A 72,089-nucleotide genomic window follows, 5' to 3' on the forward strand; every position below is an offset into this window, starting at 1 on the left:
AGATACCTGCTGTACTCCTTCAAGCTTGACTTACAGCTACCTGCTGTACTCCTTCAAGCTTGACTTACAGCTACCCACTGTACTCCTTCAAACTTTACTCACAGCTACCCGCTGTACTTCTTGGATGAGTTATCTCCTGAAGCTTTCCCAGCCACTTCACAGTCCCTGGCTGATAAAGTGTTTCCTCTGGTACTCCTTCAGAACTCCATCCCTATACACCTGCCTCTGGCAACAAGAGTGGTTGACCCTGTGGCAACTTCTTCTCCCTTGCTTCCCTGCAGCAATCAGGCTCTCCTCAGGCTGAGCCCCTTTACACATGGTTAGGCCCCAGGCTTCAGGCTTACACCTCGGCTGCTGTTCCACACACACCTACCCAGGCTGCAGCCTGGGTGGAAAGAACCCAGAACATCTGATTCTCTCTGAATAAATAGCCTCTCCCAGCAGCCTCTGTGGCCCACAGAAACTCCTGCTGATTGTCTGAGAAAAGCATATTCACTCAAAACCTGAATTCACTGTAATCTATTATAATAATGTTAAAGGTAACAGTGCCACCTATTGACAAAAGAGAGAAATCACAGATAAACCCCAGCTTAGGAGAAACCCTTTTGATCAAAGACTACAAATTATCCAGGCTAGTTACAACCTAGCACAACTAAATTTACTAGCAGCCCTATTTAGGACAAGGGTGCTACATTAAGATAACTGCAGTTGGCTTGGTTTATGTTTTTGTTTCTTTATACTGCATTCGGCATTATTGAATACCTCCCCATACCATTCTACACATTTCCTCTTATACCCCTCTTATCGCTTCAAAATCATTCTAACGATGGTTTAAGGCTCCAATATCAATCCATCCTCTTTCTCATTTTATAACTGTAACTTAATCATTTTTCTTCTTTCTTCAGTCCTCTTTTCCTATTTCCATATTTATCTCTAAATATCCCCCATCCTTCATCTCCTCAACCTTGAATCCTTGTATTGCTCTCTCCCTGCAGACCCACATATACCACTTTCATTTATTTCTATTTCTATTTTGGTCTTCATTTCCCTTGCACGTGTATCCCACAATCTTTCATATCACAATCCTCTCCGTTCCCTCTTCATTCCCGCTGCTTGTCTTGTATTCTTACAGTTCGTACCAAGCCATGCATGGGTTGACCTGATGATTAATCGGGATGTTTGGTGTTCCAGAGCTAAGCAAAATGTGCCCGTGACCATTTGACTTTTTGGTTCCTATAGAAAGGTGAATCTTTGAGTAGAAGACTCATGGCAAAATCTTATGTAATTGGCATCTGACAACTTTGTGATAATGATCATCTGGTCATCCCTGGCAAGATGCTGAATGGCGGAATGTACACGTTTCAGTTTCTTGCCTGACAGTTCTAGAACAGCCTAACTGATGCCTGGAATCCTAATATGTGTGGTTATTTTTATCCATTTACTTCGAATTTCTGCCTGCCTTCATCTTTATTTTAACCCCTTATTTCATCTCTCCCCTATAAAGGTAATGTGTTCTCTCTCCACTGTGGGCTTTTCTATCTTTTTATACTGTATATGCCATAAAGGGGTTGTAAAGGTTCGTTTTTTATTTTCTAAATGGGTTCCTTTAAGCTAGTGCATTGTTGGTTCACTTCTAAATGTTTATTTTCTTTGTCTGAATTTCTCACTTTCTGTTTCTTCTCAGTAAGCTTGCCCCCATCATCCGAGCCGTTCTGGCTGGGGGTTAGTCAGTGTGTTTGCCCCCTCCCAAATGGAAATTGTTCTTTCATTGGTCTTCCAGAGAATTGTTTCACTCTCAAGGGAGCTGCCACTAGTGTTGTCATAGCACTCCATGGACTTTATGAACTTTTTTATCTGATTGATCCAGGATTTTTTATGTATGTTTTCTGACACAATTTTTTATTGATCACGGTGTGCCCCTGTACCAAAGTTTACGCCATTCCATTTTTTTTTCTTTTTTACTGATATGGATGAGAAGGCCTGGCTCACAGTCTCTAATCTAATTCATCCCAAAGGAAAGGTGTTCTATCAGGTTGAGGTCAGAACTCTTTTTCTAATCTAATTCCATTTTTTTAAATTTGATCGACTTTTTAGGAATTTGGTCAAAAAAATTAAAAATTCTAATATGAAACTAATCTTTTATAATCTTTTCTATTCAAATTCGATTTCATTCAATAAGAAATTCGAATTTCGTATAAAATGAATTCAAATTCGAATAGAAAAGATTAGAATGTAATAGAAAAGAAAAACAAGAGAATAGAATAAAATATAATATATATTATAATTGATTCTATTCTGTTCTATTGTTTTTCTATTCTTTTATATTTTAGTTTCCATAAATTTTAATTATTTTCCAATCTATTTTAGAATTCAAATTTATACTATTCGAATTTCGGAAGACTGTCATGTTCTATTTTATTACATTCCATTAACTTCTATTCTATTCTTTTTTATTCTATTGCTTTATTGTTTTATATTCTATTTTATTGTAGTTTTTAGAAAATCGATTTCTATTTTTTCAAATTTGATTCGAATTTGTTTTCAAATTCGATTCGAATTTGTTTTCAAATTCGATTCGAATTCGAATTTCGTTTGCGTTTTTTCGAATTTGTTTAAATTCGTTAATTTTGTAATTCGGAAATTCGGATGCATACGAGTTTCCGAATAATGAAAAATTTGTCCGAATTCAAATTCGTAACGAAATGAAATGACATTTATAGGTAAAGTTGACCCAGGGAATATCAAATGAACTCATGATGGAAGGAATTTTTTCCCTGCTGGAGGAAACTGGATCATGCTTTACTGTGTTTTTTGCCTTCCTCTACAGTAGATTAACTGTGGAAAAAGGATTGTGTATATAGGATTGTATTTTTTTTTTCTCTTTTATTGGTTGAACTAGATGGACTTTTAGCTTTTTTTCAACCACACTAACTATGTAACTATTCCTTCAGACTATCTATACAGCGCTGACCTTTGATATCAGTGCTTAACACGCAAACATACATATTTCTTATTAAATATCTGTGCAAAACAATGAAGAGCTTATACAAAAATTGTCTGTGATAAAGTGTCCAACCAATCCTCAGAAGTCCTTCAATAAAGTGTCACATATATCATGGATTCCTCAAATCATAACTTTTAGGAAAATGCAGACAGTTGATATTTCTCAACATGTTTTACGGTAAATAAAACCGCTTCCTCATGAGTTTAGGGAGCAAAGAGAACTGGGAACACTGGACACATCAGCCTGACCAGAGAAGTAGAAACAGGGGAACAGAACCCTCACCAGGCGGACATGGGAGCAGCTTGAGCAGAATAAAAACAATAATGGTAAACCAAAAACAAGCAGTGGGATCATAGGCTGAACTCACAACTCGCAGCATGGGGATGTACAAAGTACAAAAAAATGGGTGCCAAGGAGGCATTAGTCTTAACATCATGGGATCCAGTCCCACCAGGTGTCGTCTGCCCTTCCCAGGCAGAAAATAGTTTTTTTTCCCGGATTTTAAGCTCCCAGCTGTGCTGAAAGTCCCCAGTAACCAGACGTCCCCGGGTTTCTGGGGACAGTCCCCGGATTGAGGACAATGTCCCCGAGCCAAGTCTGTCCCCGGTTTTGTCCCTGGATTTGATTTGAACAGGGGCTGCAGTGATCCTGCAGTTATGGGTATTGGAGCCTGTAACAGAATGACCCATGACACCCAGAGACTTTTGAAGGATGAGGGGTACTCCTGTGCCAGCGTCACTAATGACTCTTGGGTCTAGGGTCATCCTGTGCCCCTTTTGGGCATAAGGTGACTGGGAAATTTTAATTATAAATTACATGAGATGGGACATTACTGATAATTCATGTTTTGCAGGATATCTTGGAATATTACAGTTTGGTTCATGCTGACCCACACCAGGTCAATAGACTCTTGAAAGACATTCCATTGTCCATTGTGTGATGCTAACTAAGTCTGAAGGGTCAGATGTCTCCTTTCAGGGGTAGGGAATTAGCATGTCAATTATGTTTAGTAAAGGAATGTGACTTGTCAAGCTGTAGTAATTACCTCCTCTAATTGCGGAGACGGGACGTCTGGGGGATGACTAATGATTAGCTCAACTGGATGTCATTATCTAAAAGAATGTGATTGAAGCCCCATTGCGTGATGTGTGGGTGGAGAGTTCCTTTGTTCCTTTGATTAACATATTTGTACTGTATATAAGAAAGCTAAGATACCATTAAAAGTGTTCATACATTTTTAAACCAATACCAGAGCTGTGTGAGTCTCGGTTATTCTGGGGAATGGAATGGATCGTGTCTGTTGGATGGTTGGAGTGTCAGATAAGCTGTCGTGGTTGATGGAATGGGAATATCGTAAACGGTGGTGAACGTTACAGAGCCAATCATGGGCTCCGGCGGACTTGATGTCCATTGGTACCCGCTGATCGTTATGTACACAGGCAGAACGGTGGTCTAGCTATGTAAACAAGGCAGATTGCTGTTCTGTCAGTATGCAAACCAGGTACAGGGATCTATGCCTTCCCTTAGTAAAAGCATCTCCCCCACAGTAAGAAAACACTTGTTAGGCACACATTTAACCCTTTGATTGCCCTAGATGTTATCCTTTTCCCAACCAGTGTCATTACTACAGCGACAGTGCATATTTTTAGCACTGATCACTGTATTAGTATCACTGGTTCCCACAAAGTGTCAATTCGTGTCCGATTTGTCCGCCACAATATCGCAGTCCAGCTAGGAGACGCTGATTGCCGCCATTACTAAAAAATTTTTTTTTTTGCCGGATTTCATTTAAAAAATCTGGTCACCTTATGGTAATGCCACCTGTGCCTCCTGGAAGCGCCATAGGCTATGGCTGAATTTTGTATATTTTTGGAGAAAAATTCTCTTAACAAGTAGTATTTTAAAGTAATTGTGTTGGGGACAGGGGGCTGTAAGAAAGGGGACCTTCTGTTTGCCATGGAAGATCCACTTTAAGTGAAAGAGGCTTTAGACTGTTACTTACAAAGTCTACAATTCCCTTATCTCATTTTGAACACTTCAGAAATATTTCTTCGGGAATACAGCATTGTAGAAAATACTATAGTTGCAGGGATTATTCTTATAATCAACAAAGTGCTTTAAAATCCTGGAATTATGTGGACGCAGTTGTCAGTAAATGTAATGCTCTGCTTTATAGAGTTATTTGACAATATGTGTTATAGAGACCTCCATTCTCTTTTCTGCCTTGTCCTCAGTCTTCTTTTCTTCTTATCTGTCTCATTGTTTTCTTTTTTTGTAAATAATTTTTATTTCATTTTATACAATACATACAATAACAGCGTGGAAACAACCGGCCACAAAATTTACCGGTACACACCACATAAAACAGAACAACACAAAAATTATCACACTAAACTTGTGATACACCCCCCAAAAAAGGGGACCCCCAAATACAACTCCCCTTTCCCCCCCTCTTGCCCAGATAGATACATAGATGCCATGAACCTACAGCCGGAGGCGGTCCACCATGACACAGAGATACAGTCTCATGACTCTCCGCATAGTCCTATCGGATAAGTGGATAAGTGGTTCCCTCTTGCCCCTCCATTCCCCCCACCCATACAAAGAAAGGTCTGATGGAGAGAAAGCAGTCTCCGTCCCCCAAATGGTCAGTACATAACTTCTCAATTACCCCCTAGTCCTCTAACATCCCGAATATGTTCACCATCCGGTGCAAGAATACCTACAAAGGGTCCGCATGTTATACCTTGCTGTAATTAATTTAAGGACCTATCCATGGAAGCTGTCCAACCTCCCCAAACCTTGTCAAATTTAGTCAGCGCCCCCCTGCTCAAATAAATAGCCTTGTAAAAGGGTACTGCCTTGTTGACCAAAGCCTTCCAAGCCTCCATAGTCGGAGTCACAGAACTCTTCCATGATAGGATGATGCGCTTTTTAGCATAGAATAACAATAGGGTAAGGAGAGTCCGTATAGCCCTGCTAGTGGCCAGGGGTTCCACCAGATGTAATAGACATACTTCAACATACATGGGGATAGAGGTAGAGGTGACCGACCTAATACAGCTAGCAATGTCTTGCCAGTAGGGTTTAATCTGCGGGCACTCCCAAAAGATATGCATAAAGTTGGCTAAGGGTGCAGCGCATCTTCAGCATAAAGAGTGCTGGTTCCCAAACATCTATTGTTTTTTTTCTTTATTCTTTATCTGTTTTCTCTCCTGTGCTCTTCTCTTTCCCATATATTTTATTTTTTATTTTTCCTGGAGCTCTCTCCTTATATTCTTTATTCTCTTGATCGCTGGAACTCCCATTCTTCTTCCTCATAGTGTTTGTTCTTTGTGTTTCTTGTGTTTCCTCCTCTTTCTGTCTTCTCTCGAATATATTCTGAGCTTTCTGTTATCTTCTCTCTTATTTCCTCCGAAAGCCCTGTCTTCACTCCCCTGCTACGGTTTGCTTTTCCTCTTCTGTCTTAACATAATTATGTGGTGCTCTGTTTTGTACCTTTCTAGCCCAAAGACTTGTAATGAACATCTATATTAAACGGAACACTACCAATACAGTAATATTACTACAGATCACATGCATTCTGTGACAACTAGCACTTTCAGCTTTTGTTGAAAGTATTCTTGTTGCTTCTGGATATAATACTGTATGTACACATGTTTAAGAGCACATTATGAACCTAAAGAGATTTAGGGCCAGATTCACAAAAGAGATACGACGGCGTATCTCCTGATACGCCGTCGTATCTCTGAGATACGATTGTCGTATCTATGCGCCTGATTCATAGAATCAGTTACGCATAGATAGCCCTAAGATCCGACAGGTGTAACTGTGTTACACCGTCGGATCTTAGGCTGCAATTCTAGGCCGGCCGCTAGGTGGCGATTCCATTGCGGTCGGCGTAGAATATGCAAATGACTAGTTACGCCGATTCACGAACGTCCGCTTTGTCCGTTGCTCTAAATTTACGTAGTTTCCGTAGAGATACGTCACGTAAAACTAAGCATGCCCTCTAGGTGGTCTAACCAATGTTAAGTATGGCCGTCGTTTCCGTGTCGAATGTTTAAATTTCACGTCGTTTGCGTAAGTCGTCCGTGAATGGCGCTGGACGCTATATACGTTAACGTCGAAACCAATGATGTCCTTGCGACGTCATTTAGCGCAATGCACGTCGGTAAATTTTAGGGACGGAGCATGCGCAGTACATTTGGCGCGGGAACGCGCCAAATTTAAATGGTCCCCGCCCCATTTGAATTAGGCAGGCTTGCGCCGGGCAGATTTACATTACACCGCCGCAAGTTTACAGGCAAGTGCTTTGTGAATCAAGCACTTACGCTGAAAACTTGCGGCGGTGTAACGTAAATGGGATACGTTACGCTGCCGCAGCGTAGCCCATTTCTATGTGAATATGGCCCTTAGTGACTAAACCAGTGTCTCATTACAGGGATCTGTCTGATATAGACCAGCAAAACAGAACACATATATGGTATCTATATATGCACACCCTATAGCATTAGGGTGTGCACCCCAAAGCTCAAACACATATGCCTGTGTGTGTGTATTAATGTTGATGGTAGGGCAAAGATTGGTGTCAGTAGTTATTATTTTATTTTATTACATTTTTTTACAATTTTATTTTTTCAATTATTTTTTTTAATTATTTTTTAGGAGCCCGTTAGGGGGTTTTGGTGAAATATCAGGGGTCAAAACAGGGGGAATGTGTACCACATGGGGCCATTAGGGTGTGCCCATGCACACCAGACACACCCTGTGCGAACGCCTACGCATATATACACTCACCAGCCACTTTATTAGCTACACCTTGTCCCTGTGGACCCCCTTTTGCCTTCAGAACTGCCTTAATTCTTTGTTGTATAGATTCAACAAGGTGTTGTAAACATTCCTCAGAGATTTTGGTCCATATTGAAATGATAGCATCACGCAGTTGCTGCAGATTTGTCGGCTCCACATCCATGATGCAAATTTCCCATTCTACCGCATCACAAAGTGTTGTGGAAATGTTATATATGTGGACATTTTATTCTAGGATGTGTGTTTTATAGATTGTCATCTGTCTCCCTGTGTCTGATGTTTAATCGAGGAGCGCTCTAGCAGAGCACACTTGGGTTGAATCGAGACCAGCGGTAAAAACAGTCTGTATGAAAACCTTCTTATAAACGTGTTCTCTGTGTGTGTGGGCGTTTGTAGATATCAAGCGCAATGCACTGGACTGCTTGCTTTCCAATGACTATACACATTAGAGAAGCAAAGTCCGCATAACATGAGAAACCTATTATATCTCTCTTGCGGACTTCGTTATCCCCTTATGGATACATACAGTACAGACCAAAAGTTTGGACACACCTTCTCATTCAAAGAGTTTTCTTTATTTTTATGACTATGAAAATTGTAGATTCACACTGAAGGCATCAAAACTATGAATTAACACATGTGGAATTATGAAACAACTGAAAATATATTTCATATTCTAGGTTCTTCAAAGTAGCCACCTTTTGCAGCAGACACATCTCTAGAACTGGTAAGAGGAGACTGTGTGAATCAGGCCTTCATGGTAGAATATCTGCTAGGAAACCACTGCTAAAGAAAGGCAACAAGCAGAAGAGACTTGTTTGGGCTAAAGAACACAAGGAATGGACATTAGACCAGTGGAAATCTGTGCTTTGGTCTTATGAGTCCAAACTTGAGATCTTTGGTTCCAACCCCCGTGTCTTTGTGCGATGCAGAAAAGGTGAATGGATGGACTCTACATGCCTGGTTCCCACCGTGAAGCATGGAGGAGGAGGTGTGATGGTGTGGGGGTGCTTTGCTGGTGACACTGTTGGGGATTTATTCAAAATTGAAGGCATACTAAACCAGCATGGCTACCACAGCATCTTGCAGCGGCATGCTATTCCATCCGGTTTGCATTTAGTTGGACCATCATTTATTTTTCAACAGGACAATGACCCCAAACACACCTCCAGGCTGTGTAAGGGCTATTTGACCAGGAAGGAGAGTGATGGGGTGCTGCGCCAGGTGACTACCTCTTGAAGCTCATCAAGAGGATGCCAAGAGTGTGCAAAGCAGTAATCAAAGCAAAAGGTGGCTACTTTGAAGAACCTAGAATATGAAATATATTTTCAGTTGTTTCACACCTTTTTGTTATGTATAATTCCACATGTGTTCATTCATAGTTTTGAAACCTTCAGTGTGAATCTACAATTTTCATAGTCATGAAAATAAAGAAAACTCTTTGAATGAGAAGGTGTGTCCAAACTTTTGGTCTGTACTGTATCTGTTTAAAAGGACATTGATATCTGCCTTGTCGGTGTACTTGTACCGTATATTGACAACAGCAGTAGCAGTGTCCCCACAGATTGTCTCAAGTCTGTAAGAACAAGTAGAATGATCTTATTTAGATATTGTTTTACTTTGAGCAGTATCTGAGTGGGCTCCATGCTGAATAAGATGGGGCGTGTGCACTCCCTCCCCCTTCCTTTGAGTACCCTCCCCTTTTACTGTTTGTCATTTCCTGTCATGTCATTTTGTATTAAGGAAAGTGATTGGCTGTTGGGGCCATCACTTCCTGCTTTGTTATTCTTGTGTTTCCAATGAATAAAAGAACCTGAGTTTCTGTGCTTGAGATTCCAGCTTGAAGCAGCATTGTTTCTGATTCTACCTGGTGCCATGAAGTACTTCGAATTCCTTGTACCAAAGAGCTTGATACAAACTTGCTTTTAAGCACGAAGGAATTGTTTTGTGCATTGAGACGCTGGAAGTGCACATTTTGGCGCGGTGTGGATTTGCGTACAAAGCCCAAGGGAATTCTTCCACCACAAAAAGTGCTCTATTGGATGAGATCTGGTGACTGTGGAGGCCATTGGAATACAGGGACCTCATTGTCATGTTCAAGAAACCAGTGGTGAGATGATTGGAGCTTTGTGACATGGTGTATTATCCTCCTGGAAGGGGCTATCAGAAAATGGGTACACTGTAGTCATAAAGGGATGGACATGGTCAGCAACGATACTCAGGTGGGCCGTGGTGTTTTAACAATGCTCAATTGGTACTAAGGGGCCCAAAGTGTGCCAAGAAAATACACCATTACACCATCATTACCAGCCTGAACTGTTGATACATAGAAGGATGGATCCATGCATTCATGTTGTTTACACCAAATTCTGATCCTACCATCTGAATGGCACAGCTGAAATTGAGGATCATCAGACCAGGCAACGTTTTTCCAATCTTCTATTGTCCAATTTTATTGAGCCTGTGTGAATTGAAGCCTCAGTTTGCTGTTCTTAGCTGACAGGAGCGGCACCCGGTGTGGTCAATGTGTTGTGCGCTTAGAGACTTGATTGTAACGAGTTATTATTTTAGTTACTGTTGCCTTTCTATGATCTCGAACCAGTCTGCCCATTCTCCTCTGACCTCTGACATTAACAAGGCATTTTCCTCCACACAACTACCACTCACTGGATATTTTCTTTTTTTCTGACCATTCTCTGTAAACCCTAGAGATGGTTGTGTGTGAAAATACCAGTAGATCAGCAGTTTTTCAAATACTCAGACCAGCCCATCTGGCACCAACAACCATGCCAACCATGCCACGTCACTCAAATCCCATTTCTTCTCCATTCTAATGCTCAGTTTGAACATTAGCAATTTGTCTTCACTACGTCTAGATGCCTAAATGCATTGAGTTGCTGCCATGTGATTGGCTGATTAGCAATGTGTGTTACCAAGCAATTGAACAGGTGTAACTAATAAAGTGTATATAGATTTGCACAAACATGACACAAAGACAAATTACACTGGCAAGGCCACAGCTTTATTGAAATATTGGAAACAATTGTTTACATAACACGAGATACAATATAATCTGTTGCAGTCACAGTTATACTATGAGCACATATGAATAGAAATATGACATGGCCTAAATCCATGTCCTAACCATTAATGCCACACAGACTACCCCAAAACCCACTTAAAGCGGAGTTCCAACCACAATTAGCATTTTTTAAATGTATGTCTTTTCATCCTGCGTTTTTATAATATAAATCTGGTCACTTACTATTTTACAATCCGCCGCCGATCCTCATAGATATTCAAAAAAGATAGTTTATAAAACTATATCTACACCGTTGTCATTTTGCTTGTGGGCAATGTGAAGCCTACAGGCACTTACTTCCTGGAAGTCTTGGATGGGGAGTGATAATTGGACAGCGCACTGCATCCTGGGAAATCATGACACACATTTCCCAGGAGCATTAGAGGGAGATGATGTCAGAATCCTAGGTGGATTCAAAGGCAGATTTCGTGGGACCGCATAGCAACAGGCATTTCCAGATGAGTAAAAAAAAAAAAATGTATTTTATTTTTTATTTTTTAGTCGTAAGCTAGAGTTTAAAGCAAAATTGTTTTTTTTTTTTTATGGAACCTCCACTTTAAGGGCACAAATCACAAAACCACCAACAAAGCTGTGATGGTTATCTCATGGAGGTAGGGCAGATGGGCAACTCTTTAGATGGCTGGCAAATTATTAAAGGGGTTGTAAAGGCAGAAGGTTTTTATCTTATGGCATTCTCAACCCCTCCTTTGTTTTTCCTCTTTTCCCTGCTTATGTAGGTCTTTCTATGTTCATTTTCCTCTTCTCGAATGCACTCTTTTCCCTCTCTTTTGTTTCATATCTATGTCTTGTTCCTGCTATCCTTACCTTTACTCCAGAGGTGTTTCCCCCTTTTAATTTGCTTTTCTGCCCTCATGCACCCCATCTTTTTTTTTCATACAGTATATACAGTGCCTTGAAGAAGTGTTCATACCCCTTAAATTTTCCAAATTTGGTCATGTTACAACCAAAAACATAAATGTAATTTGTTGGGATTTTATGTGTTGGACCACTACAAAGTGGCACATCATTCTGAAGTGGAAGGAAAAGGCTAAATGGTTTTTAACATTTTTGTACGAATAAATAAATGAAAAGTGTGGAGTGTATTTGTATTCAGCCCCCCTGAGTCAATACTTTGTAGAACCGCCTTTCACTGCAATTACAGCTGCAAGTCTTTTTGGGGATGTCCCTACCAGCTTTTCACATCTAGAGAGGGACATTTTTGCCTATTCTTCTTTGTAGTCTATCAGATTGGATGGAGAAGGTCTGTGAACAGCAATTTTCAAGTCTTGCCACAGATTCTGATGAAAGTCAGCTTCATCGGATATCTGATGAAAAAATCCATCAGACCGTTTTCATCGGATGAACCGATCGTGTGTACAGGGCATAACAGTTTTTTTTCTAAGATTTCCCTGTATTTTACTCCATTCAGCTTCCCATAACTCTGACTATCTTCCCTATCCCTGCTGAAGAAAAGCATTCCCACAACATTATGCTGCCACCACCATGTTTTACGGTGGGGATGGTGTGTTCATAGTAATGTGCAGTGTTAGTATTCCACCACACATAGAGTTTTGCTTTTAGGCCAAAAAGTTACATTTTGGTCTTATCTGACCAGAGCACCTTCTTCCACATATTGTCCCCACATGGCTCCTCGCAAACTACAAATGGGACTTCTTATGGCTTTCTTTCAACAATGGCTTTCTTCTTGCCACTCTTCCATAAAGGCCAGATTTGTGGAGTGCACAACTAATAGTTGTCCTGTGGACAGATTCTCCCACCTGAGCTGTGTATCTCTCCAGAGTTACCATGGGCCTCTTGGCTGCTTCTCTGATTAATTCTCTCCTTGCCTGTCAGTTTAGGTGGACGGCCATGTCTTGATAGGTTTGCAGTTGTGTCATACTCTTTCCATTTTCAGATGATGGATTCAACAGTGCTCTGTGAGATGTTCAAAGCTTGGGATATTTTTTTATAACCTAATCCTGCTTAAGGCTGGATTCACACCTATGCAGTTTTAGTGCTTTTTGCATTTTGCAGATTTGCACTACAGTAACATGGTTTTCTATGGAACACGTTCTGTAGTGCAAATCTGCAAAATGCAAAAAGTACTAAAAATGCGTAGGTGTGAATCCAGCCTTATACTGAGATTTAATCAAACCCAGGTGAACTCTATTTACTAATTAGGTGACTTCTGAAGGCAATTGGTTCCACTAGATTTTAGTTAGGGGTATCGGAGGAAAGGGGGGCTGAATACAAATGCAAGCCACACTTTTCAGATATTTATTTGTAAATATTTTTAAAAACCATTTATCATTTTCCTTCCACTTCCCAGTGATGTGCCACTTTGAATGAGTTATCACATAAAATACCAATAAAATAAATATATATACGTTTTTGGTTGCAACATGACAAAATGTGGAAAATGTCAAAGGGTGCAGGGCTGATCCTAGGCAGGTACGTGGGGTGCAGTGCAAAGGTGGGGGCACTGAAGCACCAGAGTGCTCCCCTCCCTCCTCCTCTATTTGTCCGTGTCCAGAGGTGGCTCTCTCTGCCGGTCACTGTGTTACCTGCCCAAGACTGTCCCCACTCCCTCCTCCTGTCAGAGGAGGAGAGTGAAGCCGGTGGATGTCTCAGTGTGGAGAGAGACCAGCCACATAGTGACATCGCTGGGGGGTGGTCCGTGCCTGACGTGTTCTCCTTGACCGTGTTAGGGGAGCATCTCTGTGTTTGAGTCATTGCCATAGAAACATTTGTAAAGGGGAGGCGTTAGTAATTTGACCACGCCCATGTGGGGGGCCCCAGAAATATTTCTGCACCCAGACGTCTGTGAACCTAGGATCGGCCCTGAAAGGGTATGAATACTTTTTCAAGGCACCATAGTCTTGTCTTGGGTTTTCTTTTTTTTATTTCACTTCTCTCTTTTTCAAGCTCTTTCTTTTGTTTCTTTTGTATTCTTGTATTCTTACATCATTCTCTTCTCTCTCAAATCCGTGTTGTCTTCTTTTCTACTTTTATCTCTTTCAAAACTCTTTCTTTTGTTTTTTTGGACTCACTCTTTACCTCTCTGTCTTCTCTTGTCTTCATATTTTTCTCTTGTGCTATTCCAATAACAGTGGGGTGGATTCAGGTAGGGGCGCGCAAAACTGCGGCGGTGTAACGTATGACATTTACGTTATGCCGCCGCAAGTTTTATGGGCAAGTGCTTGATTCACAAAGCACTTGCCTGTAAACTTGCGGCGGCGTAGCGTAAAAGGGGCCGGCGTAAGCGCGCGTAATTCAAATGATCCCGTAGGGGGCGTGGATCATTTAAATTAGGCGCGTTCCCGCGCTGAACATACTGCGCATGCACCGTCCCTAAAATTTCCCAACGTGCATTGCGGCAAATGACGTCGCAAGGACGTCATTGGTTTCGACGTGAACGTAAATGGCGTCCAGCGCCATTCACGGACGACTTACGCAAACGACGTAAAATTTTCAAATCACGACGCGGGAACGACGGCCATACTTAACATTGGCTGCGCCTCCTAATAGCAGGAGCAACGTCCCGACGAAAACGACTTACGCAAACGACGTAAAAAACTACCGCCGGGCGCACGTATGTTCGTGAATCGGCGTAAGTATGTAATTTGTATACTCTACGCTGACAACTACGGGAGCGCCACCTAGCGGCCAGCGTCAGAATGCACCCTAAGATACGACGGCGTAAGAGACTTAAGCCAGTCGTATCTTAGGCTAAAGTCGGCGTATCTAGCTTTCTGAATACAGAAAGTAGATACGCCGGCGCAACTTAGCAATTACGTGGCGTATCTATGGATACGCCGGCGTAATTGCTCTCTGAATCTACCCCAATGTTCTCTCCTTTATATAGTTTATTTTCTCCTTTTCCGGCTTCCTGGTTTCTCTCTACTTTCTTTTCCCACCCACTCAAATTTTCTTCGTCTTCCCTCTCATGCTTTCTTTTCTCTCTGTCTTCGTCTCGCTCTCTCCCCTCCTAATTCCTCTCCTCATTATATTCCTACCCCTCACCGTCCCCGCTCTCCCACTCTGTCCCTTCCTCTTTTGCTTTCTGACTGATATATTGTTCCATTAAAGCTTTCACAACCTTTTAAGAAAATAAAATCAGCCGTGAGCGAGCGACGAGGGCTGAATGAAATGAACATGAAAAGATTTTGGATAGCAAAGGAAGTATGAGGATGGAGACAAGAACAGCCAAGTGTCACATAAGAAAATATATATATATTAGCGGCACGATTAGTCATCGCTTACTGGAATAAATCACATTTTAGCTCAGAACTTCTAGGGGAGAACGTCCTCTAGGACGCAGAACCTCCAGGAACATTGAGTGCTTCTCCACCTGCTGCACAAGGGGCAGTAAATGAAGACGTTAGAGCACTTTTAATGAAGCACTCTTAATTAGCATGTAATTGACATTTATTTCATTAGCAGGTTTGCTCCAGTGTAGCTCAAGGTCACGGGTTGATGATTTGCGTGGAACCCCTGAGATAATGTGGATAGTTGAGGTATAAAGAGGAGTCACGACAGCAATAGCACAGAGAGCTACAACTGAGGAAGGGGACATTCTGAAAGATATAATAAGTAGGGATGGCGGTATAAAGACAGGCTCTAATTAAAGAAAACCTCAAAGCACTAAAGCGGTCTTAATAAATTGCTAATGTCATTGTAGTTATCGCAAGGCTTAAAGTGTCACTAAACCCACATCATGAAAAAACGATCAATAAATGGTGTATTACATGCTGTTCATACTCACTCAGTCACTATGGAATTAATTTTCTGTATTCTGCATAAAACCTGGTTGATCCTTTTGTTCCCTATCTCCCCCTTCTGTATATGTCCCCAATACAGCTTAGGATCTTGCAGAGCATTGTTGGCAGCTCTGCACATGCTTAGTTTTTAGTGAATTTCTATGCTGAACATTTTCTCTCTCTCACATCTGAGCAGCCCATGTGACTATAGAACAGAGGCGGCTCTTTAATTAGGCAAATTAGGAGGTCACCTAAGGCCTCGCACTTACAGGGGCCTCGCGGCCGCCTAACTTGCTCAATGCATTACCCCAGTTTTGAGGGACAGGGGACCTTAACGCTTAACATGAAGGGTAGTGGGAACAGGATGAAGGTACACAATGTTTGAAGGGTATAAGAATAGTAGAGGGGACACAATGGAGGTACAATATGTGTGAAGAGTACAGGAATAGTAGTGGGGACAAGATGGAAATACAATACAGGAATGGTAGTGGGGACAGGATGAGGGGACACAATGTTTGAAGAGTATAAGAATAGTAGAGGGGACACAATGGAGGCACAATATGTCTGAAGAGTATAGGAATAGTAGTGGGTACACAATGGAGGTACAATATGTTTGAAGAGTACAGGAATAGTAGTGGGGACACAATGGAGGTACAATATGTTTGAAGAGTACAGGAATAGTAGTGGGGACACAATGGAGGTACAATATGTGTGAAGAGTATAAGAATAGTAGTGGGGACACAATGGAGGTACAATATGTGTGAAGAGTATAGGAATAGTAGAGGGGACACAATGGAGGTACAATATGTGTGAAGAGTATAGGAATAGTAGAGGGGACACAATGGATGTACAATATGTGTGAAGAGTATAGGAATAGTAGAGGGGACACAATGGAGGTACAATATGTGTGAAGAGTATAGGAATAGTAGAGGGGACACAATGGAGGTACAATATGTTTGAAGAGTACAGGAATAGTAGTGGGGACACAATGGAGGTACAATATGTTTGAAGAGTACAGGAATAGTAGTTGGGACAAGATGGAAATACAATACAGGAAGGGTAGTGGGGACAGGATGAAGGTACACAATGCGTGAAGAGTATAGGAATAGTAGAGGGGACACAATGGAGGTAAAATATGTGTGAAGAGTATAGGAATAGTAGAGGGGACACAATGGAGGTACAATATGTGTGAAGAGTATAAGAATAGTAGTGGGGACACAATGGAGGTACAATATGTGTGAATATTGCATAAATAGTAGTGGGGACAAGATGGAAATACAATACAGGAAAGGTAGTGGGGACAGGATGAAGGTACACAATGTGTGAAGAGTACAGGAATAGTAGAGGGGACACAATGGAGGTACAATATGTGTGAAGAGTATAGGAATAGTAGAGGGGACACAATGGAGGTACAATATGTGTGATGAGTACAGGAATAGTAGAGGGGACACAATGGAGGTATAATATGTTTGAAGAGTACAGGAATAGTAGTGGGGACAAGATGGAAATACAATACAGGAAGGGTAGTGGGGACACAATGGAGGTACAATATGTGTGAAGAGTATAAGAATAGTAGTGGGGACACAATGGAGGTACAATATGTGTGAAGAGTATAGGAATAGTAGAGGGGACACAATGGATGTACAATATGTGTGAAGAGTATAGGAATAGTAGAGGGGACACAATGGAGGTACAATATGTGTGAAGAGTATAGGAATAGTAGAGGGGACACAATGGAGGTACAATATGTTTGAAGAGTACAGGAATAGTAGTGGGGACACAATGGAGGTACAATATGTTTGAAGAGTACAGGAATAGTAGTGGGGACAAGATGGAAATACAATACAGGAAGGGTAGTGGGGACAGGATGAAGGTACACAATGCGTGAAGAGTATAGGAATAGTAGAGGGGACACAATGGAGGTAAAATATGTGTGAAGAGTATAGGAATAGTAGAGGGGACACAATGGAGGTACAATATGTGTGAAGAGTATAAGAATAGTAGTGGGGACACAATGGAGGTACAATATGTGTGAATATTGCATAAATAGTAGTGGGGACAAGATGGAAATACAATACAGGAAAGGTAGTGGGGACAGGATGAAGGTACACAATGTGTGAAGAGTACAGGAATAGTAGAGGGGACACAATGGAGGTACAATATGTGTGAAGAGTATAGGAATAGTAGAGGGGACACAATGGAGGTACAATATGTGTGATGAGTACAGGAATAGTAGAGGGGACACAATGGAGGTATAATATGTTTGAAGAGTACAGGAATAGTAGTGGGGACAAGATGGAAATACAATACAGGAAGGGTAGTGGGGACAGGATGAAGGTACACAAGGAATAGTAGAGGGGACACAATGGAGGTACAATATGTTTGAAGAGTATAGGAATAGTAGAGGGGACAGGATGGTTGTACAGTAAGTATGAATAGTACAGGGGTAGTAGAGGGGACATAATGTAAAATGAAATGGGTGTGAAATGACAGGTTAATGAACTTGAACAGTACAGCCACAGTGGAGGAACTCTGGTGGGTATACTGACAGCACTGTGAGTTATGCTGCAAAATTTCCCCAAGTAAGATGAATATGACTCCAGGGAAAGTGTCTGACTGGGAACATGTAGGTCATCTTCCTCTCCTGTCTGTATATTTAACATCAGTTTGATTTCGGCATTTTATATTTAGGCTCAGAGAACATTTAGAGTCCCAGAGTTGCGACTGGCAGCCTGTGATGTGTCACATGTGGTGGCAGCTCTGGGATTTTTCGCCATTCATCAGAACAGGAGTCAGCCTTTGTGCTTTGTCTTATTATTTTTCAATATGTGGCTTAAAACATGGCCTGTCACAGCAGAGCACATGCGAACAATGGCCGAGCAGCGGGCTGAGATGTGTGTATTTTGTGCGCTACTTGGCTAGATTCCAGCATTTGATGAGAACTGGGAGTTTATCCAGCAGGTACTGAACACTTACAAATGATTCAGAGCAGCAAGGCAGGGAGCACAGCACACAGAGAATTTCTGATATAAACAGGGAGTATGAACGGAATGTATAATAGATGCTTAGAATGAGAGCACAGGGAATGCTGAATACAGCACATATGGGACATCTTGCTTATCGCAGATATTGCAACCTGTGGCTAATCATCTGAATGGGGAATGGCACATACCAGCAAGCGGTCTCTACCGCCTTGGTATCTTGACACCCCAGGTTTCCCAAAAGTAAGGAATATTGTAACTACATTTTCATTAGTATCACGCAAAATCTAGTGATCCAGAAACTTTGGCAACGTCTAGATGGGTGGTATGTGTGAAAACTAGTATTTAAGCAGGTATGAAAAGAGATTAAAGGGCTTCCAACTGTCATTTCTGGTGAGGATGCTGATTGGTTGCTATGGGTAGCAAGAAATGTTCTTGCTTGCAAACTTTTCCAACATAAGCCCTAAAAGACTAAGTCCACCTTTAAAAAAATAAATGCACATAAATTTGCAGGAAAATTTGTTTTGTGTATTGACTATTCTTTTTTTTTACAGGAACCTGCAAATAATTGCACCCGAGATCTTGTGTGCAATGTCAGATTCCTGCAGACTTTTCCTCCAGGTCGTTGTTCATACTGATGTACAGGATTCTTGTTAGAGAGCTGGAGGAAGTGTCAGTTGACTAAAGCAGATCATAGATGAGTCAGTTTTCTTCTTCATTCAAGCAGTGGGTTGAATGAGAAAACCTAACTCTATTCCCCCAACTATACACTTGATGTGGATGGGGGAATCTTTCCACTGAGCTATTGTTTTCTGACAGCGAGGAGACCCCCTACCGTCAGAATGCACTGATCAGCGCTGCAGGCTATAGCCTGCAGAACTGATTGAGCAAGGAAGATCCAACAGGCTGGTTGTACAGAAGTCTATCAGATCCACTTCTCCATAACCACAGTACCCATACATGGATCAAAATGAAAGCCTGAGAATGATGACATCTGTTCATCCGTGATTGCTTCCATAGTCACAGGACTCTTCCGTGTATTGTACCCGAGCACCAGGCCTGAGGCCCCCCCCCACGCAGACTACGGGAATACCCTCAAGGGTGTCTGACGGCCTCCTCAGTACTCCATCTCCATCTTCCACCTGACTTCATGCTGCCGCTGCTGGCCTTACCCTGAGCATTTAGGAGGCCTACCGCCTACCAGCCCTCTTGTTGGGGATTGGCTGGGGCCTTCCTCACTACTCCAGGCAGCTTCTCTTAACCTCCTTCTAATTCTTCTGGAAGCTTCTCCAAGGTTCTCCAAGTAGGGTGAGGTACCAGAGGTGCTGCCTGGTGAGCCATCCAGCCTCCCTGAGTTACTTACCCTGACCCAGATTCAACACCGGCTTTACATACAGTATATATTGTATGTTGTACATTCACATCAGTCCCTGCCTTCAAGGAACTTATAAGCTAAGGTCCCTAACTCATATTCAAACTTGCACATACTAGGACAGTACCTCTGGAGGCACAGCTAAAACTGATCAACAGGTCATGGCAGACTGCTCCAGCAGCTGTTTTTTTTTGCAGCAGTTATTGCATTCTGACTGCAAGTACTTCTAATCATGGAGATGCTTGAAGACACCTCTTCCACCGTACTGCCTCTGAATATTTATGTGTATTGGTTTGTGCAGGGTCCTGTTTGGCTGAATTTTTCCAAGAAGTACCTTATTTTATTTGTATTATTTCATGCACCAAAGTTTCTATTCCTTCTTTACTGACAATCAGTGTGTTAATACAATCTGCAACCTTGCTGGACAGCTGCCGAGATAAAATTAATTACAAGATAAGACATGGCTGGGTATGCAGAATCACAATGTGCCCTGTGGCTTTGTACTAAGTAGAGCTATAAAGCACTTTTAATGACTGTGTGTCATAAATGGACTGGAGATCCTTCCTCTAGTGCTGATCCGTACATACTCATTCGTATGATCCAATTTAATTGACATCCCTGCTGAATGAATGCTGAGCCATTGTTTTTTAAGCACTCTAAACTGATTATTAGAATTGATACAGATAACAGTAAAGCATAATCATAGTGTAGTATTGCGATGGAGCAAGCAGAGTATGCATATCTAATGAGTATGTCTTCAAATGAATACTGTATATAATTACATAGTACTGCTAAGGAAGAAGCAGAGCCTGCATATGTAATGAGTCTGCTTTCATGTAAATATATACATAGTACTACTAAGGAAAGGGCAGGACATGCATATCCAGGGCCGGACTGGGAATAAAAACCAGCCCTGGAAAAAATGTCATACCAGCCCCATAACATTATTATTATTTTCTTGTTCATAAAAAGGGAAAACAATGCATTTTAAAACTGATTTGAAGAGCTTATTATATATAGATAAGACAGATATAAAAGCACATAGGGCTATATATATATATATATATATATATATATATATATATATATATCAGCAAATTCCAGTTAAAAGTGGAGCAATTATCAAGGGGGACACCTGAGACTCTGGGAATGTGGGGGACTCTGATGACCAGAGACGACCTTCCGCAGAAATAATACACTAAGGTAAGGGGGGGTTACTGATATAAGGGGGAAACCTTTATATCAGTGCCCCCTTACATTATTGTATTCACTCCCCCCTTACATCAGTGACCCCCCTCAGACTGGCCTAGCGGTGCTGTCACTGACCTCCTCTCAGGTGCACTATGCAGGGCTCAATCAATGGGCTCCAGCTTGGTTGCTCTGGTTTTCCTATAGTCTCTTCTCCACAGTTCACACAAGTTTGACTTCTCCCATGACCCCCATCCCAGCGGCGCTCCCATTCTTGACTCCTCTCTTGACTCTCTCAGAGACTGCAGACATAATATAAGACAAGATGGTCAGAGGTTGCAGACATAATACAGGAGATGTCAGAGGCTGTGGGCATGGTACAGGAGATGTCAAGATTTCAGAGGCTGCAGGCATGGTACAGGAGATGTCAGAGGCTGCGGGCATGGTACAGGAGATGTCAGAGGCTGCGGGCATGGTACAGGAGATGTCAGAGGCTGCGGGCATGGTACAGGAGATGTCAGAGGCTGCGGGCATGGTACAGGAGATGTCAGAGGCTGCGGGCATGGTACAGGAGATGTCAGAGGCTGCGGGCATGGTACAGGAGATGTCAGAGGCTGCGGGCATGGTACAGGAGATGTTGAAGGTTGCGGGCATGGTACAGGAGATGTTGGAGGCTGCGGGCATGGTACAAGAGATCAATGCAGCCTCACTGTGCCCATCAATGCAGCCTCACTGTGCCCACCAATGCACCCTCACTGTACCCATCAAGCAGAATACATATTGGCCTAAATTGATGAAGACATTTTTTGTTGGTATGTTTTATAGCAGAAAGTAGTTTTTTTTTCCAAAATTGTTGGTCTTTTTTTGCTTATAGCGAAAAAAATAAAAACCGTAGTGGTGATCAAATACCACCAAAAGAAAGCTCTATTTGTGCAAAAAATAGGGCATACATTTTGTTTGGGAACAGAGTCGCACGATTGCTCAATTCTATATTCTCCATCAGTTCATTCCCAGTAATTACCTCTGGTGTAAAGTGCTGCGCAAACTACTGATGAAATTATAAATCCCGTACAGTAAATAAATTGATTGTTTATTAAAGTGTGTATGCGGACACCACAAGTTCCTTTCATCGGTGTACTACACAGACAGTTGCGTTTGTCCTTAGCAAAATAAATAAATGCATAAATAAATAAAAATAAATACACAAATAAATAAAGACATACACAAATAAATAAATACACACATAAATAAAAATAAAAGTCACACATAGATACAAATAAATACATACAAAATAAATAAATAAATACACACATAAATATATAATAATAATAAAAAAAATCCAAATATCTCATGAACAAGCCACTGTCTGAACGACTTGCTGTCACAACAGATCTTTCACCTTTGGCAAGTATATATTGCCCCACGCCCCTCTCCTCCATGTGTAGCACCACCACTGCCTATGTGGGCGCTCCGCTCCAGTGATAGGAAGCAGGTGAAGGTGGCTGTGTAGACACATGGGTGGGCGAGTCTGTGTGCAGGGAGGGAAGGGGCAGGGTTTTGCTGGCGCTCTGACCCGCGGATGCCTCATCCTCGATTTGAGTTGCTGACACCGCTCAGGGAAGTTGCCTGTCGGCAACAGGCGAGGGATCGAGACTTACCTCTGTCTTCCAGGGACTATGCTACAATCTCAACCTGCCCTCAGCAGGCCGCGCTGCCTGTGACAAAAGTCCCGCCCTCCTCCTGGACTAGCTCTTGTGATAGACAGAACACTGCGTCTATCACATGAGCTGGTCTAGGAGGAGGGCGGGACTTTTGTCACAGGCAGCGCGGCCAAACTTTTCACAATGAACTCCATGACTGCTATGTGTGTGACAGGAGGAGGGAGAGGAGCCGGGCAGCCATGCACAGCCGCGGCTTAGCTCAAACCGGCCCCAGAGCAGGCCTACCGGGAAATCTCCTGGTATCCCGGTAGGCCAGTCTGGCCCTGTGGACACTGTATACAGACATCATTGCTCTTAGTCACCCTGCTGACACGTGTAGTGCCGCAGGACACAAAACCATTCAGATACAGAGACACTGTATACAGACACCATTGTCCTTTCACCTTGCTGACGAAGATCCTGCATTCTTTACTTGATAATCTGGGCCAGTTGCGTTGTTTGGCTCTGGTTTTCAGGAGTTTAACTGAATCAACTAGAGTGAGTAGCTGAAGATACAAAGCCTTATCTTTCTTATAGGGACTGAAGCTACTAGTGCCATATGGGCACTCAGGGCTCTGTATATGCAGTGGGTGTGTGGGACAGTTTACCTGGGAAGCTAAGCCATTAAATTTTGATTTGAATAGTGTTTGTAGTTGGGCCTGTGGTGTCAGGAGGCAGAAGAGAGAGGTCTGACATAAAGAGGGTCATTCTTCTGCTCTCCTCCTGCCGGGACCAATAGAGCCACATTTGAGTAGAGGAAACCAATCGGATATAAAGTGTCATATTGTGATTTTTTTCCCATTTAAGTGTGCCTCTGCTCTTGGGGTTACTCTCAGGCTTGGAATCCCCTGAAAGCAGCCTGGATATAGTATTGAGCTATATTGCTCCTAATCTCAGTTATTGCTCTCCAGTTGATTTCTTGAATATATACTGTTATTGTCTGTTACTTTTCCACAGCAATATTGCAGTAATTGCAGACAATTTCTGTGTTTTATCATACATGTGTGTTTCTCATTGGTCATTGCACTTACACTATTACCAGGTGTGGGAAGAGGGGCTGAGACTGTTATTGGGGTTGAGAGGTAGAGTTCGCAACAAACCTACTAAAGCGGCTCCTGCGGGGGTAGCGCTACATATATTTAATGAGTCTGCCTATAGGGCAAAATATAATACACATTATGCCGCGTACACACGACCGTTTTTTGGGTTGTAAAAAATTACGTTTGTTTTTAATGTCATTAAAAACGATTGTGTGTGGGCTCCAGAGCATTTTTTCACGATGTAAAAAATGGGCATTAAAAATTTTAAACATGCTCTAATTTTTCACAACGTTTTTAACGTTGTCGTTTTTAACGTCGTAAACAATGGTCATGTGTACGCTTTAACAACGTGAAAAAAACGTGCATGCTCAGAAGCAAGTTATGAGATGGGAGCGCTCATTCTGGTAAAACTACAAGGACACTGCACACAGCTAGCGTTGTATGGACACTGTATACAGACATCATTAATTGTAATTGTAATTTCACAGTACCGCAAAGGAGCAAGCAAAGTCTGCATATATAATAAGTTTGCCTTCATGTGAATATATACACAGTACTACTAGTAGGGATGAGCCAAACACCCCCCCCCCCCGTTCGGTTCGCACCAGAACCTTCGAACGAACATTTAGAACCCCATTGAAGTCTATGGGACTCGAACGTTCAAATTCAAAAGTGCTAATTTTAAAGCCTAATATGCACAAGTAATTGTCATAAAACGGGTTTGAGAACCCGGGTCTTGTCCCAGGGAACATGTATCAATGTAAAAAAAAGTTTTAAAAACTCGCGGTCACGTCCTGTACGTCCAGGACGTGACTGCGAGAGAAGCCGAGCCTGCCCGACTATACACAAGTGTACTGCGCTCGGTATATGTCGGCGCAGTAATTAAAACTCGGCGCGGGAAGCGGGTATCGGCGTATATCGCGCACACACGATTTTGCCCTGAATTTCAGGGCAAAAAAGTGCGCGGTATATGCCGATAAATACAGTAGTTACTCAGTACTTCTATGGAGGAAGCTGAACCAGAATATGTGAGTCTGCCTTATATAATTACAAATTGCATATTGATAAGAGGTTCTAAAAACCTTAATAAATCACATTCACACTGATTAAAAATGGCAAAGGGCCCTCTGATTCCTCTTGTATTGAATTGTATTGTAACTGTACTATCTTCTTCAATGTTGTAAAGCGCTGTGCTACATAAATCCTGTATGATAATAATAATAATAATAATAATAATATTAAGAAGAATAAAGAGAGATTAGATAGATAAAAGTCAATGGTTGACAAGTCAAAACTGATAAAAAAAAAACAGCATTTTATTAAAGTCACATGACTGAGAGCGACACAGACAACTATTATCACTCTTAAAAACAGACCCAGAATGAGACCATTGTATACATATTTCAGATACAGAACAATTCTGCTGAGGTTGTCTCTCGGTGTTCTTGTGTTTATGTATCCGTGGAGCAGTTATTTCCTCCGCCTTGGGATATGACACCCAGCTGGTCACCTAATCTGAGGACACAGCAGAGCGCAGCCTCCTGGTGCTACCGATGTAATCATGTCTACCTGGACAAACTAGATATAGGATTTGGCAGCTAAGCTACACGACAAAGGAAATGGGATTATTTTTATAAGGTCCAAAAAACCTACCCAAAGGAAAAGATTGTTCACCATAGCAACCTACCAAGCATAACTTGTCATCTGCTACTGTGCAATATTAAAATGATAGAATCTGACTGGTTACTATGCAAAACTATTCTTTGCTCCATGTTTGAGTAATTAATACTATAGAGGGTACTTTAATATGAACAGAGGGGCTTGGATGGGAACTAAGGTGGGGGGCTCCTCATGTAAATGAGGAGACTTCTGATGTTAATAGGGGGGCTCTGATGTAAATAGAGACCTGTTATGTTTAAACAGGAGGGCTCTGATGTCAACAGGGGACTCTGATGTGAACATTGGGACTCCTGTTGTGAACAGGGAATCTGATTTGAACAGGGGGACTCTGATGTAAACAAAGGACTCCTGTCCCCGATGTGAGCAGAGGATGCTGATGTAAATGGGGGACTCTATTGTGAACACTGGGACTCCTATTGTAAACAGGGGCTCTGATTTGAACAGGGCGACTCTGATGTATAGGGGGTTCTGATCTGAGTAGGGAGCTGTAATAGGGAGGGGGTCTCAGATCTTTTAGCAGGGGCACTCTGATCTGAACGTGGGACCTTGATATGAATGGGGGGCTCTTTATTTGAATGGGAGCTTCTGATTTAAAGGTTACTAAGTTGTCACTGACATGCTGCCCTTAGCTAGATTGAAAAACATATTTGATGAAGTAGTGACTGTGCTTTTTTCAACAGGAACAAAGGCAACACAGTCACGGCAAGGGGCACTGGTATGTGCTGAAGGGTCTATTGTTGATGGTTGCTGGGTGATCTATTGTCGCTAGAGGGGATCTGAAGTTGTAAGGAGGTCTATTGTTGCTGGGGGGGGTTTATTGTTGTTGGTGGGGAATCTATTGTTTCTGGGGGGGTCTAGTGTTGTTGGTGGGGGATTTATTGCTGCGGGGAGGGTTCTATTTTTATTGGTGGGATCTATTTTTGCTGGGGGGTCTATTGCTACTGGCAAGGTCTATTGTTGTTGGTAGGGGATCTATTGCTGCTGGGGGGTGTATTGTTGTTGGTGGGGGATCAATTGTTGCTAAGAAGAGTTTATTGTTTCTGGGGGAATCTATTGTTTCTGGCTGCAACTATAGGTAGGTAGGGGCAGAGATAAGGAGTGACTTGGAAGGGAGGAGTACCTGCAATTATTCTCTGAGGAAAAAAAAGCCTGGGTTTGGTAGACCCCAATCTGCCCACATTTGTTGGAAAAGAACGACAGCAATGTTGCTTATATAAACTGAAATATATATATATGCATTATAACATTCTATCCAGCAGGTGGCACTGCAGTGTTGCAATATGTATTTTATGGTAATGAAGTCACAGGATGTACGTTCTGTCTATACTGAGTGTACTTGTATGCTCCTTGTTCCTGTCTTCGGCCCAATACATACGATAGAATCCATCCGCTGAAAAATCCCAGCGAATGGGTTTCAGCGGATAGATCCTATGGTGTGTACACTCCAGCGGATCTGTTTCCGCGGATATTTATCCCCTGGGATGGATTCCAGCAGATCAAATATTCGCTGACATGCTAAACAAATCTATCTGCTGGAATCCATCCCAACGGATGGATCCGCTGGTCTGTATAGACTCACCGGATCCATCCGTCCGAAGGGATCCCCCGCATGCGTCGTAATGATTCGACGCATGCGTGGAATTCCTTATATGACAGCGTCACGCACGTCGCCGCGTCATAATCGCGGCGACGGCGCGACACGTCATCGCCAGAGGATTTCGGCGCGGATTTCAATGCGATGGTGAGTACACTCCATCGCAGAGAAATCCGCTGAAATCCTCGAGAGGATTTATCCGCGGAAACGGTCCGCTGGACCGTATTCGCGGATAAATCTTCTCGTGTGTATGGGGCCTTAGTGTTTCATGATAAAGACATGCTGTAAGATATGTTCTGCTAATCCTCCATAAAAGTAAAGAAATCTCTGCAAACAAGAAGCTGGATTTCAATACTCTGCACAATGGGTGTTGCATTAATTATATAGTATCTCACAACTTATTTTGAGGGGACAGCAAATTTACACTGTTATACAAGCTGTACATTGTAGCAAAGTGTAATTTCTTCAGTGTATTTACATGAAAAGATATAATAAAATATTTACAAAAACTTTTGTGACTTAGGGGATTATTTACAAAACGGCAAATCCACTTTGCACTACAAGTGCAAAGTCGCTGGAAGTGCAGTCGCTGTAGATCCAAGGGGGACATGCAAGGAAAATAAAAAACAGCATTTTAGCTTGCACAATAAAATCAGCAGAGCTTCCGCTCGTTTCAGATCTATCCCTCAGAATTACAGCGACTGCACTTCCAAGTGCACTTTAAAGGATCACTAAAGGATTTTTTTTTTTAGCTAAATAGCTTCCTTTACCTTACTGCAGTCCTGGTTTCATGTCCTTATTGTTAGTTTTTGCTTTGAAGTTGCTGTAATTCTGCTGTGATCTCCACACTTCCTGCTTGTCTGGCTCCTTATAACCACAGTACAGAGCTTTTTTACTGTGGTCTAAGCTGTCATTACTGTGTGTCTAAAACTCCTCAGAACCAATCAGATTCATTTTAAAAACAAAACACTGCCCTGGATTTGTTTGTTTTTGTTCTGTGGGTCTCTTCACTTCACATAAACATGAAACCAGTTTAAAACCGAAAGTGAAACTAGAGGCACATTATATGATTGAATTTAATCTATTTTTAATAATTTTTAAAAGGAATCAGTTAACTTTTATGTCTCTATACCCTGTAAACAGTCATTTCAGCAAAACATTTTTTAACCTTTACTGACCCTTTAAGTGCAATTTCAACTTGTAGTTTGCAAAGTGTATTTGCCTTTCGTAAATAAACAAAATTATACATGTCGGTGGCAGTAGAGCACAGGCCTGGTGACCCAACTCAAGAACTTGCACAGACCAAGTGCATAAAGAAAATGCCCTGGAAGACTTTGGATATGCTTTATTACAACAACAGATGGGTTATTGAGCCTTCACGATAACATTCCCTTATTTCAGGCAGTTTGCATTTTAAAATTGATTATTTTAGACTATTTGCATTCAGACTATTTGAGAAACTCCATTAGGCACAATTTGCATTTAAACGGACCACAGCCTAACACCATAGTTTAAAATAAAATGTCAACTGTGAAAACAAACTCACTCTTGTGTCAATAGCCAGATGATAAAAATTACAAAATGCATTCTAGTGTATGGCCACTGCTCCACATCTTCCCCCCATGTCTGAACTAAAAAAGAAACTCAGCTCCCATTAATACAATAGCGGTTTCAGCCCTTCCTAGGCCACGTTCGTCAGAACTCAGACATCACAGGCATCGCAGTGAACGGAAGGCAATATAAAATATCCACCTACGCCGACGACCTGATGTTTACCCTTACAAACCCCTCGACCTCCCTGCCAAACCTTTTACGCAAATTCGACTCCTATGGCCAGCTCTCTAACCTCAAGATCAATTTCGTCGGAAGCGATGGGCATGGGGATCCCACCCCACCAGCTTACAAGGCTTAGGGACGACTTTGGATTTAAATGGACAGATACGGCCTTAAGGTACCTTGGTACCTGTATACCCACGTCCCTTTCCAGTGTGTTCAAGCTAAACCCCCCCCCCTCCTGAAAACAATTCAACAACTGTTGGACCAGTGGAGCAGTGGACTGCATTCTTGGTTAGGCCGCTGCAACATTTTGAAAATGGCGGTGCTACCCAAACTGCTATACCTCATGCAGGCCCTCCCGGTCCATATTCCCAGGGACTATTTCAAACAAATTCACTCTGTTTTTACCCGTTTTCTATGGGCAGGGAAGCAACCACGTCTGAATAGGATGATGCTCTCTCTCCCCAAATTGCACGGGGGACTAGCGCTACCTGACGTACGCTTATACTACCAAGCATGCCACCTTAGCAGACTTTGCGACTGGACCAGACATAGGGACACCAAATTGTGGACTCGACTGGAGCAGGATCAGAGTGAAATTCCCCTCTCTGGATCCCCCTGGTGCTATACTGCCCTGACACCTAAAACCAAACACCATCCGCTAATTGGCAACACAGCCAGAGAGTGCTCACGTCTGCTGTCGAGACCCTCCCTCTCGACCCGTAACTTTCCTTTGAGACCCGTAATAGGTCATCCCCAATTTAGACCAGGCTTGCATGACAAGAAATTTCAGGAACTACGCGATGCAGGGTGCCACCAGGCATCACGCTTCAGCACCCGAGGTAGATGGAGGACGTGCACAGAACTTGCGGATCCTGATGGTCAGTTTAGACTTGACTTCATGCGAGCTCTTCAGCTCAGTCACTTTATCAAGACCATCCCGCCCCCCCTGACGCTTCGCAACAAACTCTGGAGGAACTCTGCATGGGGACTGGGGCGATCGCACACACGCTTTCTTTAACATATGCTATGTTGATACTACCACCGGGAGACCATCAAATCCCTTCCATTGCGAAATGGGAGAGGGACCTGACTCGCCACTTTACCTCGAAGGAGAAGGAATGGATAATCTTATTCACCCACAAATCTTCTAGATGCTCCAAATACTAGGAGACCAATTATAAAATCCTCACGCGCTGGTATAGGACCCCCGCCCTTCTCCACAAGCTCTTCCCTTCATCTTCGGACCGCTGTTGGCGGGGCCAGGGCGAGAGGAGCACCCTCTTACACATATTTTGGTCATGGCCCGGTTAGAGGGTTCTGGGAGGGCGTCCGTCGGATTACCCAACAGTTCACAGATCGGACGATCCCAGAGGACCCGGCGTTTTTTCTTCTGCACGCGAATGACATACCGACACGAGTCTATAAAAAGTCACTCATCTGTCACCTCCTGGATGCGGCCAAACACTGCATACCACTCAATTGGAAATCTCCACACCCACCGACCATAGCCTCCTGGATCCAGAATTTTGATAAAATAGGCCGACTGGAGGACCTGATTCTCACTGGCCAGACACGACAAGAGTCCTACTCGGCTACCTGGCAGCTCTGGAATGTGTTCAGGTATTCGACAGAGGGCCAGCAACTCAGGGGTACTGACACTCCAAACTGACAGCGTTATGTATGATACCACAGGACGTGGACGGACCCCGACCTTTGACCATGTGGAAAGTGGTCGGGGATGGCGCTGCCCCCAAAATACAAGCACTTGTATCCATGTTCGCCAACCCCCCCTCCCTCTCCCCCCGCTATATCCCCCCCCCCCCTCTAACTTTTCTTCCTCCTGACTTTCTCTTCGGGGCTCCAACCGCCCCCCTTATTTCTCAGTCGCTCTCTACTCTCTAAGAAATTTTTTAAAAAAAGCTAGGAGAGGCTGTGCCCGCGGGGATATGGAACTCCAGCATTCTTAGGTCTCTGCAGTATGGCCTGTTATTAAATATGTACTGCAATATTACTGTGTTAACTGTACCCATGTGTGTGCACTGGTTACAGTGCTGATTTTGTGTTTTTGCTGTTTTTCCCTGTTGTAGTCCTTGCGGACCAGTTTTTCCTTGACATAAATAAAGAATTATTTTCTAAATAGGTTCCTTTAACCTCCCTGGCGGTATGATTATTTCAGATTTTAGGTGCTGCAAGGAAATTTGGCGTTTTACATTGTAGGCCTGTAATTCTTAGAATCTGCCTGTGGCTGCTGCGAGGCAATCCCGAGTCTGGCTTGGGGTTACCGCTTTTGGTAATGAAATACCACCTTGAGCCAGACTCAGGAATACTGCCAGGGGGGTTAAGCTAGTGCATTGTTGGTTCACTTACCTTTTTCTTTGCTTTCCCTTCTAAATGTTTTTTTTTATTTGTTTTCTTTGTCTGAATTTCTCACTTTCTGTTCAGTAAGCTGTTCTGGCTGATCACCAGTAGGTGTGGTCCAGGGATACCAGTAGGTGTGTTCCAGCATTGATAGTAGGTTTAATCCAGGATCACAGTAGGTATGCTCCAACATTGCTAGTAGATGTGTTCCAGTATCACCAGTTGGTATGTTCCAAGATCACCAGTAGGTGTGTTCCAGCATTGCTAGTAGGAGTGTTCCAGTATTACCAAGTGGTGTTATCCAGGATCACCAGATCATTCTCATCTTTTTTGTTGTTGTAAAGAGGAACTTTTTAATTTACTTTTAGCAAAAGCAATTACAAGGAAAAGATGAAAAAAACTGAACTGAGCTACCAGTTCTAGTGAACGTTGCAAGTATGCTAACATCAGAATGTTTACTGGATTTACCTGTAGTATAAATACACAAAGCTCCATATAAGATCAGTGGGTGAGTGCTTTGTAAAGCCTGTTCTGCATACAGTAACTTCCTCCCTCTCTCTGCTCCCTACTCTACCAATCACATTTTACATTCCAGGACAGGTCTGAACCTGATTGGTGACTGTGAGAAACTGGAATTTCAATTTTTACTTTGAGATTCTTGTGTGAAGGGGGCAGCAAGGAGAGTATTCCAGTATCACCAGTAGGTGTGTTCCAGTATTGCCAGTAGGTGTGTTCAAGGATCACCAGTAGGTGTGCTCCAACATTGCTAACAGATGTGTTCCAGGATCGCCAATATGTATGTTCCAAGATCACCAGTAGGTGTGACTATGATCCCTGTATGCATCTTAAGGTTTAATTTTCAAATATGACTGAAGCTTACAATTTTAATTGCAAACAAGAACAACAAAATTTATATTTGGACATACAGTACATTAAAGTGGAGGTTCACCCAAAAAAAACAATTTTTAACATTAGATTGAGGCTAATTAATGGAGGCAGAATCGGGTGTTTTGTTTAAAATCAATGCAGTACTTACCGTTTTAGAAATAGATGTTCTCCGCCACTTCCGGGTATGGGCTGCGGGAATGGGCGTTCCTATTTGATTGACAGGCTTCCGACCGTCGCATACATCGCGTCACCAGTTTCCGAAAGTAGCCGAACGTCGGTGCGCAGGCGCCGTATAGAGCCACACCGACATTCGGCAACTCGTGACGCGCTGTATGCATTCGTCGGAAGGCTTTCAATCAAATAGGAACGCCCAGTCCCGAAGACCATACCCGGAAGCGGCGGAGAACATCTATCTCTAAAACGGTAAGTACTGCATTGATTTAAAAAAAAACACCCGATTCTGCCTCCAGTAATTAGCCTCAATCTAATGTTAAAAAAAAAATTCCGGGTGAACCCCCGCTTTAAGATCTGATTCCAAATTTTAGGTTAGCTATAATCTTTATTATGCTGTATTTATTTATTATGCTTTTTAAAGACATAATTTATAAATGGGGGCAGCCAAATGTGTTCTTTTTATAAGCAAGCTCTTCTTTGTACTTTGCCAATCTTCTTATCTCACTGCAAGTTCAGGTATTAAAGGATACATCTGAAAACAAACTCTGCAGACTTTAATGATTGGCAGCCAGAGGCCATGTGATCTTTTTTTCATTTAGGTTGAGCAAGAGTTACTTGTTTACACAAACTAACAGTGTGATTTAGTAATGCTGACGTGCAATATTGATTAATGAGAAGTATAAATTTTAATGATAGATCCACTTTTAAGACCAACGTTCGGTTGTAAGTGGATGAATCTTGCATCTCAATTCCTGGGAGTGTTCCAGGTACAGAATAAACTTTGACAGATCTAGTCAAAGCAAAAGGAAATTCACCAATCTGACAAATGTATGTGTACTCACATCTAAAGATCAGCCCATAAGTCATAATGCACATGACAGCTCATTCTGTATTTTTCCTATAAAGAAACTGAATAATATCAAGCTTCTACTGGAAGAAAAAAAGCTATTTAGTTTAAAATATTTCATAGTAGCTTACATTTTTTATTTTTTTCAAATTCTTTATTTAGATTATCCATCACGGAACAGCCGATCCATTTGATCAGATACATGAATAGAGTGAACATAAAGCAAACCTGTACAAACCAAATGTACAACATCAGTTATAATTAGTATTAATATATGGGCGGCCATGTTGGAGCGCCCAATAATCATGAAATCTTCAAGACTTAAACTGTTAATGGCGGAATCCGCACTCTAGGTTCGATTAATCATTGCCGCCATGAATGCGTAGATAACGTTTTTTTTTTAAACACCATTAAAGTAAAATGATAAAACTGGAAAGGATAGAAAGAAAAGAGGGTGCAGTGAAGGAAAAGGGAAGAGAGAAGGAATGTAAGGGAGGAAGAACAGAACAGGTGTAGCCGCTGGCAGGGGGATGGGGGACCCTTTAGGCGTTCTAACACTATGTTTCAATAACCTCAGGATGCAAAATGCTCTTTCCTTCCTTCAAGAATTTGAATGTATTCCAATGGACCCAAGTTTTAGAGTAGGTCTTGTGCCGGTTTTGGGCCGATAGTAGCAGATCTTCCATCTTATTTACCTCTTCAACTCTTGTGAGCCATAGCGAGATAGTAGGGGGCCTTGAGTCTCTCCAATGCAGGGCAATGCACGATCTGGCAGCATTAAAAAAATGGCGCAAGATTGATTTATTATATATTTTTTCAGGTATGTTCGAAACGTGTAATAAAAATAGAGCCGGGTCTTCAGGGAGGATGTAGTTGGTAAATTCCCAAGATATACAATGTACCTCCTTCCAGAAGTGCTCTAACTTTGAACAGGTCCAGAAAATAAAAAAGTAAAGTCTCCCCATCTCCCCGACATCTCCAGCATTTGTCGGGGATCGAGGGGGAGTATTTGTGAAGTATTGAGGGTGTACAGTACCATCTCGTCAAAAGTTAAAAATTTGGTTCTTGGGCACTAGTGCAAATGGGTGATTTTAAAGCAGAGTGTATAATCCGCCTATGTTGTGCCGAGGAAAAGGTCCTGTCCAATGTAATTTCACACTTCCGTATAAAGGGGGGAATATAATCATCAGGAGGGGCGATCAGTAGCGCATACATTTGCGAGCATGTATGAGAACTGGGACCCATCTCCTCAAATAGTTGTTCTAAGGGGGTCAGCGGTCGTTAGAATCTGTTTGGGGGCAGAAGGGTAATAAAAAAAGCTGTACACCGCTCCAGAAGTCAAGGCAGTAGCGATCATTTGGTGAGGTCAACATAGACAGTGAGGGCCAGGTCGTAGATTGTGCAAAATGCAAAGCCTGGTAACATTGTGAGTCTAAAAGTATTCTAAAAGGTCCCTCTTGTAATCCAGGGGGGAAGCAGCGATTCCCCACAATAGGATAAAGGGGGGAGTAGGCGGTGATAGTGAGGTAGTAGAACATATTTTGGAACAGATGCACAAAGTGGGTCCCAAAGTTGGGTGCTTTTTAAAAGCAGGATTAAGATGGTAAAAAAACAGACCGCACGACACAGCGGGACCATGCATTGTGATTGCTCAATCTTTGGCCACAGTTTGAGACCTGCATGTCTACACCAGTCTATTAGTCTCCCCATGAGGGCCGCCTGGTAGTATTTCTGCATATCAGGTACCGTTACCCCACCGTGATGCTAAGGCATAGTCATAAGTACCCCATAATACCTTATCGGACACATTGGCACCCCCAAAAGCCAGGGGTACTGTTATATTAATCTTGGCTTTGGTTCCTTAAAGTAGTATTAAATCCTCTCTGTTTTTTAGTTTAACATATTAGGAACAATAAAATAAACGTTCCTCAATAAACTATTAAAACACTTTTTTTGAAAATGTGCTTACCTATGCCTGGGACCGGGCAGGGCTGTGGTCATGTGAAGAATCAAACTTTAAGATGTGTGTAGTACACAAAATACAGAGTTCCTCCATAAGCTGCTTCATCCCATGTCCTACACACTTGTATTGATATATGTATTACATTCTAAGGGAAGGGCTGAGCCTCTGCCTACTCCACCAGTCAGCGTACCTCTGTTACCTCATTCCGAGTAACAGAATAGGGGCCACTGAGCACATAGTGCAGACTTCCTACATGATTATACTTAACTCTTCTCTTCTTGTACATAGTGATAAGGCCATAGAACTCTATAACTTTAGTCCACTCCCGTTGACTGATGGATATGGACAGCTAGGGAGAAAGTCAGAGCACCAACCCCCTCGCTACCAGGGGACCCGTCACCTAACCAGGTACCATGCCAACAAATGGTTGCTCTTCTTCCTTACGATTACTCATGGCAACTACCCCGCTCCTCCTTGTCTTGCTGAATTATTCTCTGTCGTAGTGATGATTTACATACCCCAGATTGCTGTCACGTTCTTTAGGAATATGCCTAGACCCCACATGTACCTCTTGAATAACTTCAGACCAGGCTCTGAGCAGTTGAATCAACTTTTACTGTAAACTTGACACAACATGCTGGTGTGCTGGTCTGTCCGCACCTGGAGTATGCTGTCCAGTTCTGGGCACCAGTCCTCAGGAAGGATGTGCTGGAAATGGAGAGAGTACAAAGAAGGGCAACAAAGCTAATAAAGGGTCTGGAGGATATTGGTTATGAGGAAAGGTTGCAAGCACTGAACTTATTCTCTCTGGAGAAGAGACGCTTGAGAGGGGATATGATTTCAATTTACAAATACCGTACTGGTGACCCAGAATAGGGATAAAAAAAATTTGTGGAAGGAAGTTTAACAAGACACGTGGCCACTCATTAAAATGAGAAGAAAAGAGGTTTAACCTTAAACTACGTAGAGGGCTCTTTACTGTAAGAGCGGCAAGGATGTGGAATTCCCTTCCACAGGTGGTGGTCTCAGTGGGGGGCATCGATCGATTAAAAAAACGATTAGATAAGCACCTGAACGACCACAACATACAGGAATATACAATGTAATACTGACATAAAATCACACACATAGGTTGGACTTGATGGACTTGTGTCTTTTTTCAACCTCACCTACTATGTACCTATGTAACATGTATAACATGAATTAGTGTATTTTTCCTAATTAAACCTATCTGTGGCTGCCCCAGGTTACCCGCAGAGGTGAAGCCTCTTTGAGAAAAGTCCATACTTGGAAATGGTCGAACAAAGAAGTCTATGTCCTTGGGGTGTTCCAGTGAATCAGTGTTCCAGAGGAAACCACAGGTCCCAGCAAGTCTCTGCATGTATCCCTAGTTGCATGTCCCCCCCCCCCCCAAGAACCGGACATCTTCCCTTTTTCCGAGAGGGAGGCTGAACCCCAGAGGAAGCCCACAAACACATCAGGAAAAGTGGCAAAACATTTAACCCTTTCCCCCTGACCTGGGCAGCCAGGTCCTAACTAAACATACAGTAGGTCACCTACCTACAAGTTGACCCTTTCATTTTTTCTGAAAAGGTGAACTAATACTTTAAGCCCTTCCTTTACTATAACCCCTAGCAATGACCCCAATTTAACCCTTAACCCAACACCTAATGGTAAAGGTCAGCACTTACAGTACCTTGATCATGAGGCTACAACCATATTATTGGCAAAATAATCCTGTTCAGCTCTCTTCAGCACCAAGAACTCAGTTCATAGTTATTGAATTATTAGTCACATTATTTGTTCCACCATCATGTCACACGCTGGATTCCCTGTCATTTCTAGTTTACATGAACACAGTACGAAGTGAAGAACATTTGTGTGCATTGCCTATTATCTGCTGAGGTGGGTTGCCAGTCGCGCCAGCCTGAGTTCCCACCACATTTTATATCACAGCAGCTGAAATCTTAAATCACATAAGCAGCTGCCATGATCATTCCCCGGACACATTTTTCTTTATTGATTGGTGTTATAGGAATGTATACATAGTGACATTTTCCTGACAGATTATTATACATCTATATTACAGACTGACATAAGACACAGTGTGCAAGAAAATGCAATTCCTCTGCATGCTGGGAAAGAAATGGAAGGGGATGAGTGGGAGATATTACTAGTTCAGTATGTACATTAAGTCCAAAGCACCAATGTTTATTAGTTATATTAGTTATAAAACTCTACATTGCAGACAGACAAAAAAGAGCACGGTGTAATCTAGGTGTTAAAAACGTTAATTCAATTTGGCATTTAACTAGTATAAGTGCGTAAATCTGTACTGATATCAGCTTCTTGAGTTTTCTCTACAGTTGACTGGTAGAGGAACAATTAGCCCCCTAAGCCAATCAGAGCGTCGCTTTAACTGACAATTTCACGGTCGTGCGACACTGTACCCAAGCAATATTTCTGGTGGTATTGGAGAGGCAATCTGTCTGCATTTTACGGGGAAAACTGGCGGTTTTTGACGGGGCAAACTGGCGGCAATTGATGGGCACAGTGGCGACAATTGATGGCAAGGCACAGTGGCGACAATTGATGGGCACAGTGGCGACAATTGATGGCATGGCACAGTGGCAACAATTGATGGGCACAATGGTGACAATTGATGGCATGGCACAGTGGCGACAATTGATGGGCACAGTGGCGACAATTGATGGCACAGTGGCTGCGTTTGATGGCATGGCACAGTGGCGACAATTGATGGACACAGTGGCTGCGTTTGATGGCATGGCACAGTGACGATAATTGATGGGACAGTGGCTGCGTTTGATGGCATGGTGCAGTGGCAACAATTGATGGCACAGTGGCAACAATTGATGGCACAGTGGTGACAATTGATGGGAACAGTGGCTGTGTTTGATGGCACAGTGACGACAATTGATGGCACAGTGGCTACAATTGATGGGCACAGTGGCTGCATTTGATGGTCACAGTGGCTGCGTTTGATGGGAACAGTGGCTGTGTTTGATGGGCACAGTGGCAGCAATTAATGGGCACAAAAATATCTGACCAAAAGCTCACATCGAACATTTGTTGTCGGAAATTCCGATCGTGTGTACGCGGCATTACAATTATTTCAAGGGTTTCTTCTGGGGTAAAAAGGTTGGGGAAGGCTACTCTACTTTATCTGATCTCTCCTCCTGTCTGATCTGTGCAATGCAGTAGAAACTGATTTCCCTCCATTGCTTGACTTTCCTCTCACAGCCTGTGTCCTGTTGTGTTGCAGATCATAGAAAGCCAATAAGAAAAAACATTTTTTGTCTTCATTAGTAAATATCTGTATTAAAATAGTGATCTTTTTAAAAAGCAAAGCAAATGAAAAGTGCAGTCATACAACCAATCACAATTCACTTTACTGAACTTAGACCAATACTAGATAGATTGTAATTGGTTTCTATAGGTACTGCTTTATACTTTGCTGCTTGTACTGCTTTATTCAACAAGGCTACAATTGTTGCTTAGCAGACAATGAATACACAAGGCTTATTAAAATGCATGTTATTAATAAAACGGTTACAAACAACTCACGACATGCAGTCAGATTGACCCCAGCATTGGAAAGAGAAAAACAGTTTGAACCTAATTGGTTGCCTAGGACTGTGTTTCCTTTAATTTTATAAATAGAACTCCCTGATACACAAGGGGTTGCTGAGGCACATGTGTTATCCTATCAGCATTACTCATATGAACATGCACGGACTTATCAAACAAGCATTAATGCCTTGTACACAGGGCCGGATTTGCTCTCCCTGCCGCCCCAAGGCCAGGTTCCGCAATGCACCCCCTCCCCGCCAACCAAACTACCCCCACCCCCCAAATCAACAGAGAATGGCAACCGGATGGCAGGGGCGGCATGGTTAGTTCAAATATTTTTTGTTTCTTTTTTTTTTTTACTTTTCAATCACTTTTTTATTTATTTTTTATTTGTATCTTGTCATTTACTCTTTCTTATTATTGTATAATTTTCTTATTATTTTTAATATTATTTAATTACTTTTTTATTTTATTAATTTACTTATTATTTCTTAGTATTTCCCCCACACTACATTTAGTCCTGCTAGAAAGCAACTTACCGCCATTAACTGTATGTTCCGGGCGTCGGGGGACTCCATGCTGCTGCCGCCCCTTGGCACCCTGCCGCCCCGAGGCCTGGCCTTGGTGGCCTTGTGGGAAATCCGGGCCTGCTTGTACACACGATCGGAATTTCCAATGAAAAAAGTCAGACGGAATTTTTTCATCCGATATTCCGACCGTGTGTGGCCCCCTTCGGACTTTTTTCTGTCGGAGTTTAGAAATAGAACATGTTTTATTTTTTTCTGATTGAAAAAAAATCCTGTCGGAAATTCCGATCGTCTGTGTGGAACTCATGTTCCACACCAGTGATATGACTGAATTTTCTCCATGTAATATCTCAGCGGCTCTGTGTTTTCTGAAACAAAGAACAAGAACATTAAAGGCTCGTACACCCGTTTTCATCGGTCCAAACCGATCGTGTGTGGGCGCCATAGGTTATTTAACCTTCGGCTAAAAAAAAGCAAACTTGCTTTAAAATGTAACCGATGGATTGCTAACCGATAGGTCAAAACCGATCGTTAGTATGCAAAACCATCGGTTAAAAACCCGCGCATGCTCAGAATAAAGTCGACGCATGCTTGGAAGTATTGAACTTCGTTTTTTTCAGCACGCCGTTGTGTTTTACATCACCGTGTTCTGACACGATCGGTTATTTAACCTATGGTGTGTACGCGTGACGGACCATCAGTCAGCTTCATCGGTTAACCTAAGACAACTGTCCTTCAGACCGTTCTCATCGGATGGACTGATCATGTGTACAAGGCTTAACCACTTTCCCACCGCGCTATAGAGAAAATACGTCTACAGCGCGGTGGAGTTGTTCTGGGAGGACGTCCTCCCAGAATCCTCCTCTCGCGCGCCCCCTGGGGCGCGCTCCCGGAATCATCCGGCTGTTTACCACGTGATCGCTCCGTCAAATGACGGAGCGATCACTTGTAAACAAATCATGTAAAAAAGCATATATAATGGTTTCTATGTAATTTTTTAGCAAATAAATGATGATTTTTACATGTAGGAGAGAAATGTCAGAATTGGGCTGGGTGCTCCAGAATGCCTGATGGTGCTCCCTGTATGTTGGGCCTCTCTATGTGGCCACGCTGTGTAAAAGTCTCACACATGTGGTATCGCCATACTTGGGAGGAATAGCAGAATGTGTTTTGGGGTGTAATTTGTAGTATGCATATGCTGTGTGTGAGAAATAACCTGCTAATATGACAGAAACTAGAATTTTTTTTTTTTTTTTACAGAATTTTCAGTCTTTTTTCTTTTATAGCGCAAAAAATAAAAAACGCAGAGGTGATCAAATACCACCAAAAGAAAGCTCTATTTGTGTGAAAAAAAGGACAAAAATTTCAGATGGGTACAATGTTGTATGACTGAGTAATTGTCATTCAAATTGTGAGAGCACCCAAAGCTGAAAATTGATCTGGTTAGGAAGGGGGTTTAAGTGCCCAGTGGTCAAGAGGTTAAAAGTTAATTCCATCCAATATGGAAAGAACCATTCAGGGAAGTACATAGATCCATTTGTGTTTGCCCCTACCCCGTTGAAGATTGCAGTCTAACATCCTGACCACAGTTAAGCCAGCTTAGCAGAAGGCAATAAAAGAAAGATTCAATCAGGAAACAAGCCAAAAGTCACTGTCAAATTCAAAGTATATTTTTTATTTTGGATCAAACTGATAAATGTCAGGGGTTAGGTTTAGGATGGTATTATAATAACCGTACAGATCATCTCAGCAGATAAATTACCAATTTTGATGGATTAACCAAATCCATCCAACAGTAAATTCCAGCAATCTTTTAATCAATATTTGATTTTAAAAGTTAAAGATATATGGATTTTCTATTCTTCTAACTGGGACCATCTATTACACCTACATCCCATATATACAGTTTAACAAGAAACTTGAATGACTAATTTACCCTTGGGACACCATGAAAGTTCCATCTGCAAGTGGTCTTATTTTTAATACATATAGTGGTGAATAATAATAATTATTTGATCCCCTGCAGATTTAGTAAGTTTGCCCACTTACAAATAAATGAAGGCTCTATAATTTGTATCATATGTGTATTTTAAAAGATGGAGACAGAATATCAACAAAAAATCCAGGAAAAACACAATACAAATGTTATAAATTGAGTTTTGCAGTTCAGTGAGTGAAAAAAGAATTTGATCCCCAAAGCAAAACAGGACTTCAGTACTTGGTGGAGGAACCCTGGTTGGCAAGCACAGAGGTAAGACGTTTATTGTAGTTGGTGACCAGGTTTGCACACATCTCTGGAGGGATTTTGGTCCACTCCTCTTTACAGATCTTCTCTAAATCCCTAAAGGGGTTGTAAAGGAAAAAAAAAAATCTTCATAATAAGCATCCTTTACCTGCAGACATTCCTCTTTTCACTTCCTCATTATTCGTTTTTGCTCAGAAGTTGCTCTATTTCTTCTCTGTTCTGTTCGCTTCCTGCTTGTCTGATTGTTACTGACCACCGTGACGGGAGGCTTTACTGCGGTGGTCAGTGACGTGCTCGACCCCGCCCTGGGAACTACATCTGTGTGGCAGGACGCTCTCTATGTGTTAGAGCAGGGGTCTCAAACTGGCGGCCCTCCAGATGTTGCGAAACTACAAGTCCCATGAGGCATTGCAAGGCTGACAGTTACAAGCATGACTCCCACAGGCAGAGGCATGATGGGACTTGTAGTTTCGCAACAGCTGGAGGGCCGCCAGTTTGAGACCCCTGTGTTAGAGACTTCAAGGAGGTGTGAATTACTGGGCCTGCCACAATTCTTACTGGGAAATGTAGTTCTTACATGAACGAGCGATGCAAACCAGGAAGTGAATGAGAGAACAGAAACTAGAACGCAGGAGGTGATATAGATGAAGGAATTTAATAGGTATTTACTAGCTTTTTAACCACTTGCCTACTGTGCACATACACCCCCTTCCTGCCCAGACGAGATTTTAGCTTACGGCACTGCGTCGCTTTAACTGACAATTGCGTGGTCGTGCGAGGTAACTCCCAAACAAAATTGACGTCCTTTTTTTCCCCACAAATAGAGCTTTCTTTTGGTGGTATGTGATCGCCTGTGCGGTTCTAATTTTTTGGCCTATAAACAAAAAAAGAACGTAAATTTTGAAAAAAAATATTTTTTACTTTTTGCTATAATAAATATCCCATTTTTTTAAAAAATATATATTTTTTTCTCAGTTTAGGCCGATACGTATTATTCTACATATTTTTGGTAAAAAAAAAAAAATCACAATAACCTGGTTTACGCAAAAGTTATATTGCCTACAAAATGGGGTACATAATGATTTTTTTTTTTTTTTTTTACTAGTAATGGAGGCGATCTGCGTTTTTTTTCGGGACTGCAACATTATAGCGGACACATCGGACACTTTTGACACATTTATATTTGACACATTTTTGGGACCATTCACATTTATACAGTGAACAGTGCTATAAATATGCATTGATTACTGTATACATGTGACAGTCAGGGAAGGGGTTAACCACTAGGGGGCGGGGAAGGGGTTAAATGTGTATCCTGGGTGTGTTCTAACTGTAGGGGGGGTGACTGGTGGAGGTGACCGATCTGTGTCCCTATGTACAAGGGACACAGATCGGTCTCCTCTCTCCCTCATAGGACGTGGAGCTCCGTGTTTGCACACAGAGCTCCACGTCCCTGCTGTTACTGGGCAATCGCGGGTGCCTGAAGGGCCATCGCGGCCGCCGGGCACGCGCACTGTGTTCCCAGTGCTAGAGGCTTTAAATGACAGGACGTCATATGACTTCCTGTCAGAACAATAGAGCATTCCGCCCGCCGCCATTTGATGGCGGGCGGGTGTCAAGTGGTTAACAGAATTATTACACTATTCTGTCTGTCTACCTTGCAGACATTCATTTTAGGCAAAACATTTTTTTCCTTTACAACTCCTTTAAGGTTTCTTGGCTGTTGCTTGGCAACTCAAAGTTTCAGCTCCCTCCATAAATTTTCTATAGGATTAAGATCTGCAGACCTTAATGTGTTCCTTCTTGAGCCAATCCTTTGTTTCCTTGGTGGTATGTTTTGCGTCATTGTCATGCTGGAAGATCCATCCATGACCCATCTTCAGTGTTCTGAGGGAAGACCTTTAGCAGAGAAACAGCCCCAAAGCATAATGTTTCTACCTCTGTGCTTGACTGTATGGATGGTGTTCTAAAGCCCCATACTATTAGATTTTCTGCAGATTTTTGTTTTCAGATTTACCAAAACCATGTAGTGCAAGGGCCTGCCTGATTGCATACAAATTGAATTATACAATTAATTGATTAACTACTTACCCCCCGGACCATATTGCTGGTCAAAGACCAGAGCACTTTTTGCGATTCGGGACTGCGACGCTTTAACTGACAATTGCGCGGTCGTGCGACGTGGCTCCCAAACAAAATTGGCGTCCTTTTTTTCCCACAAATAGAGCTTTCTTTTGGTGGTATTTGATCACCTCTGCGGTTTTTATTTTTTGCGCCATAAACAAAAATAGAGCGACAATTTTGAAAAAAAATTATATTTTTTACATTTTGCTGTAATAAATATCCCCCAAAAAATATATAAAAAAAAAATGTTTTCCTTAGTTTAGGCCGATACGTATTCTTCTACATATTTTTCGTAAAAAAAATCGCAATAAGCGTTTATTGATTGGTTTGCGCAAAAGTTATAGCGTTTACAAAATAGGGGGTATTTTTATGGCATTTTTATTAATATATTTTTTTTAATAGTAATGGCGGTGATCAGCGATTTTTTTTCGTTACTGCGACATTATGGCGGACACTTCGGACACTTTTGACAAATTTTTGGGACCATTGGCATTTTTATAGCGATCAGTGCTATAAAAATGCATTGGATTACTATAAAAATGCCACTGGCAGTGAAGGGGTTAACACTAGGGGGCGGGGAAGGGGTTAAGTATGCCTGGGTGTGTTCTTACTGTGGGGGGGGGGGGTGGCCTCACTAGGGGAAACACTGATCTTCTGTTCATACATTGTATGAACAGAAAATCAGCATTTCCTCCGCTGACAGGACCGAGAGCTGTGTGTTTACACACACAGCTCCCGGTCCCCGCTCTGTAACGAGCGATCGCGTGTGCCCCTAGTGGCCGCTGGAAGAGCGGACGTATAGCTACGGGCTCTCGCCCAGGAGAGCCGACCTGCCGCCGTATAATGACGGTGGCTGGTCGGCTAGTGGTTAATTAATAATACATTCATATGATCTATAGTTGAATTAAAATTGAGTCATTAAATCGGGACTAAACCCTTCTATCATTTACAGCCATGGAAGCTGCCATCTTACTGTCTGTTTCATCTGTAGTTGCCATGGTTCTGCACATGTGGCCAGGTATGAAACCAGCCATTTTGGTTGCTTTACAGTTTGGTTGAGCGCACAAGCAACTGTGATGCCCCGTACACACGATCGGTTTTCCCGTTAGAAAACGTCTGATGAGAGATTTTGGTCGGGAATACCGACCATGTGTATGCTTCATCAGACTTTTTCCAACTGAAAAACTGCTGGAAAAAGATAGAGAGCAGGTTCTCTATGTTCCCATCAGGAAAAAAATCAGATCGGAATTTCCTATCGTGTGTACAAATTCCGACAAGCAAAATTCCGACGCATGCTCGGAAACAAATCGACGCATGCTCAGAAGCATAGAACTTTTACGTCACCACGTTCTTGGCAATCAAAAGTTCACAGAACATTTGTGTGACCCTGTGTATGCAAGGCAGGCTTGAGCGGAATTCCATCGGAAAAAACATGCAACTTTTTTCTGACGGTAATTCCGCTCGTGTGTACAGGGCATGATAGTTGTCAGTCATGCCTTTGGGAAACAGTTACATTGATGGGTTTAGTTCCACTTTAGTATGTATTCATTTTTTTCAAGCTTCTGGCCCATTTTCTGGATCGATTTTTCAGAGCTCTGTAGTCAGCAAACTGAAGGCTCAGTTAAACCAAGAATGTATGATCACTTTACTATTTTTTTATAGTGGCTTGTTGATGAAGATACAATGCCAGGATGGCAAATCCAACAAAAAGATAAATATGTTGGGTCAGCGCGGCTGCAATTTTGACCATGATCAATTTCAAGCATAGGCTTTGTGTTGCACTACCCTTGGACCACACAAGTCTGGCTACTTTAAGCTGGGTGGAAAGTGAACAGTTTTCCACTACAAGACAGCTGGTGGTAATGTCATATTACATTTACACTCCAGTCAGTGCTGATAATCAGTCCTTGGGATGATATTGAAAGTGGTAATTTGGTAGCTATGCAACGTGAATGTCTACAAATCTAAGCATTCACATTCCCAACCGATAAGACAACTTAGACTGCTATTACTAGGCAGAAACAATCTCCACAATACAATTATGTGCACACCAGCCGCCTGCTCCAATTGTTTATACCCTGACCTGTGATGATTGGAGGTCATGTGCTACAATGACCTTGTTTAACCGCCAATTAATTAATGGAATATATTATATATGTTTATGGTGGTGCTCCAGAACTCTCTGCTGTAAGAATCAGCAGCATGCCATATGGAGCCTGTAAGAAGAACCTTCAGTCATTCATAGTTCAGGACCAGTTTAAACCTAAGAGACATACAATCATACTAGTACTGTACATAACGTTTACCCACCTCTGGATTATTCTTACCTAGACTACATGTACCATTGATGAGAAGTATACATAGGAAATTTATTTTCCCCTTTTCCCACTCTGGGTGCATGTTGGGACTTGTTAGGACCAGGGCTCAAGTCCTGCGGGAACGCGTGGGAACGGAGTTCCTGTACTTTTTTCACAGCAGGAACGCAGCTCCCATACAGGACTTAGAGCAGCCGAGAGCAGCCGAGCCGCCCGAGCCAATCGTTCACTAAGCGGCGATGACCGGCTCTAATCACTGTCAGGGGCAGGCGAACCTTAGTAATCCTTTATGTTACTGGCCGCTTCCTGTATATGGATTCATTGGGTAGTGTGCGGGTATTCCGTCACTTCCTCGATGCCGCAATGTCTCCTGGGAGCTTTTGTCATTGTTCCCAGGAGACATTGCGGAAGTCTGCAGCGAGTTATCGCGGGATTTAGGAAGAACTTGCTTAAAGGAAGGCATCGAGGATATACCCGCACACTACCCGATGAATCCATATACAGGAAGCGGCCCGTAACATAAAGGATGACAAAGGTACAGTGGATCGAAAAAAATATTTAGTTTAGTAATTATGCATATGAGCATCTAATTTATTTGATTTTTTTTGGTGGGGGAGTGGATCTTGGGTGGGAGTTCCCACACTTTTTTCCCCAGGACTTGACCCCTGCTTGGGACCCTGTGAACTGCTCTACTGTCTGGGTGGCCACCATTCCCATACCATCTAGTATCATTCATGCTCCCACCTGCACCTATTGATTTAAGCCTTTGATTTTTTTACCTACTATGTTTGATACTATATTCATTGTTAAGCTGTAAATACTGTACACCATAAATCATCATATGTGTAGGTATATATTTATTATTTACATCTTTTTTCTTTTGCATTTCAGTAAGACCCGGTTCACACTGGGGCGACTCGTCAGGCGTGTCGCATTGAATGCAATGAAACCGTTCTAATAGGAGCCACACACGTCGCTCCGACTTAGAAAGAGGTTCCTGTACGACGTCGGGGGCGGCTCGGGGCAACCTGCATTGACTTCTATACAGAAGTCGTTCTGTAGGTCGCCTCTGAAGTCGTCCTCAGGACGACTTGCAGAGTCGCCCCCGAAGTCGTACCGCGGCTGTGTGAACCGGCTCTAACCATATCTCAGAACATAACCAACACAAATAAATACATTTTTGTTGCTCTAGTATATTTTTGATGACACCCCCTTCCCCGATATTTATTTGGTGAGTACTACATTGTTTAAGTAGGTGGGATTCCCATTCTTTCACAAATTTTGTAGATATCTCAGAACATCCCATGTACCCCTGAGGAAGTATGTGGTGCGAAACGCTTTGGGATAAAGAACCAAACGACCCTCCAGGTTTACTTCAGCTGAGTGGTATATAGTGTCATACCTTGGATATCTTCCACTTCTACTTAATAGAGATTACTTGATTAGGCTGGGTTCACACTACTACACTACTTTCATCCTACTTTGCTCTGCTACATTGGTCCTACATTTATCCTACATTGGTCCTACATCCATCCTACTTTCATGAACAGGCTCCTACTTTGGTCCGACTTCAATGATATTCAATGGGCTGAAGTAGGATCAATGTAGGACCAAAAGTAGTACAGGGAGCATTTTCAAAGTCGGACCGACTTGTGTAGGACACTACAAGACGCTCTCATAGGGAAACATTGAACACAGAGCAAAGTAGGATGAAAGTAGTGTAGTAGTGTGAACCCAGCCTAAATCTTGAATTTAAGACGGGAAAAGCAGTGCTTTATTATCATGGGGCTGGTGCCTTTTAAAATTATTTGCTGAGCTTCTCATAGCGTAAAACAGTTATTGATAAAAATTCCACTAACATGTTCCGAGTGCCCGTCTGGCACTAAGGGTAACACGCTCAGCTCAGTTAGTCATTTGTGTTCCGGTCATATCACACAACACAGGCTCCGACCCATCACCACGCGATATCGTCAGCGTCCCTGCTTCACTCTACACACGTTTCGTCTGATTGACGTCTACATGGAGTGGCCACAAGTGACAAACTGAGCTGAGTGAGTTTTTCTTCGTCCCAGGCTGGCACTCGGAAAATGTGAGTGGAATTACAACTGTTTTTATCAATACCTGTCTGAACTGTTTTACGCTATGAGAAGTATCTTTCCTTCTTTCTCCTTACTCATTATGTACCCCACGGCAAAAGGTGTCTTTGATTGAGAAATACAGTGGAGCAGTGATTGAAGCTTATTGGAAGGTTCACAATCTCAAACAGCAAATTTATTGGTGAGATTGGTGAAGGACTCACATTTTTGTTTTATGTTTTTGAACACTTGGTGTTCCTGGGTGACCTGAAGAGTCATAATTGTATACAAACATTGCACAATTGTTGCAGATATTTACTGTTTTTTAAATGTTGGAATGTTACAATACTGATTCGCTATTGTTACACTTTCAATGCAAGTGATTTAAATACATTACTTTGAAGCCACATAGGACATGATGGAGGAATGTAAAATGACCATGGTGGCATCTGGAATATGCAGTTCAGTTTTGAGCCCCAGTTCTCAATGAGGATATTGGGGAACTGGAGAAAGTGCAGATGTCATGGATATGCAATAGTCTGGCAGCTTACCTGTTTCCATCTGTCCATTAAGAGGCCTGACTCTGTTCTGGTTACCTTCTTATCTCCTCTACTTCCTGTATGGCCCCACCCAGGTCATCCCAGGAAGTCTATATTAACTGTTGCACTACAGGCCTGCAGTGCTGTTCAACAGTGTTGTTTGTTTAAGTTCCTGTCTGCAGTGTGCTACGATTACCTCTCTGTGTACCGTTTTTGGCTTGTCCCTGACTTCTCCTGTTTGCCTGTGCCCTTGACCTTTTGCCCTTGGTTACCCTGTCTGCCTGTTGCCCTGATCTCGGCTTACCCATCACTTCCGTTTGTCCTGCTTGCTGCTTCCCCTCTCTCTCTGTGGAGCGCGACCTAGGGGATCCCAGGGGTTGCGACCTGGGCCCAGCTGCGTCGAAGGCCATCCTCACCACTAGAGGCTCAGGTGAACACAAAGCTGGGTCTTAGACTCCGCGCCCTGGGCGATCTTGGGTTCACACTTCCTCTCAGATAGCAGCATTCGGCTATAGGGTTCACTACCCTGAGGTGCATCCCTGACCCCTACGAGTTGCACTTGTCATTTTTAGACGTAGAGATGTAAATATTGCCCCCTTGTCCTTTGTGTTGACCCTTTATATATTTGTACATGTTGATCATATCCCCCCTTAATCTCCTCTTCTCAAGAGTGAATAAATTCAGTTCCTCTAATCTTTCCTTATAGCTGAGCTCCTCCATGCCTCCTATCAGTTTGGTTGCCCTTCTCTGCTGTCACGTCACCTGTGGCCAGGTGACAAGTGCAACTACCCTGCACTTGTCACCTGGCCACAGGTGACGTGACAGCAGAGAAGGGCAACCAAACTGATAGGAGGCATGGAGGAGCTCAGCTATAAGGAAAGATTAGAGGAACTGAATTTATTCACTCTTGAGAAGAGGAGATTAAGGAGGGATATGATCAACATGTACAAATATATAAAGGGTCAACACAAAGGACAAGGGGGCAATATTTACATCTCTACGTCTAAAAATGACAAGTGCAACTCGTAGGGGTCAGGGATGCACCTCAGGTAGTGAACGAGTTGCACTTGTCACCTGGCCACAGGTGACGTGACAGCAGAGAAGGGCAACCAAACTGATAGGAGGCATGGAGGAGCTCAGCTATAAGGAAAGATTAGAGGAACTGAATTTATTCACTCTTGAGAAGAGGAGATTAAGGGGGGATATGATCAACATGTACAAATATATAAAGGGTCAACACAAAGGACAAGGGGGCAATATTTACATCTCTGCGTCTAAAAATGATTTGGACCAGTGCACAAAGCAAGGTCCATAAAGACATGGATGAGCGAGTTTGGGGTGGAGAAACTTGACTGGCCTGCACAGAGTCCTGACCTCAACCTGATAGAACACCTTTGGGATGAATTAGAGTGGAGACTGCGAGCCAAACTGTATAGTCCGCATCAGTGCCTGACCTCACAAATGTGCTTCTGGAAGAATGGTCAAACATTCCCATAGACACACTCCTAAACCTTGTGGACAGCCTTTCCAGAAGAGTTGAAGCTGTTATAGCTGCAGAGGGTGGGCCAACGCAATTTTGAACCCTATACTTAGACCCCATACACATTATTAGATTTTCTGTAGATTTTTGTCTTCAGATTTACCAAAACCATATATTATGAGGTCAAACCTTAAAGCGGAGTTCCCCCCAAAAGTGGAACTTCCGCTTTAAGCACTCTTCGCCCCCTTACATGCACATTTGGCATGTAATTTTTTTGGGGTGGAGTGGGGGCTTCGTTAGGAGTGGGACTTCCTGTCCCACTTACTACTTTCACCTAGGGGCCGCCTAAGTGACTCCTCCTCTGCCCCTAGGCAGCCCCTCCCTCTAGGCCAGTGGTTCTCAACTCCTGTCCTTAGGACCCACTAACAGGCCAGGTTTGCAAGATAACCGAAATACATCACAGGTGATATTATTTGCTGCTCAGTGATTGCAGTATTCTAGTCTGCATCTCCCCAACATAATACATAAAATCTGGCCCTGAGGACAGGAGTTGAGAACCACTGCTCTAGGCGATCTCCGGGGACACGTGACAGGTCCCAGGAGATCGTCTGTCCATTCTGGGAGTGCAGTGCAACTTGCGCATGCACAGTGCGCGCCCGGCCGAGAGGAGAGGAGCGCCGCTCCGTGCGACCGCATCGCTAGACTGTGGAACAGGTAAATGTCTGTTTATTAAAAGTCAGCAGCTATAATTTTTGTAGCTGCTGACTTTTAATAAACATTATAAGGCTGGAACTCTGCTTTAAGAGTTTCAATTTGTACGCAATCAGGCAAGCCCTTGCACTCGATGGTTTTGGTAAATCTGAATACAAAAATCTGCAGAAAATCTAATATTGTGTATCAGGACTAAAGGCCCGTACACACGATCGGACTTTTTGACAACAAAGCTCCGACGGACATGTTTTTGCAGACAATCCGACCGTGTGTACGCTCCATCGGACAAACTTTTTCAATTTTTCATCAGACAAATGTTCGCTGTGTGAACAAACTTTCCAGCAACACATGTCCTACGTCGGCTAATCCGATCGTGTGTGTACACAGGTCCATCGGACTAAAGTCCAAAGTACAAACACGCATGCTCAGAACCAATGCTAAAGATCAGACAACAATAGCAGAAGTTGCCCAAAGGGTGGCGGTAAAGAGCAAAAAAACGACATAGCTATGACTAAGCATCTATCAATGATGTGAAACATGTTAGCCTTTTGGCCCCTGTGTCCACTTCCCACTATTGATTGCAGTGTTGCATGGATTTTTGGATGTCATACAGCTTTGAATTTTATCCTTTGTTTTATTTTGTTTCAATAAATCGCCTATGAGAGTGCGGCAGTCCAGGATCATTTATTTTTTCCACGGATCAGCGCAGAGTCTGCACCTGTTAGTGCTACAGGGCAGGAGCAGAACATAGGTCGCAGGGCTTGGAGCGGTACTTTTTTTTTCGTCACTTCCTGTTTACTCGGCTGCCAATGGCGCCGGTTTTAAAAAAATACACAGCATTCAGAATCGCAGTTTTCGGCGATCTGAATACTTTGAAGTGCAAAGGAGAGATCGGGGGTCTAAAAGACACCCATCCCTCCATAAAGAGTACCTGTCACCACCTATTACTGTAACAAGGGATGTTTACATTCCTTGAGACAGCAATAAAAGTGATCAAATTTTTTTTTTTAAAACACAATTTTATATTACAAAAATAAATAAAAAACATTTTTTTTTTAAAGCGCCCCCGTCCCTGCGAGCTTGCGCAGCAAAGAAAACGCATACGGAAGTTGCGCCCGCATGTGTAAACGGTGTTCAAATCACACATGTGAGGTATTGCCGCAATAGTCAGAGCAAGAGCAATAATTCTAGCCATAGACCTCCTCTGTAACTCTAACCTGGTAACTGTAAAAAAAAAAAAAAAAAAGCGTCACCTCTGGAGATTTTTAGGTACCGTCGTTTGTCGCCATTCCACGAGTGCGTGCAATTATAAAGCATGACATGTTTGGTATCTATTTACTCAGCGTAACTTCATCTTTCACATTATACAAAAAAATTGGGCTAACTTTACTTTTTCAATTATTATTTTTTTATTGATGAAAGTGTATTTTTCCCAAAAAGTTGAGTTTAAAACACCGCTGCACAAATACTGTGTGACATAAAATATTGCAACAATCGCCATTTTATTCTGTAGATTCCCAGCTAAAAATATATATATATATATATATATATATATATATATATATATATATATATATATATATATATATATATATATATATATATATATATATATATATATATAGATATATATATATATATATATTTATATATAATGTTTGGGGGTTCTAAGTAATTTTCTAGCAAAAAATACGGATTTTAACTTGTCAACACCAAATGTCAGAAATAGGCTTAGTCATGAAAGGGTTAAAGTTCATGTGAGTGTAAATGCAGGCATCCCAATACTTTTGGTAATATAGGGTATGTTTTGCTGTCCATTGAGACACACGACCGTTTTTCGGGTTGTAAAAAATGTAATTTTTTTTTAATGTCATTAAAAACGATCGTGTGTGGGCTCCAGAGCATTTTTCACGATGTAAAAAATGTGCATTAAAAATTTGGAACATACTCAAATTTTTCACGTCATTTTTAACGTTGTCGTTTTAACGTCGTAAAAAATGGTCGTGTGTGGGCTTTAACGACGTGAAAAAAATGCGCATTCTCAGAAGCAAGTTATGAGACGGGAGCGCTCGTTCTGGTAAAACTACCGTTCGTAATGGAGTAAGCACATTCATCACGCTGTAACGGACTGAAAAGCGCGAATCGTCTTTTACTAACACGGAGTCAGCTAAAGCAGCCCAAAGGGTGGCGCCATCCGAATGGAACTTCCCCTTTATAGTGCCGTCGTACGTGTTGTACGTCACCGCGCTTTGCTAGAGCATTTTTTTTTCACGATTGTGTGTAGGCAAGGCCGGTTTAATGATCGGGTTGAAAAAAACTTTGTTTTTTCTAGACCATTAAAAATGTCCAGCTAGATTCACGTAGCTCGGCGTATATTTTGGCCGGCGTAGCGCATATGAGACGTAAAATAGGGCGCCCAGACCAGTATTCACAAAGATCTGGCGCCGTACATTGAGCCGGCGTAGTGTAAATAGGCCGGCGTAAGCCCGCCTAATTCAAAATAGGCAGGTAGGGGGCGTGCTCCATGTAAATTAGCCGTGACCCCATGTAAATGAATGGCCGTTCGTACGGCGCATTCGCGCACATGCTCAGAGTCACGTCACGTCTTAACATTGGCTGCGCCTCATATAGCAGGGGTAACGTTACGCCAGACGTAAGCCTTACGTAAACAGCGTAGCGGGCGCAAGTACATTCGTGAATCGGCGTATCTAGGTCATTTACATATTCTACGCGTAAATCTACGGAAGCGCCCCTAGCGGCCAGCGTAAATATGCACCCTAGATACGACGGCGTACGAACACTTACGTCGGTCGGAGGAAGCTGAAATTCAGGCGTACCTAGCTCTGTGAATAGCACGCATAGATACGACGGCGCATCTTCTAACTTACGCGGAGTATCAATAGATACGCCGACGTAAACGCTACCTGAATCTAGCTCGTCATTTTTTACAACCCGAAAAATGGTCGTGTGTACGCGGCATTACTCTTGTTAGCCCACGTCTATCACATAAGCCCTTTGAGGTTCAACTAACATACACAAATCAAGAGCCTTTCAAATAGGGGACATCATTCTTGCATAGGGTTGCCACCCGGCTGCTTTTTTCCTGGTCTGGTCTGTAAAATCAGACTTGTTGCTTTTTTGTTTATGTGAAAAAGGCTCATTATGCCAAGTGTGAATCTGGTAAATGCGCAGGCCTTACCTGTAGAGATTTATTTTACCTCACAATTTCTATTTTTACAGAGTGCTAAACTGGTGTTCTGCTCCTTCTGGGAGTTGTGTGGTTAGTTCCTGGCTCTGGGGAGGAGGCCGTGTCTTGTAGCTTTGCTTGTTGTCAAAACCAAGTATACAGGTCATTTTTTCTCATTATACTCTCCTGAAATTCTTCAGAGAGCTCCGCAGAATAAAATTCCGGGATTTTCTGTTATCAGACCACTTGTAGGAAGGTGATGAGATGCAGGACAGGTTGTTCTTGTTGTCACGGTTGCTGCAGTTACCGTGAATTATTTTCATAAGGTCAGTGGGTTATATTTTTGTTCCAGTCATCTAGGTCTCATTTAAAAGATAATAAAAGCTCCAAGAAGATGGATCAACATTAGGATTCACATTTTGCATGGATCAATAGGGCACGCGTCATTTTTTTTTTTTTGCATTTAATAACAGTCCTTCTTTTATGCTATGAACGAAAAAAAATGACTCCAGAAAAGCCCAGCATAAGCTAAAGATGACATTCAGGGCAAAGTAACAGATTCTCTTTATAGCATACCCAGGGGTGGACTGACATCTCATGGGGCCCCCGGGCATAGGAGATTGTGGGGACCCCGGGCAATAGGAGATTATGGGGACCCCGGGCAATAGGAGATTATGGGGACCCGGGCAATAGGAGATTATGGGGACCCCGGGCAATAGGAGATTATGGGGCCCCCAGGCAATAGATTATGGGGCCACACAGTATACACACATACAGTATACACACATACAGTATACATACACAGTATACACACACAGTATAAACACGTAGGGCCAGATTCTCGTATCCTGGCGTAAAACTATGCGGGCGTAACGTATCTCGTTTACGCTACGCGGCCGCAAGTTTTACGGGCAAGTGCTTGATTAACAAAGCACTTGCCTGTAAAGTTGCGGCGGCGTAGCGTAAATCCTCTGGCGCAAACCCGCCTAATTCAAATGATCCAGGTAGGGGGCGTGGATCATTTAAATTAGGCGCGTTCCCGCGCCGATCGTACTGCGCATGCGCCGTCCCTAAAATTTCCCAACGTGCATAGCGCTAAATGACGTCGCAAGGACGTCATTGGTTTCGACGTTAACGTAAATGGCGTCCAGCGCCATTCACGGACGACTTACGCAAACGACGTACATTTTTAAATTTCGACGCGGGAACGACGGCCATACTTAACATTGGTTGCCCCTCATATAGCAGGGGCAACTTAACGCGTCGCAAATGCTACGGAAACGTCGTAAATTCACTGCGTCGACCGTGCGTACGTTCGGGAATCTCGCGTAAATAGCTCATTTGCATAGACGACGGGGAAAACGACGTCGGCGACACCTAGCGGTGGGAAAAAAAATTGCATCTAAGATCTGACAGCATAAGAGCCTTACGCCTGTCAAATCTAATGGATATCTATGCGTAACTGATTCTAAGAATCAGTCGCATAGATACGCCGGGCCAGATTAGGACTTACGATGGCGCAAATGGCGTTGCGCCGTCGTAAGCCTTTTGAGAATCTGGCCCACAGTATACACACACGCAGAATACACATACACACACTTAAAAGGTACTGGAGAGGCAGGGCAGCTATAATCTTTTTTTTTTTTTTAAAACACAGATTTTTACATACAGTCCCTGGTTTTACTGAGGCTGGCAACCCTGATGGGGGGTCCTAGTGGCATGGGGCCCTCGGGCAGTGCCCGAATGGTCAGGCCGCCCCTGAGCATAACCTTTTGCTTCTAATACTTAGGCCCTGTACACACGGGCAAGAATCTCGTCAGGAAAAAGACATAGGGCTGGTTTCAGGTAGTTCTGCGCATTTTTACGGCGGCAAAGCGTATGGTATTTACGCTACGCCGCCGTAAGTCAAAGCGGCAAGTGCTGTATTCACAAAGCACTTGCCTCCTAAGTCACGTCGGCGTAGCGTAAATGGGGCCGGCGTAAGCGTGCCTAATTCAAATGAGGATGAGGGGGCATGTTTTATGTTAATTATTGGTGACCCAACGTGATTGACGTTTTTCCCGAACGGCACATGCGCCGTCCGTGGAATTTCCCAGTGTGCATTGCTCCAAAGTACGCCGCAAGGACGTCATTGGTTTCGACGTGAACGTAAATTACGTCCAGCCCCATTCACGGACGAGTTACGCAAACGACGTAAAATTTTCAAATTTCGACGCGGGAACGACGGCCATACTTAACATTGGCTACGCCACCTAGGGGGCAGCTTTATCTTTACGCGGCGTACGGAAACGGCGTATCTTTACTGCGACGGGCAAGCGTACGTTCGTGAATCGCGTATCTAGTCATTTACATATTCTACGCCGAAAACAACGGAAGCACCACCTAGCGGCCAGCGGAAACATTACACCCTAAGATACGACGGCTCAGGCCGTCGTATCTTAGCTAGGTTTAAGTGTATCTCAGTTTGAGAAATTCGGTAGAAAAGGTCAATTTTTTTTAGGGTACTGCTTTGGTACAATGAATAGTTCTATAAGTTCCATATAACATAGCAAATCTTCACTTTTTGATTTCCTGTCTATTTTAAGGTCTGCACCGCAATTGTCGCCTTTTTATAAGGCTAGCATACACCGGAATATTTCTGATGGTTCCAAAGCACACAAGTGGGTCAATACAATGAATCAGAATGACTGGCTGCTCATAGAACTGAGGAGATGACGCATGTCTCTGGTGCAAAAGATGTAAAGAAGAAAATACAGTGCTTAGCCCTATGCATGGGGTAGCTTTGCATATCTGCTTATTACTGGGTATTCATAGAACAAACGTGAATAACGCTGAAAATAGAACTATAGGCAAAACTTTTTTTAAATTTTGGATAAAATAAGGGACGGTTATAACACCTGTTAGTTCATTTTTGGCCATCTGTGCCCGTTAGGGAAATTTACCTTCACTTCCTGCCCCATAACCAAGACACAAAGTGAGAGGAAGTCCCTGCAATTAAGGGAATCCCTTGTGGACCCCTAGGCCATTAGAACTACTGTCCTCCTTGGAAGACTTCCCCTCTATGTACTTTTCTGGGGACAACCCAAACGTTACTTTCACTTTCAATGATAATAGTAAACAGGACGAATAGAGAGGTTAATGTGGAGTTCCACTCGTTTTTCAGTCTATTAAAAGTCAGCAGCTACAAAAAGTGTCTCATGGTCCAGCGATGTGTTCGCCCCGAAGCCTCGGTTATCGGCATTGCAAGTGTGGGCGCCCGGCTGTGACAGCTTGAGGCTTCACAGCTGCATCGGCGGATCCAGGGGGGCAGCGGGGCAATTGCTCCCCCGAGAAAATAATAAGTGTGTGTGCTGGCGGGTGACTGAGCAGGCCAGCGGGTGAGCGAGTGGACGGGCAGGCCGGTGAGTGAGCAATCATGCCGGCGGGCGGTCACGCTGGTGAGCAGGCTGGCGTGTTACTGAGCGAGCAGGCAGGTGTTCTGTCAGGAAGCCGCTGCTACCCATCTAAATATGCAACTGAAGTGATGTTGTGTCACGGCCATCTTAGTACAACAGCACTTGTCCACAGTAAGCCTAGAGTTAGAAGTCAGTAAGCGGACATCCTTATACACCCACCAGAGTCTTGCTTTTCATAGTTATTTTAACAGTAAACTCAACTTTTATTGAACTTACTGTTATATTGAACTTACTGTTAAAAATAACTGTGAAAAGCAAGACTCCGGTGGGTGTATAAAGATGTCCGCTTACCGACTTCTAACTCTAGGCTTACTGTGGACAAGTGCGGGTGTACCAAGATGGCCGCAACATCACTTTGGTTGCATATTCTGATGGGTAGTGCATTTCTGACATCATCTTTCACCGACTGCCTTGCATCACTGCAGCTCAGTTTCTGACAGAACACTGGCATCATCTCTCACTGCCTGCCCTCACCCTGGGACACAGCCACTGGCAAGTGACAATCCACATCTGGTGGCAGGGGATGTGGCAAGTGACATGGCAAGTGACAATCTTCATACCCGACGCTGGTTTACGACGCAAACTCCCCCCAGCAGCGGCCGTGGTACTGCATCCTAAGATCCGACAGTGTAAAACAATTACACCTGTCGGATCTTAGGGATATCTATGCGTAACTGATTCTATGAATCAGTCGCATAGATAGAAACAGAGATACGACGGCGTATCAGGAGATACGCCGTCGTATCCCCTTTGTGAATCTGGCCCCCTGACACCATATTAACCATGGGGCCGTAATGATTGAAGTGCCAACAACAGCCATTGCCCCACAAAATTTTCTGGTAGTGCCCCTCCCGAGACTAGACTCTGGATCCGCCCTTGCACAGCCGGGTGCACACTATGCATGTGCGAGTCACGCTGCGCTGTCCTGAATGGCTGGGCAATCTTCTGGGACTTGTGATGTGCCCCAGAAAATTGCAGGGAGGGAGGGGAGGAGTCACCTAAGCGGTGCGGCGGTAGTGGGACCTGGGTACCTGTCAAAACTAGATACCCACTCCCCCCCAAAAAATGACATGCCAAATGTGGCATGTCAGGGGGGTTAGCAGAAGTTTTTTGTTAAAGTCTCCATTGTGGCAGGGGGTGTGTCTTATGCCTACATACTCTTGCTAAAATGCAGCAATTTAGAAATTGGATGAAAGGTTTAGCTCTAAGAAACACTTTTTAAATGATAAATAGCGAATTTTTTATACAACTATAAAGATCAGACCAAAATGAGGGACAATGAGGAGGGACAGAGGGAATTTGTTCCAAATCAGGGACAGTTGGGAGTTATGCCCGTCCTCAGGAGCTCCTTTCTGGTGGCTGATACAGCAACATGAATGTAATGCCACAGACACACAATCAGATTTTCTGACAGAAAAAGTCCGATGTGAGCTTTTGAACGGAAATTCCCACCGTGTGTATGCTCCATCGGACTTTTGCTGTCGGAATTTCCACCAACAAAAGATTGAGAGCCGGTTCCCAATTTTTCTGACCGAAATAATTCCTATCGGAAAATCTGATTGTCTGTAGCAATTCCGACACGCAAAATCCTGACGCATGCTTGGAAACAAATCGACGCATGCTCGGAAGCATTGAACTTAATTTTCTCGGCTCGTCGTAGTGTTGTACGTCACCTTGTTCTTGATGGACGAAAGTTCAGAGAACTTTTGTGTGACCATGGGCTAGATTCATGTAGATGCGCCCAGTATTACGGCGGCACAGCGTATCGTATTTATGCTGCGCCGCCGTAAGTTTAAGAGGCAAGTGCTGTATTCACAAAGCACTTGCCTCCTAACTTACGGCGGCGTAGCGTAAATGGGGCCGGCGTAAGCGCGCGTCATTCAAATGATGATGAGGGGGGCGTGTTTTATTTAAATTAAGGTTGACCCCGCGTATGCGCCGTTCGTGAAAGAATCCCAGTGCGCATGCTCGAAATTCCGTCGCAAATCGTCATTGCTTTCTACGTGAACGTAAATTACGTCCAGCCCTATTCGCGAACGACTTGCACAAACGACGTAAACAATTCAAATTTCGAAGCGGGAACGACGTCCATACTTAACATTGGCTGCACCACCTAATAGCAGGAGCAACCTTACGTCGCAAAAGCCTAACGTAAACGACGTAAATAAATTGCGTCGGCCGTACGTACGTTTGTGAATCGGCGTATCTAGATCATTTGCATATTCTACGCCGAAAACAACGGAAGCGCCCCTAGCGGCCAGCGTAAGATTGAACACAATTATACGCCGCCATATTCAAGTTACGTCGGCGGAAGAAGCCTACTTTTTGAACGTATCTGCCTTTGAGAATCGGCGTACAGATACGACGGCGCAGATTTGAATTTACAGCGGCGTATCTGGAGAATCTACATGAATCTAGCCCCGTGTGTGTGCAAGCCAAGCTTAAGCGGAATTCCGTCGGAAAAACCATCCAAGGTTTTTCCGACGGAAAATTTGATCGTGTGTACAGGGCACTAGGCTCAACCAATCATTCCTGTTTAGGTGATTAGAGAAGGGAGGAGATGAGCAGTGATGGTGAATATTGTCTGCTGCCCATCTAACAGGAAAAAGGACATCTGGGGCATCTAACCTTCCTGATCGATTGTTCCCCTTGATAGTGGCCAGTTAATGGTATCTCCGGGAAAAGCAACCGTCCAGCAGCAATGAAAATGGCGTTTGAGACAGAGCTCTTCCTCAGATCTATCCCTGTCCCTCCAGCCATCCTCTCCCCACTCTGCAGCTTTTTCCTTTCTCCTTATTTCTCTTCTTCACTCCACTACAGAACACTTTGATTTATGGATTATGATAAGAGCCCTCCCAGCTGTTCAAGTCTGTGGAGGGCCATGATTACCAGCCTCAGTCTCTATCAGGTTATTAATCAATCCTGCAGTCTGATCCCTCTCTTACAGGATAAATAAGTCACTTATCTACACAATGAGCCACAAACTGACAAAGTGCTCTATCAGAAAGCTCTCATTCTCTGCTTCCTATATCACATATCTGGCTGGCTGCCGCTGGTCAGTCCAAATCACTCCTCACATCCAGTGCTTTAAAGGGTTTTTATTTTCTATACCTAGAGATTGCTAGTGGTTGTAAAGGCTAAAGCAGGGGTGCCCAACCTTTTGAAGAGCGAGGGCTACTGAAGCGGCTTGGTAACCGGTCACGGGGCAAAATGAGTGGAATGGGTAGATGACAGGTCTGTGTCCATGCTGCATATGCTGAATGGACACGGACACAGCACACGCTACTCTATGAGCCCTCCAATTCAATCCGCCCAAACGGAAGGGGATGGATCCCCTTCAGTTTTGTTTTTTTGCGGATTGGAGGTAAGTGGGGGTGAATGGACATAGAGTAGGGTGACCAGACATCCCCAGTTTCAGAGGACAGTTCCCTGATTGAGGACACTGTCCCAGGACCAAGTCTGTCCCTGGTTTTGTCCCCAGATTGGATTTATTGGGGGCAGGGGCAATTTTAAAGACAGAGGCCCGGATTCACGTAGAATCGCGTATCTTTGTCCGGGGGTAACGTATTCTATTTACGTTACGCCTCCGCAACTTTTACAGGCAAGTGCCGTATTCTCAAACGAAAGTTGCGGCGGCGTAGCGTAAATAGACCGGCGTAAGCCCGCCTAATTCAAATGTGGTAGATGTGGGCGTGTGTTATGTAAATTTTATGCGACCCCACGTAAATGATGCTTAATTTGCGCATGCTCCAAATTAACCCGCAAGAAGCCAATGCTTTCGACGTGAACGTAAATGACGCCCAGCCCTATTCGTGAACGACTTAAGCAAACGACGTAAAATTTTCAAAATTCAACGCGGGAACAACGTCCATACTTAACATTGGTACGCCTCATCTACGCCTCATATAGCAGGGGTAACTTTACGCCGGGAAAAGCCTAACTTAAACGGCGTATCTGTACTGCGTCGGCCGGGCGTACGTTCGTGAATTGGCGTAACTAGCTGATTTACATATTTCTAGGCGTAAATCAGCGTACACGCCCCTAGCGGTCAGCGTAAATATGCAGTTAAGATACGACGGCGTAAGGGACTTACACCGGTCGGATCTAATACAAATCTTAGCATAACTGATTCTAAGAATCAGGCGCATAGATACGACGGCTCGGACTCAGAGTTACGACGGCGTATCTGGAGATACACCGGCGTAACTCGTACGTGAATCCGGACCAATTAGTGCAGAAAAAAATTTGAATTACACACCCCCGCTCCGCCGTGCCTACTAGCATAGGGGGCTTGTATTTTTCCCATTCTCTGTGCCTCTTTCTGATGACCATGTGCTGGTCGGAGCGGAGGGAATATTTCTTCAGTTTCGGGGGGATGCCCATTTAGCTCCACTCGCATGTTCTTCTGCCTTGGCTTAAATCCTGGCCAGCCACCTGCCTATCTCCTTGCCTTCCCTGGCAGAGTGATCTTCTTCCCCTCCCTATTCAGTAGTAGACGGGGGCCGAAGAGTAAAACTGTGAGACGGGCAGAGAGTCGCTGATTGTTGCCATTACTGGTAAAGAAAAAATATGTCCCCGGATTTCATTTAAAAAATCTGGTCACCTTAACATAGAGGTGAATGGAGGGTCCGATTGGGTCCTAAGGCTGCTTTCACACTGATGCACCACATGCACCTACGGCTTTCCTGCAGGTTAGCTTCACTTTGCCATAGACTTCTATTATATCCCACAGGTGTGGTGCAATTTCTGAAAGCGCACCAAACCCACAGGTAATAACAGAAGTCTATGGCTTAACTGCATTGATTTCAGTAATAAACTTACCTTTTAATAACAATTTTCCATTCAGTTTTTGCCGCCTGTTGCTGTCACAGGCAGAGTGCGTTTGGTATCGATTGTGACAGGAGCTGGCGCTATACAGGAAACATCAGCTTATGTGGCTCTGCTCTGCAGCTGCTTGCTTTCTCTACCGCCGGCTTCATTCACAACACTGATGCTCTGGGATGACGGGTCGGCAACCTGTGATCTGGGCTTGCCAAACCACCATCCTAGAGCAGGAGGTCACGGCAGGGCTGTCTTAATGAGAGGGCACACCTGGGCACTGCCCAGGGGCCCCAGCTGCATGGGGGCCCCTGCACTTTCCCCAAAGCAGGGTGTAGAGGGGTCAGAGTGCTGGGGGGATATCTGGGGTGTAGAGGGGTCAGAGTGCTGGGGGGATATCTGGGGTGTAGAGGGGTCAGAATGCTGGGGGGATATCTGGTCTGTTTACCTGCGCTGTCTCCATTGTAGAGGCCCCAGAGCATTACTTTGCCCAGGGGCCCATGATGCTATTAAGACGGCCCTGGGTCACGGGCCACATCAGAGGGCTCGACAGGCCACATGTGGCCCCCGGGCCACTAGTTGGGCACCCTTGGGCTGAAGGTTTTATACCTTGATGCATTCTCTGTATTAAAGCGAAGTTCCACTTGTTTTTTAGTTTATTAAAAGTCAGCAGCTATAAAAAAGGGTAGCTACTGACTTTTAATAAACAGCCACTCACCTGTCCTACAGTCCAGCGATGCGGCCGCTCAAAGCCTCGCTCTTCTCCCCCTCCTCTCCGCAGGGCCGTCATAGCAACTGTAGGCACCCAGCCGTGACAGCTTGCGGCTTCACAGCTGGGCACGCACTGCGCATACACAAGTCGCGCTGCGCTCTGCTAGTGGCCAGGCAATCTTCTTCGACCTGTGTCGTGTCCCAGAAGATTGCAGAGAGGGAGGGGCCGCCTAGGGGGAGAGGAGGAGTTGCCTAGGCGGCCAAGAGATGGAAGCAGGAAGTGTGACAGGAAGTCCCTCTCAAAACAAGGTACCCCCCCCCCACCCCCACAATAAAAATGACATGCCAAATGTGACATGTAAAGAGGCGAGGAGTGCTTAAAGCTGAAGTTCTACTTTTGGGTGGCATGCGCGTGAGTGACGTCACGCGACTCTGGCCAGTCACAGAGCCAGAGTTCGCGGACCCCGGAAGGAGAGGGGTGAAGATGGCGTCTCTGTACTATCGAGGAAATCAGGGACATCGCGGGCTTCTCCTTCAGGTAAGTGGCACATAATGGGCTACTATGCGTTACATAGTAGCCCATTATGCTTCAATTTTGCAGGGAAACAACGAGGAAGTAAACCCATCAGGGTTTACTTCCTCTTTAAGGTTTGGTAAGTTGCAATATAATACATTTTTATTCATATGCTTTAACAACTTGACCTCTGTTCTATCTGTGTAACGAATGATCGGCAGGTGCCGGCGGTCATTGAGTCTGCGGTACCCTCAGAACAGCTCCCGCTGTGTGTTTTTTCATAGCGGGAGCCCCAGATCTGGGAGTGTCAGAGCACGTACTAAGTACGTGATCTGGCACAGAGCAGCCGTCCTGCCGTGGTATATGTACAATGGGCAGTCCGCAAGTGTTAATGTGTATATGGCTTTCTCCGACTTCACACTTTTTTTAGAGTGAAACGCGCCAGCTGAGGGAGCTCAGGAGCCTTGTGCATGGACTCATAACAAATAAAGTTTTTAAATTATGAAGCCAGTGTGTGGCTTCCATGATCTTACTTGCCTTTGCAGTGGCGGTGTGATCTTTCGCCGACATCCAATCAGTATCCTGATAAAACTTTAAAACATCCAATGCTATCAGAGGTCACATAGAAGCAGAGCCAGCTAGTTCTCATGCCGCATATACACAATCGTTTTTCAGCATGTCCAAAAAAACGAAGTTTTTCCAACTTCATCATTGAAAACGATGTTGCCCACACACCATAGTTTTAGAAAAATTATGAACAAAGTGCGGTGACGTACAACGGCACTCTAAAGGGGAAGTTCTATTCGCCTTTGGGCTGCTTTTAGCTGATTCCTTGTTAGTAAAAGACGATTCGCGCTTTTTTGTCTGTTACAGGGTGATGAATGTGCTTACTCCATTATGAATGGTAGTTTTACCTGAACGAGCGCTCCCGTCTCATAACTTGCTTCTGGGCATGCGGGGGTTTAAAACGTCGTTCTTGCCCACACACGATCATTTTTTACAACCCGAAAAACTTCATTTTTTTTCAGAAGCGATGTGAAGCCCACACACGATCATTTTAAATGACGTTTTTAAAAACATTTTTTTTCATGTCGAAAAATTATCGTGTGTACGTGGCATAAGACTGTGGAAAACAATGACAATGGGATTGTGTGCGTTTCATCTTATATCTCACTGCAGCTTTAATTAATTAACTGCGTATGCAGTACAAAGCGGTTGGTCTGAAAACAGCATGGGATAAGCTGTAATTCCTCTTTATGTAGCAATTACAGCCAAAAAAAGGCAAACGTCTTTTAAAGCAGTTATAAAGTCCACTGCTGGCTGTAGAATCGTTTTTTTTCCTGCTGTGGAGCCAGTCTTCCCCCATGTTATTATGGCTGCTTTACCCTGCAGAATAACAGTGTTTTCTTTTAAGTGCCTTCAGCTTTAACTCGGAATCAGGAACCTTCCTTCTAAAGGATGCTTGAACTCTGCTGAACTCTGTGTCTGCCTACATTCTCCCCAGTGACGGAAACCCACCTGCAGATCTGCATTTGTGTCGTGCTCTGCTGTTCAATGCCACCAGTCCTTTTCATATATATACTGTATATATACAGTGCCTTGAAAAAGTATTCATACCTCTTTGTCATGTTACAACCAAAAACATAAATGTGTTTTATTGGGATTTTATGTGATAGACCAACAGAAAGTGGCACATAATTGTGAAGTGGAAGGAAAATGATAAATGGTTTTCATAATCTTTTACAAATAAATATGTGAAAAATGTGTTGTGTATTTGTATTCAGCCCCCCTGAGTCAATAATTTGTAGATACGCCTTTCACTGCAATTACAGTTGCAAGTATTTTTGGGGATGTCTCTACCAGCTTTGCACATCTAGAGAGTGATCTTTTTACCCATTCTTCTTTGAAAATAGCTCAAGCTCTGTCAGATTGGATGAAGAGCGTCTGTGAACAGCAATTTTCAAGTCTTGCCACAGATTCTCAATTGGATTTAGGTCTGGACTGTGACTGGGCCATTCTAACACATGAATATGCTTTGATCCAAACCATTCCATTGTAGCTCTGGCTGTATGTTTAGGGTTGTACCTCCGTCCCGGTCTTAAGTCTTTGGCAGTCTAACAGGTTTTCTTCTAAGATTGCCCTGTATTTGGCTACATCCATCTTCCCATCAACTCTAACCAGCTTCCCTGTACCTGCTAAAGAAAAAAATCCCCACAACATGATGCGAACACCACCATGTTTCACAGTGGGGATGGTGTGTTCAGGATAATGAGCAGTGTTAGTTTAGTGTGTTAGTGTTAGTGTTGGTTTTCCGCCACACATAGCGTTTTTTGCTTTTAGGCCAAAAAGTTCAATTTTGGTCTAATCTGACCAGAGCACCTTCTTCCACATGTTTGCTGTGTCCCCCACATGGCTTCTTGCAAACTGAAAACGGGACTTCTTATGGCTTTCTTCCGAAAATGACTTTCTTCTTGCCACTCTTCCATAAGGGCCAGATTTGTGGAATGCACAACTAATGGTTTGTCCTGTGGACAGATTCTCCCACCTGAGCTGTGGATGTCTGCAGCTCCTCCAGAGTTACCATGGGCCTCTTGGCTGCTTCTCTGATTAATGCTCTCCTTGTCCGGCTTGTCAGTTTAGGTGGACGGCCATGTCTTGGTAGGATTTCAGTTGCCATACTCTTTCCATTTTCGGATGATGGATTGAACAGTGCTCCGTGAGATGTTCAAAGCTTGGGATATTTTTTTAAAACCTAACCCTGCTTTAAAGGTCTCTACAACTTTATCCCTGACTTGTGTGGTGTGTTCTTTTGTCTTCATGATGCTGTTTGTTCACTAAGGTTCTCTAACAACCTCTGAGGGCTTCACAAAACAGCTGTATTTATACTGAGATTAAATTACACACAGATGGACTCTATTTACTAATATATATATATATATATATATATATATATATATATATATATATATATATATATATATATATATATATATATATATATATATATATATATATATACTGTATATACACAGTATCTCACAAAAGTGAGTACACCCCTCACATTTTTGTAAATATTTTATTATATCTTTTCATGTGACAACACTGAAGAAATTACACTTTGCTACAATGTAAAGTAGTGAGTATACAGCTTGTATAACAGTGTAAATGTGTTGTCCCCTCAAAATAGCTCATCACACAGCCAATAATGTCTAAACCGCTGGCAATAAATGTAAGTACACCCCTAGTCTCCAAAGGGAGGGGATCATGCTCTGCTTCAGTATGTCACAGTACATGTTGGCATTCATGGTTCCCTCAATGAATTGTAGCTCCTGTAGGCAAGACACACTTGTCTTTGTACTCCTCACCTGGTTGCCGCCACACACACTTGACACCATCTGAACCCAATAAGTTTATCATCAGACCACAGGACATGGTTCCAGTAATCCATGTCCTTAGTCTGCTTGTCTTCAGCAAACTGTTTGCGGCTTTATTGTGCATCATCTTTAGAAGAGGCTTCCTTCTGGGATGACAGCTGTGCAGACCAATTTGATGCAGTGTGTGGCATATGGTCTGAGCACTGACAGGCTGACCCCTTCAGCCTCTGCAGCAATGCTGGCAGCACTCATATGTCTATTTCCCAAAGACAACCCCTGGATATGACGCTGAGCACGTGCATTCAACTTCTTTGGTCGACCACAGAGAGGTCTGTTCTGAGTGAAACCTGTCCTCTTAAACTGCTGTTTGGTCTTGGCCACCGTGCCACAGCTCAGTTCCAGGGTCTTGGCAATCTTCTTATAGCCTAAGCCATCTTTATGTAGAGCAACAATACTTTTTTTCAGATCCTCAGAGAGTTCTTTGCCATGAGGTGCCATGTTGAACTTCCAGTGACCAGTATGAGAGAGTGAGAGCGATAACACCAAATTTAGCACACCTGCTCCCCATTCACACCTCAGACCTTGTAACACTAGCGAGTCACATGACACCGGGGAGAGAAATCGGCTAATTGGGCCCAATTTGGACATTTTCACTTAGGGGTGTACTCATTTTTGTTGCCAGCGGTTTAGACATTAATGGCTGTGTGTTAAGTTATTTTGAGGGGCAGAAAATGTACACTGTTATACAAGCTGTACACTCACTACAATACATTGTAGCAATGTGTCATGTCTTCACATGTCACATTAAAAGATATAATTAATTATTTACAAAAATGTGAGGGGTGTACTTACTTATGTGAGATACTGTGATATATATATCACCAATTTAATATCTTATTCCTTGTGGCTTGTATAAATCCTGTGATGCCTTTATTTCTATTTTTTAAAATGTAGTTAATACCCCCTACCCACAGACAACCATATGTATAATGCCCCATACACACTATCAGTTTTCCTGATGGTTTTCTCTTCAGGTTTACCAAAACCATCTAATATGAGGTCAAACCTTAAGCGTTTCAATTTGAATGCAATCAGGCAGGTCCTTGTACTACATGGTTTTGGTAAACCTGAAGAGAAAACCAGCAGGAAAACTGATAGTGTGTATGGGGCTTAAGATATTCCAAAGTGTCAGCCAACCATTTATAAATTTGTCACGCTTTTCTAAACTGCACCTGCTTTACGACATGTTCTTCTTGTTTCTTTTTTTTTGGCTGATCCATTAGCTGTTCAGCAGGACATTTATTCAATTGAAGGCAGCTACTTATTTAACAGTCTACTGCACTGTAGTTGGATGAAATTACCCAAGTATGAGGGATTTACAACTTTCACCTCCAATCTGTTTCTTGTAAGCCAAATGTATACCTCTTTTACATTGTGTAAAAAGTGATTTGATGGGCTTTTTTTTATTACTAGAATTTTATAAAACTGATGTATTTATTTTGGCAGGGCTTTTCAAAAAAAAATATATTTTAGAAAGAATATACAGTTGTATATTATAATTACTCAGTGTCGGAGTGCAACCAAAGAAGTACATAGAGAAACTGGTAGAAGCAATCAATTATTTATACTTTTTTATTCAGCATTTTACTGTTTTACTGATCTGCATTGTGCAGCTTCTAAGCACACACTAAGGAATAGAGGGGAAGCAGAGCAGAAAATGCAAATTAGACATGTGCACAACAAAAATTTTCATATTTTTTTGTTCCGTTTCGTCTCGTTCCGTAGATTCATAAAGATTCGTAATTTCGTAAGTCTCAAGTTTTCATATTCGGACCCGTTTGTATTTCGTAAGACGCAAGTTTTCTTATTCGGACCCGTTCGTATTTTCGTAACAGTTTTACCAGGGCTCAAGTCCTGCGGGAACGGAGTTCCTGCACTTTTTTCACAGCAGGAACTCAGTTCCCTTTGCAGGACTAGAGCAGCCGAGCCGCCCGAGCCAATCCTTCACTAAGCGGCGATGCCCAGCTCGAGTCACTGTCAGGGGCAGGCGAACCTTAGTAATCCTTTATGTTACTGGCTGCTTCCTGTATATGGATTCATCAGGTAGTGTGCGGGTATTCCGTCACTTCCTTGATGCCGCAATGTCTCCTGGGAGCTTTTGTCACTGTTCCCAGGAGACATTGCGGCATCGAGGAAGTGACGGAATACCCGCACACTATCTGATGAATCCATATACAGGAAGCTGCCAGTAAAGGATTACTAAGGTACAGTGGATCGGATAAAAAAAAACATGCGGTTTAGTAATTATGCATTTGAGCGTATCATTTTTTTTTGGTGGGGGAGTGGATCTTGGGTGGGAGTTCCCACACTTTTTTCCCCAGGACTTGACCCCTGAGTTTTATTTTCGTTTATACTGAATGATTCGTAATTCTGTCTAATTTATTTTCGTTGATTCAAAATTTGTAATTTTGTTAGATAATAATTTTCGTTTAATGGATTCGTAATTTTGTACTTTCGTAAATACGTAGCAACACGCGGCTAATCCATATTAAGATAGACTTTCTCTTAAGCCCCGTACACACGGTAGGACTTTTTGCCAACAAACGTCAAAATGAGCGTTTTCCAAAAAATCCGACCGTGTGTACGCTCTATCGGACAAACTTTTTCGGTTTCAAAAGTCTGGCCAACTCCCTTCAGACAAAAATCCACGGAAAAGTTTGTTTGAAGTCCGATCGTGTGTACGAGGCTTTACAATGTACAATGTGACTCAGCACAAAAGAGATAAGCTGATTGGCTAAGATATTAAGTAAGATACATCACTCACTAACTACACTGCCCAGTGCCCATTCGAAAGAACGATACAAGTACACAAATTTACGAACAGACAAAGAAACGGATTTACAAAACACACAAATGAAAATACGAACATACGAATGAAAATACGAACAGACAAAGGATTTAAAATAGGGAATGCAAATCGTTCGTTATAGATGTAATTTTCGTTCTTTTGCTTTTTCGGTGTTTCGTATTTTAGTAAGATTGTCCAATCATACGTTCGTATTTTTGCCTGTTTGTTATTTTACTTATTCGTAATTCCGTAATTTTCGTATTTTGGTTCTTTCAGCTTTTCGTCTAATGCAAATTTCTTCCTCATATACTACTGGTTGGTCTCTGTCACTCATAGCGGACTGCACTTACTGACCTGCGGTGTGCACCCAAATTCCCCCCTCTCTCCCATCCATTTTTTAATTTTTTTCCTAAATCTAATAGTAATGTAGCTTGACATTTCTGGAGTCCCATGAAAGATATGAGCTAGGAAAACTGCCCTGCACATTCTTGTTTTATGGTCAAAGCTGGAGACAGTTGATTTGGAGAATTCGGTGTCCTTGCTGTTGCTATGCTGCTGAAATCCTGCCATGTTGGTTTCCTGGTGCTGGAAAGTTCAGTAGCAACAAACTTTGCACATCAAGCCAGCTGAAAATGTTGTTTATTCAACCAAAAAATAAATGTCTAATTAAAAATATATTATGAAATTACCATTTTTTTGTTACCCTCAACCTAACTCCAACCTCCAATCTATCCTGGAGCCTCGTACACACGAACGGTTTTCTCTGCAAGAAAACTGCTGACAGAGCTTTTTGCAGAGAAAAACGTTCGTGTGTATGTTTTCTCGTCGAGAAAACTGTCGTGAATCTCAACGAGAAAAATAGAGAACCTGCTCTCTATTTTCTCGTCGGGAGTCTCAATTTTCTCGTTGTGATTGTCGTTGGACGACGAGAAAAACGTTTGTGTGTATGCTTTTCCAAGTCTTAAAAAAACGCGCATGGTCAGAATCAAGTATGAGACGGTAGCGCACCTTCTGGTAAAACTAGCATTGTAACTGACTGAAAAGCGTGAATCGTCTCTCACCATTCTTTTACTAACATGCAGTAACACGAGATTAGCAAAAGCAGCCCAAAGGGTGGCGCCAGTGGAATCGAACTTCCCCTTTATACTGCCGTTGTACATGTTGTACGTCACCACGTTTTAGAACGACGAGATTTTGGCTTGACAGTGTGTATGCAAGGAAAGCTAGACAAGAATCCCGTCAAGCTTGACAAGAAACCCGTCGAGAAAAACAAAGGTTTTTTTTACAACGGGATTCTCGCCCGTGTTTACCGTGTTTGCACCGCATACTAGCTCATTATGAAATACTTACCTTAGAACGAGGCGTCGGTAACTCACCTGGTCCACGCCGAGGTTGACATGTTGCCTCGGCATGTCTTCCAGGTATCGCGGATCCAGCGCTGTGAGTGGCTGGAGCCGTGATGTCGTCACTCCCACGAATACTCGCCGGAGACTTCTTTCCGGCAAGGTCCGGCGTTATAGGCTTACCTGTAGGTCAAAGTGTAAAAATGGACTATACAACCACTTTAAGAAGACCAAAAGAGCTTGCAGGGATGGCAGTATCCAACTTGAAGTTTCACCACTTTGTTCCAACCCTACTAAGGGTTCTCAACTGGTCCAGACACGTAGCTACAGAACAATTGTCAGTTCTCCCTCCCCTAAATACACTTTCTGGTGTGTGGCCCCAATGATTGCACAACAGAATTTATTTGTACCCATGTGTTTAGCACCTACAACATATCCTGGAGCACTTCCCCTCTCCTTCCTATATTGGAAAACCCCAACTTCCCCCCAGGATTGCATGATAAACCTTTTAGCTCACTTACATGCCAAAAACAGCCTACAAGCCCCTCACTTTATCAAAAATTCCTTTAATTCTGAACAAATGTGTCCCCCCACCCAGATCACTTCTGATTCTACAAATGTCACATTTCCTTAAATTAGTTCCCAATGCATACCTGGTAGAAGACCCCATGACTCCATTTAAAAAGGACTGATGTTCTCCAGGACCACTCAGACATGCACACTCGGCTGTCTAAAAATCACTACTACTTGAATCATCCTTTGCCTACAGACATTTTGGTCGCAAGTCAAAGTTCACAGATTGCCCAAGGAACCCGCCTACCCTCTCTTCCATCACAATACAGTTCTGTTCATAGTGTGTAATCATACAGTGTTCATCAATGCGGCACGCTCTTGCATTCCAGTGTTATGGAAATCCTCTTCCGCACCATCCATTTGGCAAACACATCCAACCTTTGAAGGATTTGATAAGTTCTCTCAAGGGCATGAATGCCGAAGTCCAACAAATTCTC

Source organism: Rana temporaria, chromosome 9 (assembly GCF_905171775.1).
Source record: "Rana temporaria chromosome 9, aRanTem1.1, whole genome shotgun sequence".
Lineage (NCBI taxonomy): Eukaryota > Metazoa > Chordata > Amphibia > Anura > Ranidae > Rana > Rana temporaria.